Source organism: Centroberyx affinis, unplaced genomic scaffold (assembly GCF_046629955.1).
Source record: "Centroberyx affinis isolate AG114_WGS23_722 - 3 ecotype Tasmania unplaced genomic scaffold, CSIRO-AGI_Caff_v1 ptg003073l_1, whole genome shotgun sequence".
In the NCBI taxonomy this organism is placed as follows: Eukaryota; Metazoa; Chordata; class Actinopteri; order Beryciformes; family Berycidae; genus Centroberyx; species Centroberyx affinis.
The window spans coordinates 1-56025 of NW_027281158.1; the positions used below are offsets into that span (position 1 = coordinate 1).

Genomic DNA, 56025 nt, shown 5'->3' on the forward strand with positions numbered 1-56025 from the left:
ATAATGACTGGTTCAGAAAGTTAGCATTGAGCTTCACCTTAGTATACCTGAAATACTTGCTCCTGTTCTGCACGCAGATATGACATAAACCATAAAATACGCACTGACATGTAGACAATGTGGTTTGTTATGTTATGTGTGCTATGAAGCATATGGCGTCCCAAAATCAGCCAAGTGTCATACAGGATGAATCGCAAACCAAGTTCACTGTTGAACACAAGACAGGTGAAATATTTTAAACACTCAAAGTGCACTGCATAATTACAGGATGACACGAAAGCACAAGATCTGAGGAGCTGGTGTGCCTCACAAAACCGGCCGAGTCAGTTTTTTGTCGGAGTTGTTTACTGAGGCCACTGAAGAGTAAGCCATTTTAATACTTATATAAATATACCTGAATTGCCAGTTAGGATAATTAGGTTTACTTAGGATTTGGGTTGCCAGTTAGGATCATTAAGTTAATCTTGAGAGGAACCAAACTCATTAAAAACATTTAGTCTGGATATTACCTAGATCACTGCACTGCAAATACTACACTTGTGCTTTGATGTACTTGCCAGACTTGTGCACTCAAAAAAGTGATTCAAGCCCTTCTTAGATGTGACACATTTAAATATCGTTTGCTTTATTTAAATATATCTATTTAAAAGATATACATGTATATTTAATTGAGGTAATATAATAGTTTCACCTATGAGATGCATTAACGCAAAATAAATGAGTTAAGTTTGGGGGACCGCCCTTTGCGCATGTGCGAGACCACGCGCTTTCGTCACATGTCTTTGCGCCCACCATTTTCTCCCTCTGGCTGCAAGACATCGGTGAGACACTGACTGCAGGTGGAAGTCCATTTCATGGTAAGTATTGGTTTTTGTAGTAGTTTAGAATGTACCTCGCTGCCAAATAACGTGCATTTCGTAATATTGACCGAAATATGTGCAACAGCCGTGATAACGTTAAGCGAGGCGAATTTTGCTCGGTTTTCAGTAAAGTCGGAGTTGGCGGGTTAGCTGGCTAGCTAACGTTAGGTAGCCTCTCCCCCTCACACGCGGGCACCTGACACACACACAGTGTTGCCACTGTTGACTTTCTCGCTAGACTTAGCGACTCAGCCCCTCTTAGTGACTTTATTTCTGTACAAAAGCCCCTTGGCACGCTCCCAGATGATTGTCGCTAACGTCGGGGAGCGCACGGACCCGCGCATTGCCAGCACCAGCTTCAGAGCAGTGACAGACAATTCGCTGTGGTTATGGCAATCTCGTAACCCATCATCCATCGATCGTCAGACCGATAGACGATGGGTTCCGAGATTGTGGTTATGGGGACACTTTGTGTCTCTGTTGCTCTGAAACTTTATCGAGAGAGGAAGAGCAGACGCGCCCACTGTGCCCAGGATAGGATTATCATTACCGTGTTTCCTCAAACAGTGACCGGGGCCTTTATTTACCTCAACTGCAGAAGGTAACAGGCCTTTATTTGAAGCAGGCTTGTATTAGAGGCAAGCCTTTATTTCTAATTCCCTCTGTTTTGATAAGTATAATTGGTCATATTTGGGTATGAAGCCTCGTTTGCCCTGTTAAAATTACTGCATTACACTGTTAATACAAACTCAACACTTCGCTTTGGCTTTGACTGTGTGTGGCTGAGACACACATAGGCGTGCAATGACTGAAACTTTAGATGAGTAATCCAGAACAACAAGGTGTTGAAAATAGCATGATTATTTTTGAATCTATTAAATTAAAGCGATGGAAATAGACATTATGCTTAGTTGGCATGCACATAATATGACAGCCACCGGGAGTTTATCCACCCTTGTTTTTTCCCTGGCCATTATTCGAGACCCGGCTTTTATTTGACTACTGGTTTTTATTTGAGGAAATACGGTATGTCCCTGTGCTGTTTAACACAAATAAAAACTGGCCTGATCCAATTCAAACAATGTCATTACCACAGAGATATATATATGTTCTTTGGTAATTACAGTGGAACCTATAGGCTCAATTTAACAATAACACAAACACCTAGCATAATTATAGTGTAATAATATAGTATTATTGTATAAATATATTATTGTATAACACACATTTTGCTTACGTTTATGTACTGTTTGAGACACATTTCTATAATTGAAATCCAAAATGATGCACACACAAAGATGAAATAAAGATTATTATGATTATTATTATTAATTATATTATTAATTAAGATGATTATTTGATATATTATTAAAATGGCAGAGTAAAATTTATTTGACATGCTTTAATGATGTGATTGTCACTCCGTTGTTGATGTAGCTTTAGTGTTGCTGTAAAATGATTGCTAGTCCATTCTAAATGTTAACGTTTTATCTGTTTTCATTGGCGAGTGCTCTCGTGCAATTTTGACTTGTCGATGAACTTTAGAGTATTCCAGCACTTGTACTCACACAATATATTTATCTCATCTTTTGCAGTTTAATCAGCGCATGTGCGAGACCACACTCTCTCCATTCCTTGGTAAGTATTCGTTTGTTGTAGTAGTTTAGAATGTACCTCGCTGTCAAATAACGTGCATTCACACCTCTAATATATTTATCTCATCTTTTGCCGTTTTGCAGTTTGATCAGCGTTACCAAGCTACTTGTGGCAACCTCATAGTGATAGTAAGTAATAGGCTACTTGCTCAATGCTGGCACAAGCTGATCTGTATCATTGCCATTTGTTCAATGTGATATGTGCTAATTCTCTTTCTTCTCATTTTTAGGATAATGAATGTGGCAGTGCAAAGAATGCCGTTTGGAACTAGCTAGCAGGTATTTGTTGTTGCAACATTTTAGGCAGACTCATGGGCATTTAAGGGGCAGTTATCGCTATCCATGTCCATACACAGATTGCCCGTGTACGTTTAATACATGGAGTAAGCTACTAAATCACACATACAAAAGTCATACTAAACAGCAAACTCCAAAGCCAGTAGAAGTATCTACATTCCAGTGTCATGTGTGCTCATGCAGAGAACTAGCGACAGAAAGAGATTTTTTTCAACACATAAATGGACATCTCAGGCATGATGAAACGGTTCCATGTATGTTTCTAGGATGCACATTTAAAACTAACGTTTACAGTACATTCAACACACACAAAAACAGGAAACACAACCAACATTCATTAAAAGACTTTAAAGCCGATGTCATCAGCACAAGCGGTCAGCTGCATCAGTCAGACAATTCTGCAGATGGGCCAACAGAGTCTGTGGATATAGATCATGAATATGAAACACTAAGTTGTGGTGATGCTGCAGAATTACACCTGCCAAATGTTATTGAAGAGAAAATTGCTTGCATTTTATTGAAGTTGGAAAATATTGTTCACATTCCAAAGGCAGTTACTGATGAGGTCCTTTCTGAACTTCACTACATATTAAGTACAGCGTCTTTGCCTGTCACAAAAGCTATTGTTTCTGATGTATTCCAAAGTCATAAACTAGAAGTTGAAGAGTCCGTAGTTGATGAGCTTTCCACTGTTCTATGCAAATCTAATCCGTTGGGCATAGCTATTGCAAAGGATGGCCCTCTTGCTACTGCATATAAACGTACACAGTACTATACCTCCCATTTTGGTGTTGTAGAGCCGGTTGAGTATATTCTAGATGCCCAGAGGAATAGGACATTTCAATACATCCCTATATTACAATCTTTGCAACGGTTGCTCTCTCATAAAGGTGTCCTTGAACATCTCGAAACTACGAGAATAGAAGACCAGCTATTGGATTGTCTCCAAGAGTACAGAACCATAAGAGACGGTGAGTACTACAAACAAAATCATTTTCTATCTGGTGAAGGTTTGAGAATAGCAGTTAATCTTTATGTTGATGATTTTGAGATTTGTAACCCTCTTGGGACATCTCGTAAAAAGCACAAACTCTGTGGTGTCTATTGGGTTTTGGGTAATTTGCCACCAGGTTCCCATTCAACACTAACCTCAATCTATTTAGCTGTTCTATGCAAAGCTGATGATGTCAAGGCCTATGGCTATGGAAAAGTTTTGGAGCCTCTCTTGCAAGACTTGAGCATATTAGAACAGCACGGTGTCTTTATTTCTCAGCTTGGTCAGTTGGTTAAAGGTTCTGTCCAGTGTGTCATAGCTGACAATCTTGGAGCCCATGGGATAGGTGGATTTGTTGAGAGTTTTTCTGGCGGGTCAATATGCAGGGTTTGTACTGGAGATAAATCAGAATTTCAGACTAAGGATGTCAAGTCAGGTGCTTTCCAACTTAGAACCAGAGACATCCATGATATTCATGTCCAGTCTGCTCAGGAGAATGCAACTGTCTGCTGTGGTGTCAAAAAACAGTGTGTTTTAACAGAGCACCTTTTGTATTTTCATGTTAGCACTGGTTATCCTCCTGATATTGTGCATGATCTCTTCGAGGGTGTTGTTCCAGTCGAACTTGCGCGCTGTATTAGTTTATTGATCTCCAAAAAATACTTCACTCTTGATGGTCTTAACACATTGATCCAGACATTTCCGTACAAATGGGGGGACAAAACCAATCGCCCCCATCCCATACCACGCTCTTTCACATCTAGCAACACTATCGGTGGCAATGCGCATGAAAATTGGTCCTTGCTAAGATTGCTTCCCTTTGTGATTGGGCAAATTTTGCCAGAAGATGAGCCAGCATGGCAGGTGATTCTAGATCTTAAGGACATAGTTGAGTTGGTTGTGGCCCCTGTTCACACAGATGAGACCATTGCGTATCTTGAGGCCAAGATCTATGATCACAGACAGCGCTATCTTGAACTCTTTCCACATATCAAGCTCCTACCAAAACATCACTATTTAGAGCACTACCCGCAAATGATTCGTTGCTTCGGACCTCTAATTGCACTGTGGACGATGAGATTTGAGGCTAAACATAGCTTCTTCAAGCAGGTTGCTCGTCATACAAATTGCTTTAAGAATATACCTCGTTCACTAGCTATTAAACACCAGTTCATGCTTGCCTATCACACACATTCCTCCAGTCTCAAGAAGTCATCCTTGGAGGTCACGGATGTCTCAATCATGCCTGTTGATGTCCTTAATGAGGGAGTAGTGTCTACACTGAAGCAGAGATACCCAGATGTGACTGAGGTTCATATGGCAAAAAATGTGTCTTGCAGTGGTATACGTTACAGTGAGGGGATGCTTATTGTACACGGATCTGTAGATGGACTGCCTAAATTTAATGAGATCATTCAACTGTGCATTCTTAAGGAGAAGTTGTGTTTTCTAGTGAAAGATGTATGTACTTGGTATAGGGAGCATTATGGGGCATTTGAGCTGTCTGCCTCACCCACTACAGAGGTTGCCCTAATTGAGCTTGGTGACTTGGAAGACCCATATCCCCTTGTGGAGTACATGGTTGGGGGGTTGCGCATGGTAATGTTGAAAAGATTTGTCATTGTTAAAGGTTAGTGTCATCGTTAAACCCAAATAATCTGAGCTCTGGATGTCAGGCTCTTACAAAATCTCTAAAACTGTTTTTATTTTAATCTCAAATATAACCCTAATGTATTGGATTCTTGTTCTCCTTCTCCCTTGTTTCTGCTCTAGATTAAAGGTGTTCCATAATGGCTGTTCTGCGGATCATCTTTGGTGACAAGTCTGACTCAAGAAAACTGCCCCTGGTTTCGGGAATTCCAGCAACAGTGGAAGAACTGCATATGTTAGTAAAGACATTCTTTCAATTGAAAGAGGACTTCCGGTTGCAATACATGGATGCTGACTTTAACGAGTTCATGAACCTAACTTCGGTGTCTGAAATTGAAGATAAAAGCACACTGAAAGTAATATACTCTCCTTTCTTGTCACCTGTGGAGCCCTACATCACTTTGTACACAGTAGACTCATCTGGTGAGACCTCGAGTTCCACTTGCCCAGAGCCTCAAACCCCTGCTTCGTCAATAGCCTCATCCTGCAGCGATGATGTGCTGTACACGTCAACCCCGCATTCATCCCCAGAAACTCAGCCCTCAGGATTGTCCTCCTGGCCCAAGGTTTTTGTGGTCCCTAAATTCACCTACGAGGCAGAATTTGAGCTACATCAAAAGAATACAGAGTTTGAGACAAATGGAACATACTTCAACCCTGGCCCAAAGCTGAAAGGAGTCATCCTTGATGGCCTAGCCCAAGAAATGATGAAATACACAAAATACCCACGAGACTATCAGTGTGAAGAGGTAGCAGCAGCTTTGACGAGGGCCCATCCTTGTTTGGGGCAGCTGGGATCCAAGACAGGATTTTGGGGATGGAAACAATCACTTAAATATAAAATGCAAAACTATCGAACGAAGCTTGGGCGACTCGGACATCCTGAAATCCGTGTGAACTCCTTGAAGCACAAACGAGAAGGCCAAGGCAAAGCTGCAGCTAACATCAAAAAACCAAGAAAGGCTGAAGTTAACTACATTCCTCTGCACCCAAAAGGCGAAACCACAGAAAGCTTGGAGAACGAGAGAATTGCTTTATTGTCAGAACTGAAAAAGCGCGACAATGAAGTGGTGATAAAAGCGACAATGGAAAAAACCTTCTCCCACAGACGACTAGAGATCGTGGAGCAGAGGCCCATGATAGGAGAGTTCAAAAACAGATGGCCTGCCCTGTTCCAGCAGAGTGAAGTAAGTAAATGTGTGTGTTTGTATGTATGTGTTGACCGTTTTTATTATTGTCCATGATGATTAATGGCTGCACAATCGCAATTTGAATTTGCCAATAATCCTTCATCCCTATATGGTAGTAATCCCACTACTATAATTGGAGAGTGGTTTGTGTGTTTGTGTGTCCCACCATGGAGGAGAGGAGACGACAAGGACAGGAGAGGGGAAGAGGAGAGGAGAGGAGACAAGGAGAGGAGAGGAGGTTATAAATTCTAGTTATAATAAACAAATGGCTGTATTTTGTTTGTTAATATTTTTCAGGTGAATGCAGAGTTCTTGCGGATCACCACCAAGCCACTGCAATCAAAGTTCATGTCACAGCTGGACCACTTCTCAGACAAGCTGATACAGATCTTCAAGACCAAAGGAGGAGTGAAGGGGCAAAGGATCAAGGACGTCCTGGTGATCAAAGATTCGGTTAGTAGAAATGCATAAAACATCCTTTTCACTATATTGGGGTGGTTATTGTAAGGTTTTCTTGTCCATAGCTGCTCATTTAAACACATCTGAACACATGGTAAATGGCCTGCTTATATAGCGCTTTTATCCACTTTACAGTGTTTGTATTTCATTCACCCACTCACACACCAACGGCTGTGCAAACCATGCAAGGCAACTACCAAGCTTGTTGGGGGCATTTAGGGGTTAGGTGTCCTGCTCAGGGACACCTCGACAGATACGATCCTCTGGTCTTCAACCTGCTCTACCTGTGCCACTGTCGCACCCACATTTGGCTAAATTCTGTCTTGATTTGTCGTCCCTGCTTAAGTGTGACAACATCAACACCAGGAGGGAGTGCATCCTGAGAAGCCTCGTCATCTACCTCAATGAAGATCCAGAGTCTTTCTTCAAGGAATATCTGGTAAGTTTATCACAATATGTTTCCCATGTAGCGTCGAACAGTGTTACCCAGAGTTATTTCTCCCATGGCACACTATTATGGAATCAGAGGAGTCTCAATATTAATGAAAGTGCACAGAAAGATTCACAAATGTATTTTGTGATTTATATATAAATGACTCTCTCCACAAAAATATTTTTCAATGCACACAAAAATATTTATCGTTATATATAAATGTAAAAAAGAATCCACATAAAAAAAGGTTCACAAATGTTTTTCTGATGCACACACAAATTTCTTGCTTTAAATATATGTAATAGAAATCTACAAACATGTATTTAAAAGTATTTGCAATTTTCATCAAAAACATATTTGGATGTTGACACAAAAATACAAAAAAAACTCCAAGGCACTCTCTTTAAACCAATTAAAATGCCTTTATTGTCATGGCATGGTCATATTAGACTTTAAAAACAAACTTCGACACGTTTCGGCATCAAGCCTTCGTCAGGAAGTCAAACAGATCTCATGGAACACCTGGCCCTTTTCTAGTGGTATTCCACCAATAGGAATCTTCCACTTGGACATGGTGTTGTGGCCTAGAGAGGATGTAGACATTTAGGCCTGGGTGTTTAGTAGCCTGTAGTTTGTCAGTCCAAAAGGCTTCTCGTTGGTTACGTTTCCTTTGTCTGTCACCTTTTCGTATGGAAGATGGGATGTGGTCAATGCCAAAGGCTTGTAATGTGGATGGGTTACTGTTGTGGAAGTCCAGATAGTGTCTAGCCATAGGGTAGTTTACATTCCCTGTACGAATGGCATATTTGTGTTCTGCTAGCCTGTCCTGTCTTTTTGTTCTTCCAATGTAAAAAACTTTGCAACTGGGACATTCTAGCCTGTAAATAACAGGAGTTTTTACAGTTAATTAAATTATTAATGGTAAACTCCTTCTGAGATGTAAAATCCATAAATGTCTTGGTCTGTATTACATTTGTGCAGTGATTACAATGGTTACACTTGTAGGACTCCTCGGGTTTTGGACCCAACCATGTTTGTTGGGTGTTTGGTTGAAGATGGCTGTGTACCAGTTTATCGTGTAGAGTAGGGCATCTCCTAAAACTGGTCAATCTTTGTATCAAATTTCTTTGCAGAGTAGGTAGGGGCAAAAGATAATCGATGGAGAGTACTTGGATACTCTCCTCAGATGGGGGTTTGCCGGAGATGTTGATCACGGCCCGTATCTGGTTTTGCTCCGTGTATATCTGGGTTCCTGGTCTTTCTCCCCCTTTGCGTCCTCCTCTTCCTCTGCCTCGTCCTAGTCCACGGCTTGATGCCAACACGTGTCGAAGTTTGGTTTTAAAGTCTAATATGACCATGCCATGACAATAAAGGCATTTTAATTGGTTTAAAGAAAGTGCCTTGGAGTTTTTTTGAATTTTTGTGCCAACATGTATCCCTATCCAAAGAGTACCTCAAACAAACGTAATTTTGAGTCCAGGAAGCCCTCCTACCCAAACAGTTTTTGATATTTGGATGTTGTTACATTTATATACAGACTGTTGAACCTGCATTTACAAACTGCTTTCATTTGTGACAGTGTTCGTTCTCTCCTCGTGTTCTAATTCATAATTGCAGACTGTGCAGATGTTAACGCTATGTGATCACATTAAATCACACCCTCGAGTCTACGCTCATGTGATTGGCTGAAAAGGAAGGAGACATCTGATAGGCTACAGATAATTCCCTTTTGAGAAAAATGCATTTGTGAATGGAGCCGTGGCAGGGGAGTCTCAAACCACTCACACACAAATGCAGTGAAGTTCACAAATGACAAGCAGTTTGTAAATGCAGGTTCAACAGTCTGTATATAAATGTAACAACATCCAAATATGTTTTTTAATTGCAAATACTTTTAAATACATATATTTGTGGATTTCTACTACATTTTTTTAAAACAAGAAATATTTGTGTGTGCATCAGAAATACATTTGTGAACCTTCTTTTTTTAAATGTGGATTTTTTTTACATTCATATACAACGATAAATATTTTTGTGTGCATTGACAAATATTTTTGTGGAGAGAGTCATTTATATATAAATCACACAATACATTTGTGAATCCTACATACAGCTACAGGACAGGCCACATCCGTCTAGGAATTGCACCAAAATGTGATTTGGCAGCAATTGGCATCTGATTTTGACCCCGACAACTGATGAACTGAGCATCTAGTCTGCTTCTCTAAACTGCAGTTGATGATCTAAGAATGCTTATTTATATTTTTTTATATAGTTTTCTGTTTGTGGTGTTCAGCATTTTACTTAACACAAGTGGTCTGTGTTTGTGTTGTTGTTCAGGCCTCCGCCACTGAGGATGCAGAGAGGGACATCGGAGTCATGGGGATTTACACGATCCGAAGAGATGGGGATGGGGAGCCAGAGGACGTGGGAATTGTGATCGAAGGCATTAAAGTCCTGACCAACGTAGCAGTGTCATCATGGGGTTCATCATGCTGTTTGGGCTCATTTATGCCCTTGATCTAAGCTTTCCAGACAACCTCAAGTACACTTTCGAGTTTTTCCAGAAGGTCATAATGAATCTGGATGGGCACAAGCTGAATGCAAAGATACAGCAGCTGAAAATCAAGTTGTTTGCATAAGAGGTGAACACCAGGTGACAAAGTACATTTTCAAGTTTCCTTATCAGATCTTTTGGGAGTTGTTTTGTTTTTCACTTTCATCTTCTGCCCAGTCAACGACCAACAACAATCAATGACCTCATGGATGTTTTCCTTGTTCTGACATTTTGAAAGAATTGACTAAGCTGCACAGAGGCAGGCCAGGGGCTGTAATTTACTGAACTTTTACGTATGACTGCAAGCTGTTTAAATATTGTATGATATGCAGCCATGGGGAGTGGAGCGACTTACTGTAATTGCTCCTCCCTTACGAACTAATGGTTGATGGGGGTTTAAGGTTGGAATTCCATGGGCTTGGACGAGTGTTTACACATGGAAAGTTTGCCCACTTCACCTCCCCATCCTAACTCCTTGAGTGTGACTCTACTTAAGCTGCCATTCATCTCTAGTGTCAACTGGCGCGTCCTTTTTTCTCCTCCCTGTCGCCTGATTGCATGACTCTCAACTCGGGTTGAAATGGACCTAAACACAACTCAGCACACTGTGTAATTTCCTTTGATTGTGAATGGCCAGAACTCTTCATGCTGCAAGTCACATTTTCACAGATTAAGTTACATTTCCATGACTATGGGTATCCTTGTTAGTTATAATCAGACTCTTGGTCTGTGAATGTTGTAATTTTTTTTTTTTTTTTTGTAGCCCAAAAGTGGTCCACGCTACCTGTTTCTGTTAGCACCTATGATAATACACCAAAGGCTATTCTTCAGTGTAAATGAGTAATTGCAAAACTGTCCTTGTTTGAACTGACCATCTGTACTACAGGAAAGAAAACAAAGCTGTACTGCTCTTGACAAACCAAAGTAGTGGGAATTTTGCGTTTGCCATATTGGTTGTATATGCAGATTGCAAGAATTTCTTTTCTGCTTTTTTGTTATGGTAGGTTCAAGGCAAATGGCTACACTATACACTTATGCAAGTACCAAATATAGGTTTGTGCAGTGCACTCTTTAAACCACCCAATGATATCCCCTATTTGGAGAGCAGTGCAAAGCCTCCACCTTCATAGAGTCTTTGTTGTTTGTGGCTCTGGGGGATTTGGGATAGCTGGGCGTTCATTTTTCCCCAGTTATGGAGCTGTTATGGGAGTACTATTTCCAGGGCACTTGACGAGGAGTAACACCCCTCTTAAATTGTTCTTTTAAAAAAAAGTTTTTATCTTGCTGTGTGAATGCAAGTAAAAAAGTTAATATCTTGGTGTGTGTATTCAAGTATTGATGTTGTTGAATTGAGGGTTACTGTCATCGACCTCATCGATGATTTCCATTTTGATGTTTTCTTGGTTCTAACATTTAAAAACAACACTTTAACCTGCACTGTATAGATAATGTTGGGTTTTTTGTTGTTTTCATTTCCTGCTCAGTCTGTTTCTTAATGTTTGTTATCTTTAAAACAAAAAAGAAATGCAGGCACACTAGTGTCATGGATGGTCGGTTTTGACCATGCTGAACTTATCTCTGAGCATTTTCAGTAAAAACACCTCAACCAGGTTTTGTCTCATGTGTGTCTTAATGGGGGATCAAATGAAAAATAATTTTACCTTATTTCATTTCTAATTAATTATATTAGTTTGAGTTGGACAAACGTAAATCAATTTCACTTAATTAATGTAATTATTTTATTTTAGCTGTATTTGATAAAAATGAATTGGACTAACTCAATTAAATTATATTAGTCTGAGTTGGACAAACGTAAATCAATTTCACTTAATTAATGTAATTATTTTATTTTAGCTGTATTTGATAAAAATGAGTTGGACTAACTCAATTAAATTATATTGCATGGATGTACTTAGTTTGAGTTGGGGCTACATATATTTATTGGATGGAAATCCTGCCCACAATTTAATTGAGTTCATCCAATGAGTTATTTTTTTGAGTGTGTTAGGCTTTTAGCTCTAATTTTATACTAGTTCAACTACTTGCAGTTACATTTCAAGCTTTTTGATTTAGTTCCTAATAAACATATTTCATCTACACAAAGTAAGAAAAAAGTTGGCAAACATCCTTCCACAAAGATTAAAATAAAAATACTACACTCCAGTGTAACATGGACTGTTACTGATTTCTACAACATAAACTCACCTCTGCTGCAATCCTTTCATGGTCCTCTGGACTGAGTGCCCGACGCCTCTTTGTTGGCTGAGAGCCACTGCTTTGCTCAACCATGGAATGGAGAGAATTTCTGCGAACGACAAAGAGAATTTCTAATAATAATAAAAGAGACAGAGAGATAACAGTAAAAGAAAGTGAATAATAATAATGATCATATTAATAACAGGAATACAGCTACTACCTGATCTTTTGTATGTCCTGTTGGAACTGCTGGATGCACCCATTGATATGGACCGAATCTATGTTCTTCTGCTGGAGCTTGGCATAGAGGAGGTCCACATGTGGCATGATGTGGTGAAAAAGTTGCAGAAAGAACTTAAAATCCTGATTCTCCAGTAGCATAGCGAAGGCTCCTGCTTCTCTGACGGTTTTGGGGTCAAAGTCACCTGAGTCTCGTATGCTTTCAAAACAGTGAATGAGGTCCTCTCTGTGCTCAAACACGGTATTGATGGCACGGCTGTGAAAGTTCCATCTGACGTTGCTGGATGTTGGCAGTCTATGGGCCACTACTTTATCAAGAACACCTGTCCGCTTGGGTGATCTGGAAAAAAAGCTGGCAAATCCTCCAAGGTCAGAAAAGAAAATTCTCACCTTGGATATGTGAGAGGTGGCCTGTTGCATTATCAGGTTGAGCTGATGGGCATAGAAGTGGATGTAGTGGGCATTTGGGTACACATCTTGGATTTTCCTCTGAACACCTGCAGTGGCACCCCTCATCACGCTGGCTCCATCATATGCCTGGCAGATGAGCTTACTTTTTTGATCCTCAGGAAGGATGGCAGCAAGACGCTCTTTTAGTGCTGTAGCAATGGACTCGGCTGTAGCTGACTGCAGAGGGATGAACTCAAAAAATCTTTCCTGCACGTTGTTTTTGTCATCAATGTAGTGCAGCACAAGCACAAGTTGGGTCTGTGTGGCAATATCCATTGTCTCATCTGCCTGGATTGCTAAAAAATCACTGCCCTGGGCTTCTTTGATGATGTGTTCCCTCACAGCAGACAACATACAGTCCAGTAGCTCGTTCTGCACAGTTTTTGAAGTTCCCTTAAATACAGTGGCGTTCTCAAGGTGCTCTTTCAACACTCCATCAAGGGAGGCGACAAAATTCACCAACCCACGGAATATCCCGGGATTATCGGAGCTCTCACTCTCATCATGGCCACGCAAAGCCAACTCAAAGGCTCCACAGAATTTCACACAGTCTATTATTCTGGACAGGATGTGTCGATTTTTTGTCACCTCTTCGTTGTGCCTTCTAATGCCAACCCTGTAGCCTTCATCTAGCTGTTCAGCAATGCTAAGCCTGCCAAAAAAATGTAGCTTCATGCTATTGTCCAGATGGCTGCGGCTACTTTGGTGCCGTTTGCATTTTTCAGAGAGATGTTTTAGGTCTTGTACCCCCGTCGTTGTCCACAATGTTTCGGTGCCGACACTTTGAAATAGCAAACAGGGAAAGCAATAAAAGGCATTACTTACGCCACATCCAGCTAGCCAACTCTCGTCCTCGATCACTTGCCTGCTGCTGAATTTGTAAATCGGGTCGGTCCGGTCCAAGCTCCTTTATCCTTTTTTTTTCTTCCGGTGAACGCCTTGTGAAAGGGTGTTTTTGTAAGGACATAACTGCATTTTCTTTGATTTCCGCGGTTCCACTTGAGGGCGCCATCTCCTGTCAGCTAGCTAGTGACAGTCGCGCATGCGTGCATCCGTAGCTCCGGGTGTGAACTTGACAGCTAGCGTGTCGAGAATTGTCCAATCACATTAGATCAAAAAAAATAAAAACAATACCAATTCGCTGCGAATAAAAGTGGGAGGGTCAGGGGCGCAGAGAGCTGCGTCCCGTGGAAAATCTGAAGCAACCAATTAGAGAGCAGCCTCAGGTCATCTGATTGCCAAAAGTTGAAGGACTTACATACACACTCATTTGGCCGGCGACCCTCACACAGGAAGTATATGTATTCACACCACACAGATACAATTTGGAACCAACTTTTAATGAATGCTGACAGGCGCTGACAGACTACCAGGCGCATTGTACGAGTAAATAATTTTTAGTTTATAATTATTTCGCATTATCAAATTAATTTAATGTACGTTTAACATGTTTAAGTAGACTTTCTTCTCTAGTTGGAGGGGGGCGGCGCCCCAGCGCCCCGCATTAATGAACCGCCACTGGTACCTAGCCGTGACAATTGTTAAATGTTTCAACTTGGGTAAAGAGAATTTCATTGTTCACCTCTTCACAACCTTATACGGCTGACCGACTAACTAACATTACGATTCTTACCTGCTGATAACGTGACACTCCGACTCTTCCCAAGTTACCGTCTCATCTGAATCTCCAACTGTCTTTCCCGCAGTTTTTGCAGTTGACCATCGCTTTGCGACGCTGACACTCGCTTTGCGACGCTCGCTTTGCGACGGACAATAAAGTTTTTCTGATTCTGATCATTGCGCGGGCTGACAGCATGGCTGACAGAGCATCCAGCTCTTATTTCGGGTGACGTTTGGCGAAAAGATGTGTTTTGAAATAACTACAGACTTAGTAAGTAATACATTTTAGCCATATTCACACATGCACTGCTACCCTGAACTTTTCCGGACATTACCCGGACGAGCTGTATGTGTCAACGCAATGTCTGAATCAGTTGACCTTGACATTAACCGGACAGCACCCTAGTACAACGTCCGGGTAATGTCCAAGTGAGCCCTTGAGATTACGTTTGTAATACTTTTACACACGATATACAGATGTAGTTGTCAAGCTCACAGTATCAGTTAAGGTATCATTTTTTGGCACTAAACACATGCCTTTGTTAGCCAAATTGAATATTAAGACATGTCAAAGACTTGTCATTGTAGCGCGGGGGCAGTAAACCTGGAAAACGATGGAGAAGGAATTGTAATGAAGACCCAATTAAATGACCAAGAAGGGCTGCACAATTGATGAGTGGCATGGCATAGCTGGCATAGCCGTATTTTAGCAAACTTGCAGCAGATACTATTTTAATACCTTATTTTCCTTCCTGCAGCCCCCCCTTCCTGCAGCCACCACACACTCTGTTCAGCTGGAGACTGATGAGCAATATTTAAGTAAGTTATGAAATGAATCCACTTATGTCATTGCCCCCCCTACCCTATTATGGTAAAAAAAAAAATAGTGAACTTGTGTGTGTGTACACCCCTTTGTTGTTTTTTGTTTGTTTGTTTGTTTTTACAACAGTGTATTCAACAGTGGTCACGTGGTCTGGCTGTGCTATGTATTCAACAGTGGCCCTATAAAATTTCCCATCGCACCACTTGGCTAGAATGGCTTCTCCTGAACTAACATCTTCCAGCTGTTGGACAGGATTGTCATCTTTGCCCCTGTCGGACGATGGGCCAGCGGTGTTGCCGCCATTGGGTGGTGGGCCAGCACTGGATTCTTCACCATATTCAGATAGTGGGCTCCTCTCAATTATTACTGTGTCAGGACTTGAAGTCGGCGTGTTTGGTGAGGTAGGGAAATCAACATTGAGCAAATTTAAAAAAGACTCTCGTGCTGTTAGTTGAGTTGGGCAGCCTTTTCTTTTCACGTGGTCTGGCTGTGCTATGTATTCAACAGTGGCCCTATAAAATCTCCCATCGGACCACTTGGCTGGAATGGCTTCTCCTGAGCTAAGATCTTCCAGCTGTTGGACAGGATTGTCATCTTTGCCCAAAATGTCTGATGTTTGGAAGATTTTGGCAGTGTACCCATCTTCAAACCTGACAAAAGCAAAATGTCCTGAGAGAGAAATTGAGAAGAGGAGGCAGAAAATGTTAAGCAACAGGCCAGTGTTTTTGAGTCTACACAGGCAATTTCTCAAGTACTCATAACGTTTTTATTTTACATTTTTGCTATGTTGAAAGATTCTGATTATTTCTCAATAAAATCAGCCATTCCTGAGTATAAAAGGAGGCAACACACTGTAAGAACCCCATTAGTCAGTCGTCATCATTTAAAGAAATGGATTCAGTCTTCAGTTTCAGATGGACCATTTAGAACATAGATTTTATTGTCAGTTAATTTTATTGATTGTTGATTTGGATGTATTCTGTGGCCATTATCATGTTGGAAGGTCTTGAGCTCTTTGGGAGGGGGAGGAGATTATTATTATTTTTAAATGACTTGGTAAAAATGGGTATTAATGATGATATCCATCTTAAAGGTGCTCCAGGACCTGTATATGCAAAATAAAAAAGAACACTCAACATATTTCAATCTAGGCATGTGTCTATTTAAACATCAGTTTCACCCCATTGTCTGTCATCTTGCCAGATTTGTTTGATAGTGTCCAGACCCCAAATCTATATAGTTTAGTAGGAGTAAAACGTTCAGTGATGTTGCGACAAGATGTGTTTCACCATTAATAAATGTAGTTTCACCATACTAATAAACTTTTTTTTGTCATTCTGTGTTACCAGCACAAGAGAATGTGTCAACTGTTGACTCTAACAGAGAACATGAAGAACCAGCTTCCAACTTCAGATCAGGCTGCGGAGATCCTCCTGATGTCCTAACAACTGAGCTACATGGCAATACTGATGAGTATGATCCATCTGACTCTTTTGAGGAAGTGTTCTCTGATTTGAGGGATTGGACCTATGATGATGGACATATCTTTAATGAGGGATTTCAAGAGTTTTCAAGTGAGGAGGGTGCACAGTCAACATCCAAGGACACAACATCAACAGACAAACCATTATATAACAATGCATCAATAACTGTTGCAGAGTGCCTTTTGATCATCATGGCTTACGTAAACTGTCATAAAGTAACTGATAAGGCCCTTAGTGATTTGCTTAAAATGGCCACATTGCTTTGTCCAGATAGCCTGAGCACAGACTGCTTAAACAGTGTACAGAAGTTCAAAGGCTTTTTTTTTTCCCACTCTGCAGCGTCCCCTATTGTATTGCAGAAATATTGCAGCAAATGTTTTGTGTCAGTAGAGAGTGAACAGTTACAATGTCTGTCTTGTGGGACCAGTGTGTCAGAAGAAGGATCAGCATCATCATTCATAGAGGTTCCAATTGATGCTCAAATAAGGTCATTGTTTGCCAAGCCCCGTTTTCAGGAGAAGCTTAACTTTAGATTCAGCAGGAAGAAGAAAGACCCTAATAACATTGAAGATATATATGATGCAGAAATTTACAAACAGCTTGCAGATGGGGATGGTCCTCTTAGTGACCCTAAAAACATCTCGCTGACTTGGAACACAGACGGGGTACCTATTTTCAAATCGTCCAAGTTTTCAGTGTGGCCTTTTTATTGTGTCATTAATGAATTGAGCTTCATTGAACGCACAAAAAGAGAAAATATGGTATTTGCTGGGATTTGGTATGGGGACTCAAAACCATCCATGGTTACATTTCTTAGACCACTAAGTGACACACTGAGTAAACTTGAAGGGGATGGAATTCTTGTGCAACCTGCAGGGGCGGCGTCTGAACCTTTTGTGTGCAAAGTGCTTACCATTGCTGGAACATGCGACTTACCTGCCAAAAGCATTAGTACTTAACTCAGTGCAATACAATGGGAAATTTGGATGTCAGAAATGTGAGCAGCCTGGAAAGACTGTGAAGACAGGGGACAGGGGACATGTTCATGCATTTCCATTCCAAGAAATGGATCCAAAAGGGCCACCACGCACAAATGAAAAGTTTGCTGATGATGCTAAAATCGTAACTGAGACCAAAACCACTGTAAGAGGTGTGAAGGGTCCCTATTGGCTTAGCAAACTGAAAAGTTATGACCTAATCCGTGGCACTGGCGTAGACTACATGCACTCTGTTCTTCTTGGAGTGATGCGCCTTTTGATGGTTCTGTGGTTTTCGACAGAGTTTTCTCGTCAGCCCTTCAGCATGTCAAAAGAAACTAAAGAAATTGACAAGCGATTTCAAGATATCTCTCCTCCATCCTCAACACGATATCCTCGGTCAGTGGCATCGCACAGAATGTTTTTTAAAGCGTCGGAATATCGGGATATTTTGATCTTTTTTGGACCTGTTGTTTTCCGCGGTATTCTTGCAACACTTTACTACAATCATTTCCTCCTTCTAAGCGAAGCCATTTTCATTCTGCTGATGGAATCCATATCGGTAGAACAGATTGGTCATGCAGAGAAACTGCTGTGGAACTTTAGTTCTCAAATTGGTCATCTCTATGGTGAGCGGTATCAAACTGCAAATGTACACCTTCTTGTGCACCTAGCAGACAGCGTCAGGGCCCTTGGCCCATTATGGACTCATTCATGTTTCCATTTTGAAGACAAGAATGGCTATTTGTTAAGGCTCATACGTGGCACTCAAAATATACCAATGCAGATGGTCCATGCAGTCAAACTTGTGCAGTCTGTCCCTGTTATTTCACAAACCATAAAGCCAGCCAATGCCATAGCTGACTTTTACACACGGGTGACTAATGACCATAGTTTTTCTCAGGAAAACAATGATTTGTCGAGAATTAACCTAATTGGAGCATCAAGTGAACTTCAACTGGAGGCAATTCACCTCTCGGCAATGGAAAAACATGCTGGTCACCGCATTCATTCTAAAACAGTGAGGACATTTCACAGGACACAAGTTAAGAGAAATGGTCTCACATCAAGGCATTATGGGAAAGGCAAAAGAAGAAACAATTTTACAGTTGTTTTTTGTAATGAAAGACAAATAATGTGTGGGCAGATTGAGTTCTTCTTTACCTCTGAGGAATCCGGTGCCAAATGGGCACTTATTAATGAATTTGAAAGTGCAGGGTTTTTTTTCTGCAAGATACTGTAACAAATGGTACATGCTTTCATGTTGTGCCCCTATTGGAAACCTCTGTCAACACAGTTGCAGTTGCCCTTGAGCATGTATTGGGCAAAGTTGTTTTCCTTGACTTGACATCTATGCCTGGCATTGTGTTTGCAGCTCATTTCCCAAACACACTTGAGAAGTTTTAGGCATGTGACACTCAATGGTGTTGGAACTCGGAATGTACATTGAATTATATGAATTGTGTGTGAAATTAACTAAAGGTTCTGTAAGTTGCACATACTTGATGTAAATAAACCATATATCTGGTACATCACATTTGCATGAATTGATTGCCTTTAAAGTGGCACTGAGACATAATTGAGGTAGTGCATCCAATTGTTGGTATCGTATTGAGACTCATTTGAGAGCTTGCATTACTCTCATTTTTCTTTTAGCTGAGACTCTAGAAATGAGACACCTGTAAGAAAATTTAGAGAACTCACACAGTGATCACTGTGAGACTGAACCATGAAATGGCACTGAGATTTGTATGTGATAAACTGAGACATAACTGAGGTAGTTGTTGGTATCGTATTGAGACTCATTTGAGAGCTTGCACTACTCTCATTTTTCTTTTAGCTGAGACTCTAGAAATGAGACACCTGTAAGAAAATTTAGAGAACTCACACAGTGATCACTGTGAGACTGAACCATGTATATTTCTCAGGAGTGACAATTGAGATGATTGAGAAAATGCACAAAATCTCTCTTTGGTCTTGACTAGTGCTCATTTTTGTCTAGGAGATGTAAATGTGATATAAAGGAGATCTCATCTTGAATTTTCCTTTGCTATGGGAACGAACCCAAACAGAAGCAGATCAGAAAACACGGAGGCTTCGTACTAAAATATGAGCAAATATACTTATCAAACAGAGGGAATTAGAAATAAAGGCCTGTCTCTAATATAAGCCTGCTTCCAATAAAGGCCTGGTAGCCTGTGCAGTTGAGGTAAATACAGGCCCGGGCCAATATTAGAGGAAATACGGTAACTAAAATCTGCCGTTTTTGGCGAAAATAACATAAGCCTTGGTGAAATATTTTGGCAAGAACATAGATTTTTGTCAGTGTGACTGTAAAATGTGAAGTTTGACTGCTATGTTTCCTCGGAAATGGTGGACGTTGTATCGTTCCAATTGTGGTGTGTTTAGGGTCATTGGAAAGCTCGGAATTTCTAGTTTCCAGCGATACCAAGCAAGCATGTTATTGTAGACTGACAAGAAAATTATCCCGGATCTTTTGATCACAACTTGCTCTTATATTTACGAAGTATATATTTGTACAACTTTACTGTTAAAATACTTTGTAATAAGACAGTTTGGACAACATACAATTGGTTTACAGATTCTGAAAGCTGAAGACCCCATGTTTTCAAAACAGTATAACATTCATATCTTCTATTAATAGACCATCTTCCATCGCGATTTTTCGTAACTACGCCACAGGGGTGGACCCGGTACCAGGTCCGTCGGGCTTAACAGGATATTATTTGTAGGTTCCAAATCCTCTTATTTCACTCAATGGCCTTTGTGCCCTGGCATGTGGCCTTTGTGCCCTAAAAGATTTTGTGACACCGAAGGCCGAATGGCCTTGCCCCCTAAAATGACGAAATTCCAAGCCTGGCAGGGGCTGCGATCCACTCTAGGCTAAAGAAATGTTAGATATGAGTGGCTAACATGACCAGTTTGAAGAAGGTGGTGCATGTAATATCTTTAACATACCTTTGCCAGTGGGCCCACAAATAAACTCCAGCAGGTTTGCTGCAAGTCAGGGGAACAAATAGCCTAAAATGCATTAAGAACAATCAAATAAATAAGTAAAACCCACCAACTGAAGTGCAAACAAACAGCCACAGGAAACCATTACCTTTAAAGTAAAAAAGTAGGCTACTGCTGCCCAGTTTGAGGGAAAGGCCACACCTAGTCTGCCTAACAAACTGCCAGCTTATATAGGGGGGAGGGGGAAGACACACCTGGAACCTGTTAGGAGGGGAGTACCCTTTAAGGTGGACCCATGTTTTTAAGGTGGACCAGTTCACCCTGTTACACTGGTGTTGGAGAAGCTGAAATGGCCGCAAAACAGGCCGCAAAACAGGCTACCTGCATGCTGGGAAGCTGTTGTCAGCCTGTTCAGCTGATTCGGGCTCAGACACATTGAAATCTGCAAAAGCTCACATTACTGGTGGGAGAGGAGCTGAAATGAGCTGAAACTGCACTGAGCTCTCAGAAGGCCGCACCACACGCTCACAGTGTGCTGGGAAGCCGATTCCAGCCGTCTGAGCTGATTCTGGCTCAGACACATTGAAATCTGCAAAAGCTCACATTACTGGTGGGAGAGGAACTGAAATGAGCTGAAACGGCACTCAGCTTTCAGAAGGCCGTGCTACAAACTCACAATGTGCTGTTAAGTCGTTTTCAGCTGTTTGAGATCATTCTGTGTCAAAAACTTCAAATGTGATATATAAATGTGTTATTACAGTAAAAGGAGACTCCACCCTTATATAGAATTTGTGCATGTTATTACTCTGATCTTGAGCACTTCAATATTTGGGAACACAAACAGCTTTCACCCATTTCTAGAAACCAGGTAAACAAAATTCCATTGTGTGCTTTTATTCATGGTCAAGAAACAAAACTGGAGCCATTCCATTGCTAATTGCTAAGAAAAGAGAACTGTTCATAGGGTTAGGAGTAACATAGAGTAACATGAATTCTGTTTACAGTTTAATTTCCTTTTAAGTTTGCACACTGTTAGGATGGATGGAAAGGCATTTGATTTCTATAAGTATCTGCTCTGTCTCTTTTGAATGTCTTTTGTTGTAATGTAAGCAAATTTAAGGATTTCTTTTGTGTGCGTCTGTGAGTGTGTTAGTGCGGTGTCTGGTGAGTGGAGTGTGTGTGTGTGTTCCTGCAAGCGTGTGTGCATGTGTGCGTGCATCATTTCTCTAATTTCACAACCAGCACTGGTCTTGAGCAACAGACAGGGTTTCTCAATCGTAATGTCTGGCTTGGGGCCAAGGCCAAGCTATCATTATGTTCAATACAGTATAAACTGTTGGAATCAGGGAAGAGATCATCTGGAATTCATTGTCCATTGAAATTTGGGTTGTATAACATATTTTCTTTTTCAAGTTTGTCATCTACATTAAAAATAAGATCTTTGAAACTTTCTACAACTTTCTTACATTACAACAGAAACTACAGGTCTCTTTTACTACAGGTTTTACAAATCATTTACAGACTAATAATACATGCAAAACTGGTTAGTGTTTAGGTGTTACACAAAGATCTTGTATCTAAATCTCAGACAATAAAGTTAAGAGCCTTTACCATTATTCCATGCAGTTTTTAAACTCACAAAAACATACTAGACCCACCAGAAACAGACTTGCAACCCATTTTGGTTGTCAACCCATAGCTTGAGAAGCACTGCACTATTCAAATGGATTGTGTGCTTTGAGTAGAATTTAATAGATCACTGAATCAAGGGCAGTGCAGTTTGCCAATGCTGCAAAATAAATAGTTAAAGCTTCAACTTATCATTGAACTTTTTATTGTCAATAGCACAAATTGCTATTGATAGCTGACTATCTAGTGCATACATAAATGCCAAAAATTTATCTTAAAAAAAAAAAAAAATGTCAATTTAGAATTCCAGTAAACAATTTTAGGGTTGGGATATTTTGACTGTGGAAAAAATTCACCATTTAAAAGTCTTTATTGCATTAAATTGTAATTGCGTTGTGGAGAAAACACCATCATGCACACTCACCATTTATTATATATTAAATTATATGCCACACCAATTTGAGTTGGGTAAGCTATTAATAAAAAACTGTGAATGAAGTTTATCCATCCTTTGAAGAAATGGGAAAAAAGTACAACCTTGGTTATAAGGATATCTGGAAATATATGCAGTTTAAGAACTGTGTTCAAGCATGAAAGGTACTATGGAATTAAAGGGCAATAATGTAATTGAAGATTTTTTTGTTTTACCAAGGTTAGTACAATCCGCTTCAAGATAAAATGCTGTTAAAGGCTGAAAGTGATGATTGTGATAATCTGAGAATTGTGTGGCAAAAAGATGTGAAATTGATAAGAGAACTTGGATGAACATAATTTCAAATATTAGTCAAAACGTTAGGGAAGCTTAAGGAAAGGGTATGCTATTTAAAGTTTTTCATATATTTTATTTTACCCCTAGTTGAGTGAATAGGATGGGTCTTTTGCAAAGTGATTTATGTTGGAGATGTAACAAAACTAGAGGGACATTAATGCATGCTTTGTGGGAATGTCCAGTGGTGCACCAGTTATATGGCAAGCCGTTGTAACATTAAATGCTTGCGCTTGACTATCCATAATTACATTACAGATATCTACAAATACAATTTGACTAGTCATAATTATAATATGGCCCGTCAGAATGGTAATTCAAGATATCTGCAATCACAATCTGGCTAGTAAGAATGGTAATTAAAGATATCTCTAATTACATTTTGACTCGTCAAAATATCTTTTAAGATATCGCGAATGACATCACAGATATCTTCAATTGACGCGTCACACATACTGAATGATAACCAGAGATATCTGTAATTCTGTTTTGACTAGTCAAAATTATATTTTCAGATATCTCAGTTAGAATTATGACTAGTCAAATCAGTTGTGCATGACGTGACTGATGCAAGGCTTCCCAATGAATGCCGGTGTAATGCTGGATTCTGCATAGGGTCACCAGAATCAAAGTTATAGGGGGGATACATTATTCGGCAGGTAGAAATGCAGACCTGCCGAAGTAATTAACATTCTAAAAAAGCAATTCTCCTCACAAATCATTAAAATGCGAGATAGTTTCCCCTGTCGTTGGCTTGTAATACGACTGGAACAACGGCTTCCGTGCTTCTGCGAGGTGCATGTCTTGCATGGCTTAGTCTGACGTGAAAATGACACATCTTTTTGATATATGCAATTGCTTTTTGACTAGTCTGAATGATAATTCAAGATATCTAATAATTTAAATGAAGATATCTGGAATTCACAATTCAGATCAAATCAATCAAAACTGAATGCTGTAGTGTGACTCTCTGCACTTAACCAATGCAATTCTGTACAAGCTGCTTAAACACCCACTATATTCATTCCTCTTCAGACAGCCCCTTTACCAGCAACCTCACCTCTCTGTCACTAAAACAGTTTAGCATTGTCAGCAGCAACACAGACTCAGGAGCTAGTCAGTGCTTCTCTTTCTGTTTCTGATTGTCCTTACACTCCACACCTAGAAAACTTCACTGGTGAGTTTATGACTTATCCTTTTGGAGAGTGACATCCAGTACAGACAAAATAGAGCCTTTAAAGGAAACATTTTTTCAGTAATCTTGATTTAACAATGAATTGTTTGTTGTGTTACATGGGAGTTTCCTGGATAATACAGACTGTTATTTGTAAAAAAAAAAACCAAAAAAAAAAACAAGGGGGTCTTCATGATAAAGCAATGTACATGGTCCCAGCAAGATTGTGATTAGCATTTCTGCAGTAATAAAGAGGTTTCGATAACAAAGCAATGTACTTCAGTAAGAGGTCTTACAAAGCAAGGCCCCATACTTTAACTGAGGGGTGTTGATTGATGGAAAAGCCTCTTCAAGGAATTGTCATGAGGGGTTTATATGAGAGGTTTAATCAGATCAAAAAAGTCGAAAGAAAAAAATGCTGGAAATTTTGGATTTGTTTTTTAAAGGCACTACTATCATTAACTCATTACCTCTGTTTGAGTGTTGGATGTCTTGGATGAAGACAAATCAGAAACAGTACTACATGGCCCCAGGATTACCAAAAATCTGAGTCAAAATGAACTTGACACTATATCAGCTAATGTAAAGCTGGCAGAAACGTATCTTTGATGCTGACCTTTGATGTTCAGGTAAAGAATGTTGTGCAGCTGTGTTTTGTTCAGTTAAGAACTATCAGTAACACTTTTTATGACCACAATTATCGTACACTGTAAGGGCACTTATAAGTAATTTTAATGCACTCATAATGACTTATAACCATTCTTTTAAGAACACATAACACTTACTGATGTCAGTACCCATGAAGCATATTAACTTAAAATGCACTTTAAAATAATGAATGTTTACACACCCTTAATAAACAATGAGTTATTGATGAATTAATGATGAGTTAATGTGGAGATAATGATCAGTTCATTATTATCAATCATTTATCAATTATATCTCAATAATTTATAATAAATTAGTACATTATTTGTACTGACATTAGTATATATATTAGACATTATGTATATATATATATAGTATAATATAACAATAAGTATAAGTATAATATAACAATATTATATATAGTATAATATAACAATAATACAGTACTGTGGAAAAGTCTTAGGCACATGTAAAAAAAAAATGTGTAAAGCGAAGATGCAAAAATAATGCAATGAAAAGTTTCTACAAAAAAAAGAATAGTATAAAGAGCAGTCTACTGACACACTAATGCAGAAAACAAATAAACATCTAAGACCACATTTATATGAAACATCTAGGGTGCCTAAGACTTTTGCACATGTACATTATTTGTCAAACAATTCCTGATATAGTGTAATGTAACACTTCCTAGGGAGCATGTAATCATTGTGCATCATTAATGATGAACAAATTATTTGTTCATCATTAACAGATGATGTGTAAATGCTCGACAAAGTATTTACACAGGTATTACTCATTTACTATAAGTTGCATCAAATAACATTAATTGAACATTTACTAATGTTTAGTAAGACATTTGTTCCCGTGACTATGACAAAGGAAAGACAGAAACAAAAATATGACAGCATTTATATTTTATTGTTCACTTCCTGCAAGAAAATTACAAGACTGCTCTCAGACCAACAGAATTTGACCAAATAGACCAGTGTAAAACCACAAACCACCCAAATTTTCCATAAACAGTCACACCCAAAAAACACCCCGTCTTTGAGCTGCTTAAAAGGCACTGGTTCTTACAATTAAACTTGATCAAATTTATTTTGTAGTATTTTAATTAAAACTAACAAACTTAATGTTTACATATATATATATATATATATATGTATATATTATAATATTTACTCAGTCACTCTCTCACTAACATTATTACTTTACCAAGTAGACAATGAAAACATATGATTCTTCGCAGTGTATTTTGATGTATTACAGGGCATGGCACTTTACATGCAGCCTGCGGTGGTAATTTATGATGCTGCATGACTTATATATACTATACTTATATATATGACTTATATTATTATGCATTTCATTTGGCTTAACACACGGCTGGCATAGTGGTTAGCACTGTTGCCTCACAGCAAGAGGGTCCTGGCTTCGTTTCCTGGCCTCGGTCCTGTCTGTGTTGAGTCTGCATGTTCTCCCCGTGTTCACGTGGGTTTCCTCCCACAGTCCAAAGACATGCAAGCCAGGGGGATTAGAGACTCCAAATAGATATGAGTGTGAGTGTGTTTGTCCGTCTATCTGTATTAGCTCTGTGATGGACTGGCGAGCTGTCCAGGCTGTTTCTCTCCCTTCCACACAATGCATGAATGAATTATTTTTGCTTAACAGGCAATTGCTGCATGGATCAATTTAGTAAACCAGTTTACAGCACAAGGTGACTCATGAAATACAAGTTACTATAATACATTATAACTCCCTTCATACAACTTCTGATAGATAACTAGTCATAAATATTCATAACCTACAATTCATTATATCTATATTTTTTGTTATGTTTTATGAGTGTGGATATAATGCATCAGTAAGCATATGCTCATAAGTCATTACAGTGCATATCTTGCCTAGAATACTGCAACTCATTATTCCTGCTTAAATCAAAACTGTCCAACGCCTCTTGTACAAAATGCAGTAGTTAGGATTTTGTGTGGTACTGTACCAACAGAAAAAAATCACATCACCCGAATTCATTTCACTAGTTTTCTGAGTTTTTAGAATTGACTTGATTGCACTGATCACTTAAAATACAGATAGGTACTGATATATCGCTGATCCTTAATCCCTTATGATCCTGAGCACCTCAGATCACAGCCTTGTTTCCCAATAACGATCGTTCTTAGAGGTAAAGAGTATTTTTAAGTGTGATTCTATGAAGGCTCCTTCATTATCTACGTGCATTTCTCAAAGCAGCACTTAGAGTGGGAGTGCCCCCACGTTAGTTAAGTGCATTTTAAAGCCACTGTGACACGTACTGTTAATATGAAAGGTGCTGAAGTGTTTGTTGACTTGGTTTCATAATAACGGATTCATCAAACTGTCTGTAAGTTATGTGATATTGTGCAAATACATTACAATTATATATGCTTATGTGACGGCCCTCCTGTTCTACCAGGGCCTGTTTGTGTGTATTTCCCCTGTCTGTGTCTCTTCCCTCAGGTTCCTGGTAGGCGGGGCGTTTACATTAGTGCAACTGGGAGCACCTGGCCAGTCTCCCAGGGGTACTTAAGACCGGACCGCTCCCCAGTCTGGGAGGCTCTCTCCCCGATGCAGCATGTTATGTTTTGGGTTGGCACTGCCTTTTTGTTAACTTTAGTTTACACTTAACAACACTTCCTTACACTATACCCCTCACGCATCCACTCACTGACACTACTGATTGTACTGATTGACACATCTCATGTCCTTTTTGTATAGATCTGTTGGTATTTAGTTAATAAATGTGATTTTTTTTCCCGTTAACACCACGTATCTCCCTTCTTTGCCATGGCTCCTGAGCTGGGTCATGACAAATTGGGGGCTCGTCCGGTCCATTTTCAGAATCAATAGATAATTGAATTGATTCGGAGTGATCTTGGGTGGTAGCACTTGATTGGTTGGTAGTTGTGTGCCTCTGGGTTTTGCCGTGGGTAAAGGGGGGGTTACTTGGATTTTTGTGAATGAGTTGCCCGTCATAGATGACGTCAGTTGACAGGAAGAATTGCCTGTTTTGATACTACCGTGCGTAGTTGGGGGGCCTTGAATGGCGTTTGTTCCGGTAAGTGCTAATGAGGAGATGCGCGGCCAGTTGTGTAAAGTGCATTTGTTTGTGGTTGAAATAACAACAGTTTGGCGGATTTGATTTGTCTGGTTTTGCTCACTGCTTGTGGGGAAATGTTTTTTTAGGCTCGTTTGTCTCTAGGCGTTGTGCTGGGGGTTGAAGGTAAGTGCTGACTGGTTGGTGCGGTATTGTTTCTATCTTGGAGCTGAGTTCCCTGTGAGGAGTAGCGGCGTTACCCCTTTGGGTTCCGTCAGATTTTTTTTTTTTTTTTTTTTTTGCAGTGTTGCAGTAAACGTGGTTGGAGCAGTTGCTCGGGAGCACGTCCGTAGCCTCAGGGGGGTTGCCAGAGTCTGGTCGCCTTTCCGCGCTACCGGGTTTTAGCGCATAAGTACCCGCCATCGTTACTGCATCAAGACTAGGGGTGAGTTTTATCTAGTCAGATTGGGTTAGGCAGTTAGTTAGGGGGAACGCATGCTCCGGTTTTGGGGTTTTCATCTTTGCCTCATACGCACTGTTGTTGGCACTTACTTTGGCCTGTAGCCCATGCGTAGAGTTGTTTTTGTAGCCGTTTTGTTCCTTGAGGGAATTTGTTAACTGGAATGGCTGAAGTAGCTGAGTTTGTGAAAGCTCCTTGTGAGGAGTTTTTGGATAGATGCACAAAGGAGCAGCTACTGAAAATAGCAGATCACTATAAAATTGAGATTAGTGATAAAAGGTTGAAGGATACGGTGAAGGCCATATTGAAAGCAAACTTGAGTGACATGGGGGTTTTGACTATGGCTGGTGTTGAGGTACCATCTCCCCGTAAGACTACTACTGGTTTGTCTCCGCAGTCTTTAACAACTACCAATTTGACATTTGAACAACAGAAAGAGATTCTTATGTTACAGATGGAGCATGAAAAAATTAAACAAGCAGCTGAAATTGAAAAGCAGTTGGCAGTGGAGAGGATGTGGCAGCAGACGGAACAGGTGAAACTGAATTTACAGCAGTATAAGCTTGATTTGATCAAGGATGGGAGATTGGCAGCTGATGGTTCTGGGGGGTTTGATGGTGCCTCGCATGGTTCCGAGTCTTCAGCACAGAATTTCGACATTCTTGGTAATTTGCGCCTTCTGCGAAAATTCAATGAAAAGGATCCGGAGACATTTTTCTCTTTGTTTGAACGCGTGGCTGACGCAAGAAATTGGCCAGATTCTGCTCGCACGTTAATGTTGCAGTGTGTTTTGACAGGTAGGGCACAGGAGGCGTATTCATCTTTGACTTCGGTCGACAGTCAATGGTCAAGTCAGCTGTGTTGAAGGCTTATGAATTAGTTCCCGAGGCTTACCGCCAGCGGTTTCGGACGTGGAGGAAAGGGGAAAAACAGACACACCTTGAATTTGCGCGTGATTTGACAGCTCACTTTACTCGTTGGTGTTCCGCGGTGGACGTTAATGGTTTTGATGAGTTATGTGATCTGATAATTCTGGAGCAATTTAAAAACTCCATACCCGAGACCATTGCTACTTATATCAGCGATCAGAAAGTGAAGACTGCTGCTGAAGCTGCTGCATTGGCAGACGAGTATGTTTTGACGCACAGGCGCAATTTTGGGGAGCCGCGCACTCGTAGTAGTGGCTATGGGGACGGTGCATCTGTGGGGGGCGTGTATTTGTCATGACCCGGCTCAGGAGCCATGGCAAAGAAGGGAGATACGGGGTATTAACAGAAAAAATAATCACACTTATTAACTAAATACCAATAGATCTATACAAAAAGGACATGAGATGTGTCAATCAGTACAATCAGTAGTGTCAGTGAGTGGATGCGTGAGGGGTATTGTGTCAGGAAGTGTTGTTAAGTGTAAACTAAAGTTAACAAAAAGGCAGCGCCAACCCAAAACATAACATGCTGCATCAGGGAGAGAGCCTCCCAGACTGGGGAGCGGTCCGGGCTTAAGTATACCCCTGGGAGACTGGCCAGGTGCTCCCAGTTGCACTAATGTAAATGCCCTGCCTACCAGGAACCTGAGGGAAGAGACACAGACAGGGGAAATACACACAAACAGACCCTGGTAGAACAGGAGGGCCGTCACACTTACAATCGCCACAGAAACATTATTTAAATCGCCTGTAGAGAGCTTACAGCCAACTGGCGATGGCACCACAACCCTCCAGACACCAGTAGAATTCTAGAATGTTGCTGCATTTTCTTGCTCACTCCAAACAAACAAAAAGAAATTGACAATCACAAGTTTTTCCATGTAAAAAAAACCACAACTTCCCCTTTAATTTGGTACCAAATACATGGCAGGGCGATTCAGGGCGTCTCCTTACTTCAGTCGGTGTCAACATTCACAGTATGACAAAATAACAGATCCTTCCTATATTGGCTAATGATAAGCTTTATACAAAACCTCAAGCGCGTCAACCCAAACAGTAATAAGATCAGACGATAATAGCCGCCAAACAAATATGGAAAAAGTCACCAAACTTATATGGTGAAAAGTGGCGGCAACCCGGTCAATCCTCCTATACCGACTCTTCAGCTAACTGCCTCCACATTAACATTATTATTATTATTACAACATTATTACAGTACTTACAAAAGTAACTGTATATTATGTGTATTATATTATTACTTGATTTAAAACAACTCGTTACACTACTTTGTTACTCAGATATGTAATAATATTACGTAACGCGTTATATTACGTAACTCGTTACCCCCAACACTGGATAGCATCACACACAAGCACCATCACATAATAAATACCATCCCTGTCTAATCTTTTGATCATTATCCAGTGTTTGCAAAACATCAGTCCTTTCCCTAAATGTCCGTCCTTGACGTCATCTCAATGCAGCTATCTTCCAGTTACTGCTCATGTTAGGACAGCTCTTGAGCTTTCCTAAATACATAGTATATCCTGAGATATGAGTACTTTTATTTCATAGGAATGTTGATAACAGCTCTTACTCCTAAAAGTAGGACCAAATATGCATCACTCTGAGAATTTTCGGGCAGTTGGGACCCATTTCCTACACTGACACTTGATAACTATGGGCCCAGGGCCGGTATGTATAAAACCCCTTATAATGTTGATTAAATCTGAGCCTGTTATCAAGCATCTCAGAATTACTCCTAAGAATCTTGTTAAAAATGTGACTGTGACCAAATTTACTCACTGCTCAGAGTAGGAGCTAAAAGTTAGTTATCAAGTGTCCCTCAGAGTGATGTGTAGGAGTTGGTCTTATGAATTTGTCTCAGCATGATTTTAAGAACATGGGAAAAGCCATGTAATGAATGTGCAGTGATGTTTTGTAGTTTTTCTTCTTTTGTGTAGAAACAGGATGCACTGAATGAACTGAAAATTTCCAAAACAAGGAATTTGCAATACCGAAGCAATTTTATGTTATCTGTCAACATGGCATAATGATGGTCAAGCTTTTCAAGCTATTAGATAGGTCTTGTTTTTGCTAAAATAATAATAATAATAAAAATAATAATAATAAAAATATAGCCACAAGAGGCAATTGACATGGTCCACGTACCTGATGACCTCTGGGGTAAAGGACCAATGTGCAAGTGTGATCCCTGTGGCATGCTGAGTATTTTGAAATTTGAACAGAGATTTGTATGGCCATTTAAAATTATGATGTTGCTATAGCGCCACCAATGCGCGAAATTACACCACATTTTGCTTCCTCGGAATGGTAAACAGACTGCTGCTAAACTAGATTAAAAAAATACGTTTTCAGTTGTTTAAACACAACTTTGGGGCGTAATGGGTAAAAGCAGCATCCCCAAAGCTCTTTGTGGCTTGGGAACATTTAAAAGACCAGCTTCTGAGGACCTAAGGACTCGTGAGGTGTAGGGATGGCCATTTGAAGTCATATCAATATTCGAATATTCTATTATAAATAACTCAGGTAACCGGTCAACCAATACTGTGCACATGCACATGCTCCTCTGATTTGAAAATCTCATAAAGTATGAAAAGTAACACAATTTTGGTCACACCAAAAAAAAATTCAATGTATATCAGTCTCCTTATTAAAGACTCTCTCCTACAGGATGAACCCCAGCCATGGAGGACAACAGTGACCAGTATCTGCTCTTCATGAATCTGTTTAACGACAGCTATGACACCACTGACTCATCCTACGTGGTCAGTGGACTTGTCCAGCTCTGCTCCAAGACTAAGGTCAACCAGTTTGGTGCTAACTTCATCCCATTATTCTACTATGTAAACTTCCTTCTGAGTTACCTGGGTAATGGGCTTGTTCTCTTCATCATTTACAAGTTTGAGAAGCTGAACACGGTGACAAACATCTTCCTCCTAAATTTGGTCATCTCAAACATTCTTTTTGCCTCCAGTCTTCCCTTCTGGGCAACATACCATTTGTCTGAGTGGATATTTGGCGTGGTGTTGTGTAAGATGGTCAGCAGTGCCTACTTCATCGGCTTCTACAGTTCTATCCTCTTCCTCACGCTTATGACATTTGACCGGTATCTTGCAGTGGTGCATGCGGTGACAGCTGCCAGGAGCAGGAAAAAGACCTATGCCATCATCGCATCGGTGGCAGTTTGGTGCATCAGTATTGTAGCCAGTGTCAAAGAGTTGGTTCTCAAAAAAGTATGGCTGCATTTAGAGTATGGGCTGATGTGTGAGGAAGCAGGATTCCCTGGGAACATAATGAATCGCTGGCACCTGGTCACTAACTACCAACAATTCCTACTGTTCTTCCTCCTCCCTCTTTTCATGGTGATGTATTGCTACATTAGCATCACCGTCCGGATCTTGTCCACCCGGATGAAGGAGAAGTGCCGTGCCATCAAGCTCATATTTATCATCATCTTCACCTTCTTCGCTTGCTGGACGCCCTACAATATAGTCATCCTCCTTCAGGCCATCCGAATCTCTACCATTGGTGAGAATAATGAATCATGCTCAGAGTCAGAGGCATTGGACTATGCGCTGTATGTGACACGAAACGTGGCCTACTTGTATTGTTGCATTAGCCCTGTATTTTATACATTTGTGGGTAAGAAGTTCCAGAGCCACTTCAGAAAACTGCTGGCCGAGAGGATCCCCTGTCTGAAAAGACACATAAGCCTCAGCAGCCAGAGCAGCAGGACCACCTCACAGAGGACACCCCACACTACATATGACTACTAGAAAGAGAGTTTTATAAATCTGATTATTTTTGTCTGTACGTACTTTTCTTATTTTGTAAGCATGTAACCTTTTAGTGTGGAATCTATGCATATTTTTTATAAATGAGGCCCCAGACCAGGCTTGTAAATGTTATTTACGATTTATTTTAGCCTACTTAGGTGCCAGATGGTGGCAGTTTGCAACATCCAGTGAGTCCAAGAATGTTTAGACATTACGTGAGCTTAGAATTATAAGGTTCTATCTGCCTTCAGGATAGTTCTGAGATATTGAGCTTCAAAGTTTTCAGCATCCCTTGAGTTAAATGGAGATGGGTCCTTTTGTTTTAGAAATTACAGACTCAAAAATCATTATTTTCAAAAAATAACACCACACATATGTCAAACAGGTACTCATAGAATAGGTTCATGCGACTAACTCAGTTTTGACAAAAAGGTCAGATAGAACCTTATAATACCAAGGTCACGAAAAAACATAAGGGAAACATTAGAGTATAAGACATTGTGATATGTAGGATGGGCCTATTTTAATTCCAGTGTCTCACAAAAGCACTGTTGCAATAGTCAAATTGGTTGAAATTGGACTATGAAAATTAATTCACCAATGTAGGCCTGAGGAAAGGATGTGTGTTAAGACAACACAGATGTACTATATACCTTATGTTGATTACCAAATGAATGTCGCCATTTCGCCATGCCTTTTGCTGGGTATGCATAAATGATATAAATGAATGATGATATGCTACTTCATCAATAGCAGATGTCCATTTTTGATGATGGAGTAGCAAATAAACTATCCCAAAAGGTCTCCACTTCCTTCTCTCCTCCACTCCATTCCTCCCCTTGTCTCCTCCAAGTTGCTTCCTGGTACAAGAGGAGTGGTAGTGAGGGAGGAAAGGAGGAGTGATGCACCCATGGTTGATATGTAATAATACGGTATTTTGTGAACATGGTAAATGTCAACACTGTTCTTTTTGTCTTGATTCACAGTTACAGTTGATAAATTGTGAGAAGTATGTTGAAAAGTGGCTAAAACATCTTTTTTATTTGCATCTGTCACATTTATGATTACAGCAAATTAGCATAGCTTTTAGTGCTTTTTTATTTTTATGTTTTAAAACTCATAGTTGCTTTGTGTCAACAATTATAGAAAAACAGATTTTAATATCTAGCAAAATTCATTAATCATACTCTTAGTCATACTCTTCCATTCCTTAGCATTTTTGCTTTTTGCTGTTGTTATACTGTTTTCTAACATGTGTTCTGTTGTCATTTCAGTTTTGTTATCCAATTCAGATGTACACTGTTTGAAACTGTGTGAAAGTGTTTTGAAACTCAAAATGTAATGACAACTCTGCTGCCACCATTATAGTGAAATGAAAACCCTATTTGCACTGGCATTTTAAGACAACATCACTTAAGTGTTTTGATACCTTACTTTCATGGATTGCTATGGTGTTTCAATAGCTGACTTTCATGGAATCCAAACACCACTTAGGTGTTTTGATTGCTTACTTTACAGCACTTCAGACACCACTATGGTATATTTAATCTCTTTTCTTATGTACACCACAATAGTGTTTATCCTTGTCAGTAACTCTGTTTTACATTGTTTCATGTGGTTTCATATCAATACACCCTGATATGGTGTATCTTTACTACAAATCAGGACAGAAAAATATAACTTTTACAAGCATTGTTATTTATGCTTCATTTATGATTCATACTGTCACAAACAAATCTTAGTTTCATCAATAAACAATCAGCAACATTCAAGATATCGTAACGTGAAAGATATTGTGTGACAATTGTATTGTATACTGTATAGATAATTAAATAATAAATAAACATTGTAGCACCCCATGTGGCCCTTTGGTTCAGTGGTATCCAAGATGTTGTGCATGATGGACAAACAGATGGACAGACAGACGGATGAACAGACAGGGATTGATCCATAGTTCCTCATCTGGAGTAGGGAGTTTGTACAAAAAAGGGGATGAGAATTGAGGGGGACAGGGCGTAGGTGGTAAGTTATAGGGAGGGGGGTGGGGAGTATTTGGAAGATCTTACAGTCTTGTTCTTAAAGGTTAAAAGTTTGGCAGGGATGTTCATGTTATCTTCATTATTCAGTAGTTGCAGCTGTAAACATTTAAATGTGCACATTTTGGGATACTGCTACCACAAAATGGAGTATGAGAAAGAAAGGGCAGTGAGGGCATCAGAGAAGTTTTATTTGTGGCTATGTAAAATCTTTGCGCTGTAAGAATGGGCCAATGGTTGAAACATAGGGAGTTATAGGGCCAATTGAAACATCTTGTGGGATTGATGTTCCTCCTGGTGGAGCATCATGCTGCTCTGACCTCCTCATTCAACAGTGTTGAGGTCTGTGGCTGATGGAGGACAGATGATGGAGGCATTCACTCAGATACACATGCACACCAGAGTTAGTTATTATTCCACTTATATTCTTCTTGAATTGCAAAGGCACATACATTATAACTATTACAGTAGAAGCTGAAACACTGAAGTTCTAACAGTAGCCTATGTATTTAGCTGCTGACACTAGCCACTGTAGCATTACTACACAGACTCAGCAGAGGCTGTAGCAATCCAATGTTAGCTGTGGGTAAACTTAGCCTTCGTAGCAACACAGCAGAAGAGAACAGTGACAGAAAAGCAAACACACCTCAACCTAGCTCCACCTGCCTGAGATCTTCCATTCTCCAATTAACACAGACAAAGAAGACAAATGAGGGGTGTCCTGGTGGCTCAAGTCAAGTCAATCAAGTCAAGTCAATTTTATTGTCCTAGATGGGCGATTTGTGCTGCAGCAAGTATACAACACATAAAATACGTCAACATAAAACATATAGTATCACATAGAAACAGTAAGAAAAGTGACAAAGGTGGCTCACACTACTGCACCAAAGTTTATTCCAGATCCATGAAATAGGTGCAAGTGTCCATTCAGACCTATGTGGCCTGAACAAACTTATGAATAAAATCATATATACATCAAATTATATACTGTATATCAACAACAGTTCCTACAAGACTGAACTATGTCATTGTCAACAACATCCTCGACATCATCATCACCAACATCGCAGGAGTAGTAAGTAAGCTCAGTAACCTTGCCAGTATAATATACAGTATATCAACATAACCATACAAGAGTATGGTTATCAGTGCATTATCATCATCACCCTCACTGCCAGAGCATTGTCATCCTCACCAAGCAACATAACTACTGGCAATATAACATACCATACAGCAAAAAAGTTAAGAATACGAAATAAAAATGTAATAATCATTAGCAATTACCTCCTCCTACCAGCAGCATTTAAGGCTTGAAGGGCAACAGGGATAAAGGAGTTCTTATACTTGTTTTTCATGGCAGGGGACCACAGGGGCCCTAAACCGTAGGCCAGATGGAAGCAACTTAAACTCAGAATGTAAGGGATGATGAACACTATCTGCAAGAATAGCCTTAGCTTTCTTAAGCACCTGCTTATTGAATAAGTCATTTGGGCTACTGAACTGTACTCCTACTATCTTACTGGCCACTTTCACAATCTTAGTAAGGGCATTTTTCTCTCTAATGCAGAGGTTGCCATACCAACAGATACTAGAAAATGTGACGATAGACTCAATAAAAGCTCTATAGAACAAGGTCATTAGTCTTATCAATCTGAAATTTGGCAAGTTTCCTTAAGCAATAAAGGCGTTGCTGACCTTTTTTTACACAACATGTCAGTATTTAGATCGAATTTCAGCCAGTTATCAATTATGGTGCCCAGGTATTTGTAACTGGTTACCATGTCGACTGCCTGACTCTTGATGACACTGCTCTGGGGAGCTGCCTCAAATCTATACACATATCTTTTGTTTTTGCTACATTTAGTTGAAAAAAGCATTTTCACACCAAAGAACAAAATCGTCAACTACAGGCCCATGACAAACTTCATCATTCCCAAGAAGGCTAAGAATTACAGAGTCGTAGGTAAACTTTACAATGTATCTGTTCTCATGATGGCTATGACAATCATCTGTATATGAAATATACAAGAGCGGAGAGAGAATGTTGCCCTGGGGAGAGCCGGTGGAAGAAATCAGAAATCATCAATTGTACCATAGCATAAGTCCAAAATCCTATCATGTCTAGTTGGGCATGTAACATACTGATGAAAGTTCCTCAAATTTTTTGACAGTATGCAATGATAGAAATCACCAAGAATGATGTTAGGGGCATCAGGAGATATTAATTGTAGCCTTTGTATTACTTGGAGTATAAGTTTACAGGCATTACTTTCATTTGCCTTTGGATGGATGTAAACAACAATGACAAATACCTGAGGAAACTCCCGAGGCAAATAATGAGGCCGTAGTGAGACCGAAAGCAATTCAAGATCTGCGGAGGAAAATTTATCAATTCAATTCAAGGTGCTTTATTGGCATGACAGTTCACAAACAAACAATATTGCCAAAGCATGTAACAAGAGATTAATCATCAATTAAATTATTAAATAAGAAAAAAAATTAAGTAACAGAAAAATAATTCTATCCCCTCCCATCTATTATTGTGTGTGTGTGTGTGTGTGTGCGCGCGCGCGCATGCGTGTGTGTGTGTGTGCGCGTGCGTGTGTGTGCATGTGTGTTGTTGTGCCTCCACTGTCTACTGACTATCATTGTTTCTGTGTTTATGTCACTTGTGTTTCTGAGGAAACATAAACCAGCAAAATATCACCTTAGACAATTAAAAAACAGAACTTTTCACATATATTCATATATTATTCTTCATATTTCTAATTCAACTGTGTGTCCCTCTTCCCTTTAAGTGTGACAGCAATCTACAAATTTAGCAGCTAATGCTGCACACTGACTTTTCTCTCCACACAGGTAGGGCAGTTTGAGAGGATCAGGCAGATGGTTGAACTCTGGGTAAATTCTGCCTATCCTCTCAAAATAAGTCTGTCTCACATCTTTGTATCTGTCACAGTAACAGGAAGTGACTTTCTGTCTCTGTCTCTCCCTGACAGCAGAATAAATACAACCTGCTCTCCCTGGGTTGCCAGGTCTGCCTGTGGCGGCCTGTTTCTACAGCCAGCTTGTGAGCACAGAGCCTGTACCTTGTTAGGGATTTCCTCAGTTTGCTGTTGGTCACAGTGGTCAGATATTCTGCCACTGTGTACTCTCTGTCTAGGGTCAGATAGAGTTCTAATTTGCTTTGTGTTTTTGTCTTTTCCTTCCAATAGGTGATATATTTTTCTTTCTGTTTTGAAATTATTTGGTTGGTCCAGAGAGACTGAGGATTGTCCTGAATCCCTGGTGTTTGTGTCCAGAAGGAACTCTTCTTGTCCTTGTTCGACTCTTGGCACTGAAGAGCTTTATATACTGATAGGAGTGGGGGTCGCTGGATCGGAGATCGGAGTTTGTAGAATTTGATGGCTCGTTTCTGAATGTTGATGATGATTGGATATTGGCCGAGTTCTGCCCTGCATGTATTACTGACTGTGTTCCTCTGGACTCCCAGGATTTTACACAGCTCTGCATGCAGGACTTCCAGTGGGTGTTTTTCCCATTTTGAGAATCTTGATTGACTAGAGGACCCCCACTTCACTACCATATAGCATAATTGGATGTATTACTGAATTTAGAATTTTGAGCCAGGTCCTAATTGGGATGTCAATTGGAATTTTTCTTTTGATGGCATAGAAAGCTCTTCTTGCTTTCTCCTTCAGTTGATTCACAGCCAAGTTAACATCAGGATTTTGGCTCTTAGTTTACATTTCTTTTTTTTATCATTTAAATTTTTTATTTTTCAAACAACCTGCAACATTACAATACAAAACATACTTTTCACGTGGTAGTCTACAGGTAACAAAGTACACAAACGCAGATAGAAAACAAAAACAAAAAAACAAAAACAAAAGCAAACACAACAGCACAGCATGATAGGTCACAGCATCTCCCCCCCGCCACAACACACAACACTCTACATGACATATTTTAAGGCTTTCTATTACATATTGCTATCTAGTGATCCCCACCCTTAATAAAACTGAGGAAGCTACCCCACATTTCAGTGAATTTAGACACATTATCTTTCAGCTTGGCTAACATTAACGCGTATGAGGCTGTAACCATCATGAGTTCGATCCAGTCCTTATAACAAGGTATGTTTGTATTTTTCCAGTTCCTTAGTATAATCCTGTCTGCGTTAAGGAAGCCTGCAAGGGCTAACCCAAACTGTGCCTTTGTAAGTCCAGCTGGTAGAACAGATTTGTCTCCAAGAAGGCAAAGCCTTGGCGAGCTTGGCAAGCGCTGATCCAACCATTCCTCAAGTGCCCCAACCACTCGGGTCCAAAATGGGGAAACCAGCGGACAGTCCCACATGAGGTGTAAAAAAGTACCCATAGAACTCTTACATTTCCAGCACTCATTGCTTTGAATTAGACCAAGCTTTTTAAGTCTGACTGGAGTCCAATAATATTTATGAATTATTTTATAATGTACAAATTTGCTCTTAATATCCCTTACTGGCCAACCCATGTTATGGACAATATTCTCCCAGACCTCTTGTTCAAACTCAATGTTTAGGTCCCTTTGCCATATCATCCTCAGATTCTCACTTTTACCATACAGAGCATTTGCTGCCATTTTATAAAAAACAGAGGATGATTGTACAATATTGTGAAGCTTTAAAAAACGTTGGTATTTGGTATTTCCAAAAGTCCCCTTTATCAGTTAGATTATATCCTTTAGCTCCTGAAAGGAGTAGAACACTCCATCCCCAAATAGATCGGCAATTGTGGCTAAACCCTTACTGTGCCATACCTTCCAACATACTGTTTTCTTCCCAATCTTAATTGCAGGATTTTCCCATATAGATGAGTAACCTTGTTTATATTGAGACAGGCCAAACATTTTATGGACTTTGTTCCAAACCTCCCGTGAGTGCTGAAGTAATGGATTAATATCTCCTTCTGGAGGGGACTGTGATGGTTTTTGAGACAGAGCATCTATAAATCTAAAAGGGGAGGTAAGCGACTTCTCTATCTCCATCCAACCCAGATGTGAACCATTCCCTGACCAGTGTTTGCATAGTTTAACCATTTCAAAAGCAGTATTGTACAATTCTATATTTGGCAATGCCAATCCTCCTCTCCCTCTCGTGGTAAACAACTTAACCAGACTAATTCAGGGTTTCTTCCCATTCCACAGGAAATCCCTAACTACCTCGTTATAATGCTTAAACACTGACACAGGAACATTTAAAGGAATCATCATAGAGATATAATTAATCTTTGAAGATACCATCATTTTAACTATATTTATTTTTCCCCACAGAGATAGATTCAACATTTTCCACTTGGCAAAACTAGTCTTAATATTTTGGAGCACTGGATTTATATTAATTTGAACAATCTCCTGAAAATCTGTAGTCAATCTTATCCCCAGATATTTCAACCCAGATGGTAGCCATTTAAATGGGAATGCTCCAATGTCTGCAGGGGAACAACCCCTAGAGACTGGCATTACCTCTGATTTTTTCCAGTTGATTTTGTAGCCTGAAATCTTAGAAAAGCTCTCAACAATGCCCATGACACCTGGAATAGAGGAAGTTGGGTCTGATAGTAACAACAAAACGTCGTCCGTGTACAAAAACAATTTATGCTCTCTACCTCCCGCCATCACTCCCTTAATTTTCAGATCATCTCTGATTGAAACTGCCAGTGGTTCCACAAACAGAGTAAAGAGCAACGGGGACAGAGGATCCCCCTGCCTAGTCCCACGTCCCAAATTAAAGAAGGGGGATGTAATGCCATTCGTAAGAACCGCTGAACATAATACCTTAACCCATTTAATAAATCCTGTCCCAAAGCCAAACGCCTGCAAAGTATACATCAGATATCCCCACTCCACCCTATCAAATGCTTTCATGGCATCAAGCGAGAAAGCAGCAACTGGAACATCTTCTTTACAGTTAGGTGTCTAAGGTTGTCAGCTGATGATCTACCTTTAATAAAACCGACCCGGTCATTATTAATAACTTGTGGCAGAACTTTCTCCATTCTCATTGCTAATACCTTAGTCAATATCTTGCAATCTACGTTTTCCAAACTAATTGGCTGAAAGCTACCTGGCTCATAGGGGTTCTTATCTTTTTTCAGCAGCACAGTGATTACTGCATCATTGAATGTTGGCAGCTGCCCCTCTGCCAGCGCTTCTGTATAGACCTCGGTCAGAATAGGTGCTACTATGTCAATGTACTTCTTATAATATTCGGCTGGAAAGCCATCTAAACCTGGTGATTTACCGGACTTCATTGACAATATAGCCTCCCTAACTTCAGACTCATCTACAGGTGCATCCAACATCTCCACCTGGGCTGGGGACACCGTAGGAAGATCTATTTTAGAAAAAAACTCCTGATATTTGCCGTCATCTACAGATGCCTCTGACTTATACAAATTCTCATAGAAACTTTTGAAGACCTTGTTGATTTCCACATTATCTGTTAGAACTTCCCCCTTATCATCATTAATTGCTGGAATCAAGAAGCTGGCATCTTTTTGTTTCAGTTGTCTTGCCAACAGCTTGCCAGATTTCTCTCCACTTTCATAGAAGCTTGTTTTTAACCTAAAGAGGGCATATTCTGCCCTCTTATTGTATATCTCATTTAGCTGATATTTCAAGTCACAAATTTCTTTTAACCTGTTGTCACTGAAAAGTTGTGACATCTCCTTTTCCATATTTTTAATCTGAGATTCAAGCTCATGAATTCTCGTGCTGGTCAGTTTTTTCAGAAAACTAGTGTGTGAAATTATCCTGCCCCTTATGTACGCCTTTGAAGCTTCCCACACTGTCCCCAGCCTCTCCGTTGAGCCAATATTATGCTAAAAAAAATCCTTAAAATAGGTTTCCAGAACAATCCCAAAATTGGGGTCCTGAAGCAACGATGCATTTAGTCTCCACCTATTTGCCCTAGTTCCACTCGACTTAATCACTAAGCTTAGCTCTACCGGAGCATGATCAGACAAAGCTATCACCCCAATCTTACAATCCGCCACTGCCTCAATCATTTCTCTAGAAACCAGGAAATAATCTATCCTTGAGTATGATTTATGCATATGTGAAAAAAAGGTATACTGGTATAAAAGGTATATTGACCAACCTCCATATGTCTACCAAACCAAGGTCTTTCATCATCAACTGTATAGCTAATCTATCCTTTGGCACAGCCTTATGATATGTTGTTCGGTCTAAATGGGCATCTTGCACCTGGTTATAGTCCCCAGCAACCAACATCTGACCCTCCTCAATTTCTCCCATTGTCTTGTTAACCATATGAATAAAATTGCTATCCTCTTTGTTTGGAGCGTACACATTACATATGTTAACTTTTACTCCATCAGTGGTGGCCTGTATACATAACATCCTGCCCTTGTCGTCCTTTTTTTGATTAAGTACAACTAAATTCAACTTCTTATGTACCAATATCGCCACCCCATTCTTTTTACTAGTAAATGAGTTATGAAACACCTGCCCTACCCAATCACGCTTAAGTTTGTCTGCTTCTACACCCTCCATGTGTGTCTCCTGAATCAGGGCTATATCTGCTTTGTTAGATTTCAGATAACTCAACCACTTCTTTCTTTTTATAGGATTCTGGGATCCGTTAATATTCCACGTAATCATCTTTATATTTAGCCATTGGCTACATAGCATTATCTAGTATCCAGTCGAGAGCGTGCCGCAGGAGAGGAGAGCACCCGCCCCTTTGATCCATCACCTGTGCTGTGCATAACAGATAAAACACTATCCTAAACAAGCCGTAATGAACAATAGGAACACCAAAAATATACCCTTTATCCCCCCACCCCGTTCCCTCAACATTCCTTTTTTCAAAAGGATATCCCCACCCGTACATGATCCGTGAGGCGCAACGACTGGAAATCCCTCCAGAACCTGCCCCCCCATCTTATATATATATATATATATCACTCCCAGTCATAAATCAGTACCGAACATCTTACTCAAACGTAACTAGAACCAAGTCCTCATTTTAACGCCATACTGCTTATTAACCAGCGCAAAAATGCTGTTCTTGTAAAATTAAGAAGAGAGAAAAAAAAAAAAAAGGAAGAAATAACCGTACCTGTATCTGTGTGCCTACATAAATACCTGGGCTACAGGTCATACTCACAACCTCTGACATCACAGCTAATTTGGTCGTGCCTGGGCCATTCTGTACAGTAACTAAACGCAGAAGTTAATGCCCCAGTAGAATAACTGAACTTTGGATAAGTGCATGAAAAGAATGTTTATTCATAACTACACAGACTGCCTCTTTTAACAGCTTACTGGCAGCCTTGAGAATATTATCAACAATAATACATAGGTGACTCCGAACTCTGGTTTGAGGGGTTAGACTCAAACCACAGGTTAGAACTAAGTCAAAGGAGGCTCTTATCAAAAGAAGCTAAATTATGGACCTAAAAACAAAGTTGATAAGGATGGGCTTGCACATGATGGAAAGTTACTTTGTTAAGCACTTATTTTATTTCATAACAGAATGTTTTCGGCCCTCCGGCCTTCATCAGTGTCTAATAGTAACTCATCTTTTTCCTCAAAATGTAGGGAAACTTAATTGCCACAGGTGTGTGGAAAGACACAGGTGATCTCATCATCTCAACATGATTTTGTTACAACATTAAATCAACAAAATAAGAGGCTTCAAAGTATTTCATATATGCAGACACCACTTTCAAAATACCTCTACCATTTTGACATGAAGGATCTAATCCCCATAACAAGAATCATTATGAGAAGGTCTTGCTTTGTACATCCCTGGTGTTAAACTAAACTCCAACATGTGTCACCGTCATGAGCTACGTGTTTTGCATACAGCTTCATCAGGCTCATGCAAGGCATATGTTATAAGGTGTGTAAATAGAAAACATCATCTCATTGCCTAATTTGCATACCTAATTCAATAAACTATATTACTATATTATGACAAAACCCCACAACATGTATTCAACCTTATCAGGCAGCAAATTGTGTACAAAATATAAATGCGGTAACACTTTGCATTATGGTTCACTAGTTAATGTGTAATTATGTAGTTAACTAATCATTGATTAACCAGTAATTGATACATTTGTTAGCTACTCACTACTTTGTAGTCACTATTAAGTAATATGCTGATAAATGATTAAGAATTGTTAACTGACTTTTTTACCATGTTACAGTTTATGTATTCATGACCTCTCTGTTAGCCACTGGTAATTATGATGTGAATTAATTATGCCGTATATATGCTCATTTAAAGACATACCATTAGTTATAGATTAGTTCTGCTAATTCAACTAATCATGTGTGGTTATATTTGCGCCGCCCTGGTGCAGCCCCTCAGGGAAGTCCTGTGGCCTACCCGCTCATCTTCAAACATCCTCGATCATGTTCAGTCTTCCTTATCATGCTCAAGAGTTGTCTGTAATTAATCCTTATTGTTACTTGACCATTACATACCACTCTGTGCAGTGGTGTGCACAGACTCTCTAAGGGGCAGGGGCAAAAAATGAAAAAGGGGCACATCTTCCACCCACACTAACCTGAAGCCACCTGGATTTGGGGGGCATAAGTGCATGCTGATATGGCACCCCAACTGGGTTGGAGTGAATACACAGTGCATTCACTGTCAGACCACAGACCCCACTAACAGACCACTGTCAGATAAATGTATATCTAAAAGGAACTGTACAGCAGAAAGCAATAGAACCTGAACCCTGTAAACTATATAGACTAAACAAGTCATATAAATGGTCTCCTGCCTGTGAGATTAAATTTAGAAATATAATCAGCTCTCCAGATATCATACAGCTTATTAACACTTTCCTCTCAGTAGAGTTTAAAACGAATCAGTTTGACATAAACATGGCTGTAACCAAAATCAATAATATTTAATCACAAATCTGCCAATAAAGCAGGTCTCATTAAAAACAGCCCTACATGTAGACAGAAACCAAAAAAGGAGATGTGGTATGACAAGGATTGCAGAAGTGTCAGGAAAAAACTAAGACACCTGTCCAACCTAAAACACCGTCAACCACAAAACACAGACCTGCGCCAAAACTATGTTGAAACACTAAGAGAATACAAACAGATCCTAAGACAGAAGAAAGGAGAGCATTACAATCTGAAACTAAGAGAAATTGAGGAATCCATTGATCAAAATCAATTCTGGGAGAGATGGAACAGCTTAAGCAACAACAAATCAGATAATGTAGCCTTACAAAACTGTAGCATTTTGAAAAACCATTTTGAAAAACTCTATGAGCAAATTTCGCCTGACAGTCTAAATCATGAACAAAAACAAATCCAAGAAAAGTTGAGAATACTTGAATCAACGATCAAAAACAATCAGAATCCACTTGTCTTCTAGTTCTTTCATTGAGATTGGGTAGTCAACATCAGAAAACTGAAGTCTGGCAAAGCATGTGGAGCTGACAGCATCAGGACAGAGATGCTCAAACACAGCCCACCCAAGCTGCACCAGGCCCTGCTTAAACTGTTCAACCTCATCCTTCAGGCCGGCTGCTATCCTGAGATCTGGAGCCGAGGACTTGTTTCCCCAATACACAAGAGTGAAGATAAACTGGACCCCAACAATTACCGAGGCATCTGTGTAAGCAGTAACCTGGGGAAGGTTTTCTGCAACATTATCAATGCCCGAATGCTGGCCTTCCTCACCGAACACAATGTCCTGAACAAAGGGCAAATTGGCTTCCTACCAAACAACCGCACTACTGACCACATTTACACCCTACACACTCTAATTAACCATCACGCACACCAAAAAAATAAGGGGAAAATCTTTGCATGTTTTATCGATTTTAAAAAGGCATTTGATTCCATTTGGCAAGAGAGATTATATTATAAAATTCTCCAAAGTGGCATAGGGGGTAAAATCTATGACATAATAAAGTCAATGTATGTCAGTAATAAATGTGGAATAAAAATTGGAAACAAAAGTACAGATTTCTTCACTCAAGGGAAAGGAGTATTTCAGGGAAACAGCTTGTCACCAACTCTCTTTAACATCTACATCAATGAGTTGGCAATGCTGCTGGAGCAGTCTGCTTCCCCTGGCCTGAGCCTACACAATAAGGAAGTTAAATTCCTGCTCTATGCTGACGACCTGGTGCTGTTGTCACCAACACAGCAAGGTCTACAGCAGCATCTAGACCTGTTGGAGCAGTACTGTCACAACTGGCCCCTGAGTAAACTACAAAAAATCAAAAATAATGATCTTCCAAAAGAAGCTCAGATCTCAGGAAAGCAGATACACATTCAATCTAGGAAATACTGTACTGGAACACACTCTACATTATGACTACCTGGGACTCAAAATCAGCGCCTCAGGTAACTTTGGTCTGGCAGTGAATGCCAGACCAAATCTACAGGCCTGTAGAACTTTCTATGCAATTAAGAAAAGATTCCACAAAATAAACATACCAGTTAGAATTTGGTCTAAAATCTTTGACAGTGTAATCCAACCCATTGCCCTCTATGGAAGTGAGGTTTGGGGTCCACTCAGCAAACAGGACTACACCAGTTGGGACAAACATCCTACAGAGGTCCTGCATGCAGAGTTCTGTCGGACCATACTAAACATCCACAGAAAAACACCAACCAACGCATGCAGGGCAGAACTCGGCCGTTACCCTCTGCTCATAAACATCCAAAAAAGAACTCTTAAATTTTGGATACATCTCAAATCGAGTCCCCAAGACTCCCTGAGATCTCAAGCACTGCAAACCCAGGAGCTGAACCCCCAAAGGAGCCCCTTCTGCCAGCTGGTCAGGAGACTGACTGATACAGACCAACCTCAGACCAGCACTGCTCCAAAACCACCAATCAGAGTAAACCAAATTATACAACAAACAAAAGATACATATCTGGAACATTGGACAAATCAAACACAAACACAAAACAAACTTAATTGCTATCTGGCCCTAAACCGTAAATATAAAATTTGCAGAATATCTTTTCAGTGTAAAAGACCCAAAGCAGAGGCAGATCCTGAGCAAACACAGACTGAGTGACCACAGTCTGGCCATAGAGAAAGGACGACATAAGAAGTCCTGGCTACCAAAAGAGCAACGAATATGCGGTCACTGCACAACAGGTGAGGTGGAGACAGAAATGTGACAAATATAATCTAATTAGAGTAGAATACTTTAAGAAATTTGAATTATTAATCCCCAACTTCACTAAACTAAATCAAAGTGTCCAACAGCAGATCCTGCTGGGAGAGGGACAGGCAGCAGGTCTAGCTGCACAGTATGTGACCGCCTGTCACAGACTGAGGGCCCACAATGATCATCTTGACCTATCTTAATCACTACTGTTTGTTTATGTATTGTTATAATTGTTATAATTATTATTTTAATACCGTTATTGTTGTATTATATTATTCTAACACTGTACTAATAATAGTGTCATAAATTGTAGTATTATAATACTAGTACAATTCTTATTTTATTTATTTTACTGTAATGTATCAGTAATGTATCCACTGTTTACTTTGTTGTTAGATCCTTTTGTTGGTTGTCCTGAGACGCTTTGGCAATTTTGTTCCTGTAACATCCATGCCAATAAAGCAAATTTAATTGAATTGAATACTAATTTAGGCTGAATTCTCTCTCTCTCTCTCTAATTTAGGCTGAATTCTCTCTCTCTCCCTCTAATTTAGGCTGAATTCTCTCTCTCTAATTTAGGCTGAATTCTCTCTCTCTCTCTTGCTAATTTAGGCTTCTCTCTCTCTCTCTCTCTCTCTCTCTCTAATAAGTTTAAGTTTGTTTATTTATATAGCCCTTTATCACAAGCATGTCTCAGAGGACTTTACAGAGAATGTGTCTAGTTAGATCTAACTAAACACAATCAATGGTGAACAATAAAATAGGACAAGCATAGCGAAAAACACAAGGTAGGCAAGAGCAGATTTTAGCCAAACAATCTACCTATTCTACATAGCCTTAGACCCTAATACAGAAAAACCTTAGCAGGAAAAAAAGAAACCCAAATAGAGATTCAACCCCCCCCCCCCCCCAAAAAAAAAAAACATTGACAGAGTCATGGGCAACAATAATGACAGGAGAAGACAGAGAGAGACAAAAAGAAAGAGAGGCAGCATGCGGCGATGAGAAGGGGCTGAGGTCAGCGCTAAAAATTCTGTGAAACGAGGGCAGCAGTCGTAATTCAGTGTCCAGGTGGAAACAGCGGCAGGGAAGAGCAAGGCAGCACTGACGACGAAGAGCCAGGGCAACACCCGTCACTGCCAGCTAAAGCAGCACAAAACCCAGACATATTTGACCACAGACACACTCGTACAGACATCAGATAGAAAGTGATTAGATACAGTGTAACCAGGAGGCAGCCCCAACGGCAAATTCCTATATAAATACTATCTAGGCTAGGGTAAGAGAAAAGACTGTGTCGAATAGGTTTTGACTCTAGATTTGAAGATTTGTAAGAGGTAGCTGGTTCCAGAGATAGGGAGCACGGTAGGAGAATGCTGTACTGCCTGCTGATTTTTTCTTGATTCTAGGGACAGTAAGGTAACCAGCATCCTGCAATCGGAGGGCACAAGGGGGAATTTACGGGATGATGAGATAGATATGATGGTGCAAGCCCATGTAACGATTTATAAGCTAACAGAAGCACCTTAAAGTCAGATCTGGCTTGAATTGGGAGCCAATGAAGGGAGGTTAGGATTGGAGTAATGTGGTCAAATTTTCTAGATCTGGTTAGTATTCTGGCAGCAGCATTTTGCATGAGTTGTAGTGATTTTAATACTGCAGTTAGGTAAGACATTACAATACACAAAGACAAATGTATTTCTTTGGAGTTTCTCTGCACTCCATTTGATGAAGCCTCCCTCCTCTCCAGGTTAACCCTAACACATCACATAAACACCAGTGAATAGGTTAAAATAACTGGGATGATTCATCAAATCAAAACTTGGATACCAACTCTTACTATATGATTAAAGATTTATCTATTTTCCTTGACTGCTGTGTTAATTTTAAGTCTATTTCTAGGCTATAGTCAACTTCTCTAATCTAAACCACTGTCTATTTTTTATATGCAAATAATTTTTTTTATATCTTGTCAACTTGGAAAAAATCCTTCATTAAAGTCACCAACATAATTTCAGATCAAAATTAATTGAATAGAATGCCATAGGCCATAGGTCTCACAAATTAAAAAAATTAAGATACTTTTATAATGGCACAACATCATCAACCTACACTTACTGTGAACACACATAAACAGACAACACATGTACACACACAAAAACACACACACACATCCATGCAAACACTCACAAATACACACATACAAACACACAGGCCTGGATCTACTAAAGGTTTGCGCCACCGCAAATCGCATTGCAGGTGCTAAAACTTTGTTTTCTGATCTACTAAGCCAGCGCACAGGGCATTTGCACCTGAAATCATGGGTTGATCTGTGTGCGCCATTTTTTGTGGTTTGGTCTAATTGCATATGCATTTGTGGGTGTTCCAAGGCCGAGGCACAAAATAAAGGGAGGGATTTATGGAAATTGGCAGTGGACATGATTTATCAGGAGGCGATGGCCGTTAACACCTGCTGATTGCACACGGAAATTAAGACCTAGAAAAAGCATGTCTTATCATTTTGCGCATAGGATAGTTCTGCTGAAACTGTCTCTTGAACCAGCTCTAATATCAAAGTGACACAGTCATCTACACAGCATAACATGCAGTCATTAAATCGCAGGGTTTAAACGAGTATGCTGACTTGAAAATGTACAATTTAAGCCTCATTGGCAGAGTGGCAGAATGCGCAGTCAACATGCAGACTATTAGCTAAATATACAAAAAACGCTCACACGCTCTTCTCTGGATTTGCTGACACAGTATCTCTGTGACATTGCCCTGATGAAAACAATGCAGCTAAAACGTGTGTGTAATAACTGTCACTACAGTGGAGAGGTGTGTGCGTGGCTATATGTCCAGCTATATGTAACCATAACTTCAGCCTCCCCATCCCTCCTACACCTGGCACCTGCGTCAGTAAGCATTTTGGTTCACCTCCTCATACCAGTGCTTTTTACCTCCACTAAATCGCACTTGTGGTGTCCAACTGCATTCACTTTGTCGTTCCAGAGTGACTTTTTACGCGTAGGTAAAACATCTCTTCTCTGCAGCTCTTTGGGGTTTTCTCTGCTACGAACACTTCCAGCTCCATTTGCGCTTCTTTTCCCCATCATTACGTTGCCGCTAATGGCCTATTGTGCGCATTGTTTGGCCCTTGTATTAGCGCAGTCACAATTCTAATTAATTATCTGTGCCTCTGCTCATTTGCGTGCCCTACTTAGTAAATACTTTGCACTGACGGTACCAATTGCGCTACGCCGGGAATTGCGACATGTTAGTAGATCCGGGCCGCAGTCTGGTGCTGCCTAGCTGACAGACCAACAGGTAAACAGTGAGTCAGTGCATCAACCAAGCTGTTAGGACCCTATGGTAGAAACAAGACTAGGTAGACCTAGTGTACGCCGGGCCTCCTCTTGGCTTTCACACCCTATTATAATACGTGTTCTGTACTACCTGTGACCTGCTCTGTCATTTTCAGTCACATTGACCCCTGGAGACATTTTGAGTTTAATACAATGTTGGTAGAAGGGGCATTTATGTCCCTTTATGTCTTGACTGTCACCAAACTATGTTTTTGAGAAAAAGGGCCTCAAAGTTTGCAGTGTATTTTAAGACATTTATTCAAATATATTAGATATATCATTCAAACACAACATAACATACTAACATTAAATTTCCAGTCTTGAGTGCCCATACACACAGACATGTACACACACACACATTTTGAACTTCAACCACAGTTAAGCCTCACTTATGGTGTATGGAGATGCACTTGAGCAAACTTATGTGCATACGTTATGTATGCATGCACACTCCACGTGCACATGCACACGGATGTGAGGAAGAGTCACTGGTGTCACTCTCAACAGGTTGCACATTCACTGGCACCAGAGTTATAAAGTACACTATAGCCTGAAATGAAGTCAGTCCACTGAGCCTCAGTCCCGGCGAGATGGAGTTTGATATTTGAGATATTTCTGCCAGGAATTCATTTGTTTGTTTGTTTATTTATTTATTTATTTATAAGGACAACACACATTAATCGACATTTCTGTAAATGTGCTAGTGTTAGCCAGCTGGCTAATTTTCAACTATAGTCCTTGTGGCGAGATGTTTTAAAACCTATAAAATGATAAAAATGTACAGAACAAAGACAACAAGACGCCATAGAGACAGCAACAAAACAAGAACTCTCAAGGCAGAACACAAGCCATGCAAAGCAACAGGAAACAGCAAAGCATCAGCACAACAATACAGCAACAACAAACACCATATTAGCACATATAGTCATGCAAGCGACATGAAGCAACAACACACAGCCAAGCAATACTGACCACAACCAACTTATGATACATGCAGTCATGCAGAGCAGCAATAACCAGTAAACATAAATAAAATACAGCAATCACTATTTAGATCTTATTTAAGTGTTACCAAATTGTTTATAAAATACTAGTAGATATTCCATACATACCTAAGCCATGCAAAGCTGGCCGCCTGGCAACGGGTAAAGGACATGGGACAAGTTAGCAGCAGGTTAGCCAATAATAACAATGATAATCATTAAATGAGCAATGTACTAAGTGGAGTCGAAATGTTCACATGTCTGACTTTTCAAAAGCCAGGCCTTGAGACTTTGTGTGAAGGTGTGGTAGGTGGTACAGTTTCTTATTTCAGTTGGTAGGGAGTTCCACAATTGAGAAGCTCTTACAGAAAAGCATGATTGGCTGAAGGAGCTGGACCTGAAAGGGATTACACAATCCCCTCTCAGAGCAGATCTTGTAGATCTGTTGTTTGATGTTTTCTGCTTAATGAAAGTACTAAGTGGTGGAGGAGCCTTGCCATTTAGGATCTTAAACATCAGGCAGGTGTCAGTGTATTTCATTAGATTATCCCAGCTAAGGATGTCATATTTGCCAAGAATATTGCAGTGATGGTAAGTATTGGGTTTTCTGTCTAACACTTTGAGAGCCTGCTTGTACAGTGAGATAATTGGCTTCAGTGTTGTACCTTTTGCCTGAGTCCAGCTTGTCATACAATATGTTAAGTGGGGGATGATCATAGCATTCATATATAATTTTGCTGCTGTAGTTGTTAGGCAGTTTTTTATATACCTGAAATTAACCAGGTTATATTTGGTTATTTGCATTACTTTTTTCACTTGTTTTTTGAAGGATAAGGTGGAGTCGAGGATAATACCAAGATATTTAACGAGAGACTACTTGGATGAGCTCTCCAGACACAGACTTTGGGATCACAGTCAGATGCAGAGTGTGTCTTTGTAAAAAACATGCAAACAGTCTTCTTAACATTAAGAAACAGGTGTGAATCATCAAGCCACTTGTTTACATTTATCATTGTTGCGCTAAGTTTAGAAGCTGCTTGTTCTTTGGTTTTTGCATGGACATAGATTACGGTATCGTCTGCATACATCTGAACTTCACACCCTGTGCAGACCGATGGTAGATCATTTATATATAAGCTGAACAGGAGAGGTCCCAGGATAGATCCCTGGGGCACACCCATTTCATTACTCAGGAAGGGTGATGTTTCACTACCCACCCTTACACACTGAACTCTGCCTGCAAGATAGGACTTCATCCAATTCAGCATATTAGAGGAGAAATTAAAATTTGCTAGTTTACAGATGAGTATTTGGTGGTTGACAGTATCAAATGCTTTCTTTAAGTCTAAAAATATGGCCCCAACAACACCTCCTTTGTTCATTTTTAGTTTGATGTTCTCCAAGAAGAAGCAATTTGCTGTCTCAGTGGAATGGTTGGCTCGAAAACCAAATTGCATTGGGTGCAGTGTGTAAGGGCTACTGTTAAGATGAGTGGTCACCTGTTCAGCAACACATTTCTCTGCGACTTTGGAGATGACGGGTAAAATGCTAATAGGCCTGTAGTTGGTCACATCAGTCGGGTCTCCTGACTTATAAACTGGCACAACGATGGCTGACTTCCAGTCCTTCGGAAACTTCCCTTCTTTAATAGAGGAATTAATTATCTTTGTTATTGGTTCAGTGAATGAATCGCTATGCTTTTTTAGAAAGAGGGAGTCCAGTCCAAACTTGTCTTTTGATTTAGAGTTTTTAAGAGAGTTCAGAATTGTATTAACTTTAGATTCAGAGACCTCCATCAGAGAGAAGACTGGTTGAGAGATATCTATCGGTGATGGAACTAGAGGTCCAGTTTGATTGATGTGTACTGTCATCTTAACAGAATTCACAAAGTAGGAGTTGAGGAGAGTTGCAGTTTCTACTGGCCCTTTAATCAGGGAGCCATTGTCTTTAATCTCCAACTGCTTTGTTGTATTATTATGCCATTTCCCTGTCAGTTTATTTAAATTGTCCCAGATTTGTTTGTGATTTCCTTTTGCTTCACCTATCAGACTAACAAAGAAGTTTGCTTTAGCTACTCGGATGTCCTTTGTTACCTTGTTTCAGTCAGGAACACTTTAGTCACAGATGAAACCATTAATTGCAACTAATGGTAATACAGTTATATTTGGCGGATATGGCCCTGCTCGAGCAGCTCCCTGCTTACCCGGCAAGCATGCTGAAGGTATAGCAGGGGCGCCATGCAAATCCCCCCATGGGAGTGGACAGAGCAGAGCCAGAGCAGCAATACTCAGTAGTGTTGACATTTAAGAGCCACCGTGGCTCGATTGCATAGACTATAACAGGTGGAGGCTGGGGAGGTGGAGGTAAAGCTTTACCAAGCAGCAGAGTGTGCAGCAGTTGTGAAGCAGGAATCAGTGTAGGAGGAGGCCATTTAAATAGACCGCCTTGTTATGAGAATGGAGTATGATTGGTGTGTGTGGTGATCAGCTGGTAGATGACTAGCAACGCGTGACGTCCGTGCCCTGCCTGAACTAACGCGATGCTTCATTTCAGTCAGGAACACTTTAGTCACAGATGAAACCATTAATTGCAACTAATGGTAATACAGTTATATTTGGCGGATATGGCCCTGCTCGAGCAGCTCCCTGCTTACCCGGCAAGCATGCTGAAGGTATAGCAGGGGCGCCATGCAAATCCCCCAAACAGAACCATATGGCAAACATAACTGGTGCAGCCGATCCTTAGTAAGTTACCAGCTGATCAATAATGAAAGATCAATGTGTAGCAACAAGCTTGTTGCAGACCTCAAGCAGTGGCACCAGACGAGCCTACATGAAAGGATGCAAGCATGCATCCTGATAGGTCATTCTACTGTTATGTGTAATATCTATGTGTAGCAGCAAGCCTGCTGCAGACCTCAGAAATTCATTATCTGAAGAATAAGGATGCAAGCATGCATCCTGAAAGAGGCCATCCTACAGTTATGTGAAATATCTATGTGAGCAGCAAGCCTGCTGCAGACCTCAGCTATCACCTACTGCTTCTTGGGAGGGATGCAAGCATGCATCCCGTGTGAGGTCATACTACCTAAATCAAAGCAGTGAAACCCAGTCAACCACCTTATGCAGCATCTCTTATGTCATATGCAATTTATTGACGACAGCAATAGTATCAATTAGGCTATATGCACTCATGGCTTTGAGCTGAGACAATATCAAGAGTCCAGTCGAATATAAGGGAGAGATTCTTTAAGGAGCGCAAAAATCCCCCAAAACAAAAAATTGCTTCTCACTAAAATGAGCTGCATTGAACTATTGCAGACCCATGTAAAGCAACAAGCAATTGTAGTACAAGCTTACAATCCCAGCTAAGCAGCAGCATGTCAGCATTATGCTTAAATACACAGCAACACTGAATCGAAAATGGAGCTCGCCCAGCCAGCCATAATGATGCATGCTTGCACCATAATAAGAGCAAATATTCAATGCAAATACTCAGCTTAGGTGAAGTGGAGCAATGGGAACTACAACTCCCAGCATCCTTATCGGCGCCATGACGTCATTGTTTGCAATGAAATCCCATGGGAATGCCCTGGTCCGCGGTGGGGTCTAATGGCCGCTGACGCTGGCAGGAAAAGACCGGTTTCCAGGCTTGAAGCGGACATTCACGACCGAGTGAGAGCTGGATATAATGACCGGCCGTCGGCTCGAAGTAATCAGAGTTCGGACTCTCGCTCCTTTGTGAGAGTCGCGGCAGGATGAGTCGCGCAAACGCCATTCTTTCCTTGACAATGCCTTCTTGAAGCGGTATTACAAGACTGTATTTTGCGAGATGGAAGCTCCGACAGCGGGTTTGGAGGCCGATGGTGCTGCCTCTCGAGATTCTTCATCTGACGAAAATGAGACATCTTGAGCCCGAGAAATCAGCGCGACCAGCGGCAACTTGTAGCAGGTAGGAGCAGCAGCATGACCAGTAACAGCAGCAGTAGCATAAAGCTTTACCAAGCAGCAGAGTGTGCAGCAGTTGTGAAGCAGGAATCAGTGTAGGAGGAGGCCATTTAAATAGACCGCCTTGTTATGAGAATGGAGTATGATTGGTGTGTGTGGTGATCAGCTGGTAGATGACTAGCAAC

The 56025-nt window shown here is 40.2% G+C and overlaps 2 protein-coding genes across 3 annotated transcripts; both read left to right on the top strand.

Moving 5' to 3' along the window:
• The first annotated feature begins 6117 nt into the window (after positions 1-6117).
• LOC139659362 (uncharacterized) lies at positions 6118-11671 on the top strand. The gene is made up of 4 exons (XM_071537605.1): positions 6118-6643; positions 6944-7099; positions 7452-7544; positions 9879-11671. The coding sequence occupies exons 1-4, from the start codon at positions 6161-6163 to the stop codon at positions 10062-10064; spliced, it is 918 nt and encodes a 305-aa protein (XP_071393706.1). The 5' UTR covers positions 6118-6160; the 3' UTR covers positions 10065-11671.
• A 12651-nt stretch (positions 11672-24322) lies between these two features.
• Positions 24323-35153, top strand: ccr12a (chemokine (C-C motif) receptor 12a). Of its 2 annotated transcripts, XM_071537595.1 has the most exons (3): positions 24408-24433; positions 24877-25059; positions 32234-35153. In XM_071537595.1, exon 3 carries the CDS (start codon positions 32248-32250, stop codon positions 33337-33339), a length of 1092 nt encoding a protein of 363 aa, XP_071393696.1. In that variant the 5' UTR covers positions 24408-24433; positions 24877-25059; positions 32234-32247; the 3' UTR covers positions 33340-35153. The 2 variants fall into 2 exon arrangements, with proteins under 2 accessions (XP_071393695.1, XP_071393696.1); XM_071537594.1 differs by lacking the exon at positions 24877-25059 and having other exon boundaries at positions 24323-24433.
• The last annotated feature ends 20872 nt before the right edge of the window (positions 35154-56025 follow it).

Excerpts from the sequence above, each read along its gene's own strand:
- LOC139659362 (XM_071537605.1), top strand. The coding sequence starts at position 6,161 with ATGATGAAATACACAAAATACCCACGAGACTATCAGTGTGAAGAGGTA. Across the intron at positions 6,644-6,943 it reads CCCTGTTCCAGCAGAGTGAA|GTGAATGCAGAGTTCTTGCG; the intron begins GTAAGTAAATGT and ends AATATTTTTCAG. Across the intron at positions 7,545-9,878 it reads CTTTCTTCAAGGAATATCTG|GCCTCCGCCACTGAGGATGC; the intron begins GTAAGTTTATCA and ends GTTGTTGTTCAG.
- ccr12a (XM_071537594.1), top strand. The coding sequence starts at position 32,248 with ATGGAGGACAACAGTGACCAGTATCTGCTCTTCATGAATCTGTTTAAC.